The sequence below is a fragment of the Dendropsophus ebraccatus genome, chromosome 6, assembly GCF_027789765.1.
Source record: "Dendropsophus ebraccatus isolate aDenEbr1 chromosome 6, aDenEbr1.pat, whole genome shotgun sequence".
Taxonomy (NCBI): domain Eukaryota; kingdom Metazoa; phylum Chordata; class Amphibia; order Anura; family Hylidae; genus Dendropsophus; species Dendropsophus ebraccatus.
Window position 1 is genome coordinate 124,560,804 of NC_091459.1, and position 60,948 is coordinate 124,621,751.

The window sequence follows — 60,948 nt, forward strand, 5'->3', positions numbered from 1 at the left end:
GAACAATATATGTAGTGTAACAATTATTTTGCGGTCGTTACATGGTCGTTTAAAACGTTCACCATCATTACGATGGTGACCATACGACACACCTACTTTTTTTAAACCTTTTTACGAACGACTGAAAGATTTCTAATTTTATGAACCAATTAGCGAATTATCTTTCAAAGACAAACGTCTTTTTTTCGACATGCTGAAAAACTATTTTGAACGACAGTATAACGATTTCGCCTTTGTCGTTCGTTCGTTTACACCAGTTCCACGAAGCGATTATCGTTAACGAGCGGTCGTTGGAGCGAGTTTATGAACGATAATCGTTCCGTGGAATAGGGCCTTAACATCATTATCTTTTCAATATCTCAAAGACAATTTTTTTTTTAGACTTCAAAACTCACCATTACAGGGTCTATGCAGGAAACTCACCATTACAGAGTCTATGCAGGAAATTCACCATCACAGGGTATATGCAGGAAATTCACCATTACAGGGTCTATGCAGGAAACTCACCATTACAGGGTCTATGCAGGAAACTCACCATTACAGGGTCTATGCAGGAAACTCACCATTACGGGGTCTATGCAGGAAACTCACCATTACAGGGTCTATGCAGGAAACTCACCATTACAGGGTCTATGCAGGAAATTCACCATTACAGGGTATATGCAGGAAACTCACCATTACAGGGTCTATGCAGGAAAAAGGTCACAAATGCAGTGAAGGAGCAGCAGTAGTCATTGGAGGCCAGTGGAGGTCCAGCAATAGTCATTTGAGGCCAGTACAGGAGCAGCAGTAGTCAACATGGAGGCCAGGCAGGAGCAGCAGTAGCCAACATGGAGGCCAGTACAGGAGCAGCAGTAGTCAACATGGAGGCCAGGCAGGAGCAGCAGTAGTGAACATGGAGCCGCTCCTCTTAAAGCTATACCAACGTCACACAGGGGGTGGGCTAGTGCAACATCCCTGCTGATTGGAAGTGTTTCGGGCATCATGGGAAATCGCTTTTCCCGCCCGGAACATTTCCTGCTTTCTAAAATGGCAGCTGCCATTTTAGAAAGCAAGAAAAAAAAAATTCTGTGCGGACTTCCAAAAATCCGAATCCGACTGGACTCAGACTTTTGGGAAAATCCGACCCGGATCCCATACCGGCCGAACCGGTTCGCTCATCTCTAATGCTGGGTCCTCCAGTGCAAGAGATTCTACTTATGGACACTCTAATGGTTGAGGTTCTCAAACCAGACCCTTTAATGTGTTCGGTGAATCCTATAAGAAATGTATCAGCAACAATTTGCATTATAAATGTGTTTCTCATAAACAACAATAAATAAAAAATGTATATATTTCTGTGTGTTTACAGCGACATCATATCTACATGTGATACTTACCCTCCTATCCCAAAGAAAGTACATTGAGCAGAACTACATGGAGCATAATACATTCCTAGAAATGCTAGGATAGGCTGGCTATACCCTTCCCCTGTGGTCGGTGACCTGTCGGGATGCGAGGGGGTCCCTTGGGCGCTTATCACAATGGTCCAGAGTGGAGTTGTGACCCACCTGGACTATTAGTACTGCCACCCAAATAAAGGGGAGATGACCCAAGGAAGATGCAATGGCTGTGTAGGTGCTTAGGGAATAACCACGGAGTCCAGTTAAGATAAATAAACTCTACTTTACTGCAGGAAGACTTAATACGGTGATATACAGTAGGATCTTGACTTGATAATATACTTTAATCTTTAGTGACAGGACCTGTGCTGAGAGCTCAAAGAGAAGTACAGCCATGTTGACTGAGTTGTATACTGAGAGGTAGAAGAGGTTCAGAGACGTAGAGAGAAGGATGTTGTGAGAGTCCCAATCCAATGCAGTACTGCGCTCTGCCGGAACTTTAGATGGAGAATTAGTAGAATACTTGAGAGTAGAGAGAATACTTGTGCCCGTGTTTTTACTCTTTGGTCTTTGCACCACCTATTGCCCACCAGTGTCGGGTGACCCGTCCTAGAGGGTGACACAAGCCCCAGACCTTGTTACCTGGGATGAGCAGAGTGGTCAGAGTTCTCTGATGACACTCGCTCTGCGAGATAGAGACATAGGCTTCTAGCTACTTTGCTCTATCCGGATCAGTTCCTCTTTCTTCAGGATACTGTCCTGCACTTATAGACTGGTTCTTGGTGAGGGTTGGGATGATCCCTGACTTGTCCTCTCTAAGTGTGCGTTCACCACTGCATAGTGTGTGGAAATGCTGCTGTCAAGAAAAGAGTGCTTAGGTATCTCATGTGCGTCCGTTCACTACCAAAGCCGAGGGCCATACTTGGCTACTGCAGGGACCGTTCTGGCTTGCGTCCATCCTTTACCAAAGCCAGAGTAAGACTTACTAAGGTGTGGCTACACTTCCTCTCCCCATGTGACTTCCTCCGGCAGCATCTGTAATGTGTGCTGTGAGTGGGTGGGAGGAGAGTGCAAGAAAAAGAGAAGGATAGAGATAGGTAGAAATAAGGAAGAGCTCCCATTGGTGCACAGGTCCTTGAAACAATAACCCTTTAGTTACCCACAGCTGTGCAATACTTAGGTGCACAATATACATACTAGCGAAATCTAGTGGCAAAACTTAGGTACTACTTCATTACCACTTTTACTTTGAAGTACAGACTTTTGCGAGGGGTGTAAAGACAAGAAACACCTGTGGTGGGACACCACAGTATGTCGCAGGATTTTAATGTTAATACTGTGCTGCAGCAGGTCCACTGATGGTATAGAAACCAGTAGAGGCAGTGCTAGAGGAATATTGGCCACAACACACAGGATATACAAAGTAAGTCGGCACTCCGGGATGTGGTGCGTGTGGACAATAGTATATAATAGTAGAAAGAATCTCCTGGCACTCACCACTGTGCGGCGCTCTCACTAGTCATCATGAGTAGTCATGGAAATCGTAAACAAGTCCTGATCATCAAATGCCATCTGTGTTGTATAACAAGGTACCTTGCATTCCACCTGTTTGAAGTTCCGCCTGCCCATTGGCCATGATATACTGAGGCTCAATCTGTCATCCGCTCAAAAAATTGACATGGGAGCCAGAGATTCCTCTTTGGAGGTGTTTTAAGAACAAGGTCAGACAGATCCTTGAGAGAATCCTCCCGGGGAAGGGGGGTCTTGGGGAGTAATTGGGCCTACTTGGGACACAAGAGTGTTTGAAATGGATGGGAGGTTTATAAGTAAATTAGAAATAGACATATAAGAGTGTGTGGGTTGAGGTGAGAGGCTCTGAGACTCCTCTCTGGTTTACCAAACACCATAATGGGGATATAAAGAAAATAAAGACGTGAATAATCTTATTTGCGTAAAGGTTCAATGAAGTGAAACAAGAAGAGGGGAAGTAGATACAGGCAAACAGTAAAGTTAACGCAAATAGAATAATAGTAATAAAGGATAAAAGAAATCAAAGAAGCCAGAGAGGGTTGTCTGGGAAAAATTAACTTTTCCCCTATCCACAGGACAGGAAAAAAGAAAGAGATTGCGGGGTGGGGGTTTGGTCCGACCTCCATACGGGGATTTTTTGTTATGAATAGATTTGCAGGTACGGCATGTGACCCGTGGCTCTATTTATTCCTATGGAGGTGTGCAGCAAGCCAGTACCATATGGTTAGATGGGTCGGCACCTCAAGGGAGCTTAGAGTCACTTAAGCACTTGTCATGGTGGTCTGGAGTGATGTTAGACCCACCCCAGGCTGTTGGTACCGCCACACACACAGAAAGAGAGAATAGCCCAAGGGTTCTGAGGTGTGTAGGGGCAGGTGCTAAAGGAGTAGACCAAAGTCCTATGCATTTTAGTAAAAAAATAATACTTTATTAAAGAGTAACACGCGGTAAACAGTTCATGTGATGAAAACAGTGCAAATCTTTAGATAGAACGTAGGTTCTGACGGTTGAGGTAGGACAAGTGCCTATAGTAGTAGGAACTTGGTAGAGAGAGCAGAGAGGAGCTGCCAAATAGAAATAGTGTAGAAATAGAAGAGATAAGGAAATACTCATACTCACAGATGCATATACTGGCTCTGAACCACCTTCTGCCCTCTAGTTGCGGAATACCTGTCCTAAGTGGGTAATACATGGCCAAGTCGTCAGTTATCTGGGTGTAGCATACTTCTGAATGTTTCCCAGTCATCCTGCACTGCGCAGTATGATACATAGACCTTTTCACGGTAGCTTTGTCCTACTGTGGTCAGTTCCTCTTGCTTCAGGTAACTGCCCTGCACGTTTTAGAGAGGTTCCTGGTGTTGCCAAGATGTTTCTTATGTGGTTTTTCTCCTCCTAGTAGAGTTTAGCACTGCATAGTTGTCCTAGTGTTTAGTAGGAGAACTTTGTAACTGAGCAGGTCTCACACATCCGCTTGGACCTCCAACCACTAACTCCTTACTTCCTCCCACCAGGAACTAACTCCTCCTACAGGGGCTAAACTAAACCCTCCTGTGAGTGGTGTGGCCAAGTGTGTGTGTGTGCGTGAGAGAGAGACAGAGAGACAGAGAGAGACAGTGAGAAAAGAAGAGATAGGATAGAGGAGAACTAGCACCTGTGACTGGTTACCACTAGAGATGAGCGAACCGGGTTCGGGTTCGAGTCCATCCGAATCCGAATGATCGGCATTTGATTAGCGGTGGCTCCTGAACTTAGATAAAGCTCTAAGGTTGTCTGGAAAACATGGATACAGCCAATGACTATATCCATGTTTTCCACATAGCCTTAGGGCTTTATCCAAGTTCAGCAGCCACCGCTAATCAAATGCCGAAAGTTCGGGTTCGGATCGACTCGAGCATGCTCGAGGTTCGCTCATCTCTAGTTACCACATAACATATTGTACAAAACAATTAACCCTTCTTTTCCTTCAGCTATGTAATAAGTTAAGTAGAGACAGTAGTGAAACCTAGGGGGGAAAACACAATACTACATCTCCCACTTGTGTAAACCTGAGGGAGTGCCATAGACAGCACCCAGTGGTGAAACACCACAGGTGCTGGAAAGAGCTGAGTAAGCGGAAAGATTTCCCCGTTATAGGAATGAATAGAGCCATAGGTCGCATACTGTACTCATGGTTCTATTGACAACAAAGAAGCCGGGGGGGGGGGTACTTTTCCCCTACTTCATTTTTCTTTGTACAACCTCTTTAACAAAAAAAGAAGAAAGAAAAGAAAAATAGTAACTATGTGGAAAATACAGAGCAAAGGTTAAAACTAGGCCTTGTACAGCTCCTGCATGACACCAACAAAAGTCAAACCACCAAGGGCAGGAGATTCCGGTACCTTCTCTAGTTTCTGGTTTCCTAACCTAGTAGAGATTACATCTATTAACATAGGAGCAAGAACAACCTCTCCAGGGGCCCCACGGCAGATGCATGGCTGAAAAGAAAGAACTTCCTCCTGTGTCTGTTGTTCTGAGAACTGAGGGCTATGACATGGTTACATAGGTTAAGGGTCAGTTCAGACGTACAGACTTGCAGCGTAAATCTGGCTGCGAGTCTGTCAGGTCCTGGCAGTTCACTGTCACAACATACCCTTAACCCCTTCGGCTCCCGCTGCTGCCACCGCCCGCTGTGTCTATATACATTACCTGTCCTCACTGCACGGGGTCCCAGCGTACTGCTCTCCCGCCCGGCCAATCAGTGTGTTGCCCAGCCGCAGCCATCGATTGGCTGGGCGGGAGAGCAGTACGCCGGGACCCTGTGCAGCAAGGACAGGTAATGTACAGTATACAGACACAGCAGGCGGCGGCAGCAGCGGGAGCCGAAGGGGTTAAGGGGCCGGCAGAATTACATACAGTATGTTGTGACAGTGAACTGCCAGGACCTGACAGACTTGCAGTCAGATTTACGCTGCGAGTCTGTACGTCTGAACTGACCCTAAAAACGATACAGGGTTAATCCAGTTCAGTCCCAGCTGTTTTACGCCCTATTCACACATCCTGTTCCTGTCCGCAATTGCGGATCTGCAGAAAAATAGGACCAATGTATTTCAATGGACCCATACACACATCCGTGTTGTGTACTGGGCTGCAATCCGTTCCGCAAAAAAAAAAGGACAGGCCCTAGTACGGACAGTAACTGACACACCCAATACAACTCTATGGGGTCCGTATTTTTTTACGGATGCAATACGGACTGAATTTGCGGATTGTTACTGACTGAAATTTGCGGATTGGAAAAATATACTGACGTGTGAATAAGGCATTACAAAAGCAAAATAAACGGAATCCAGGAAACTGTTGCGAACTCATGCCTTGCATGACTGCTGTCTATGTATCTGTCATTATTATTGGTACAGGCAGGGAATTTCCTAGTATGACTGCTTTAACTGTAGAGAAGCCTTTCCCATACTGATGATGGAACCTCCTTTCTTATACACATAAATAATGTTGCATAGTTCTTGGATTAAATAAATTATGAATAAATTCTTTGTACTCGACTGTCTCCTCAGCTCCCATATGTAAAGATTGAAGCATTGGCATACATGCAGTCAGGGCCGCCGATAGGGCAGTACAAGTGGTACTGCCGTATGGGGCCCGGACCCTAAGAGACACGGGGGGGGGGGGGCCCGGCGGGCCCGCCGGCCGCCGCCCCCCACCGCTACGCTAGGGGGGCCCGCACGGCCCCCCTTGCCACCTGTTTCTGAGCATCCTGAGAAGCTGCGGCCGCGCAGCTTCTCCGGATGCATTGATCGCTTTGATGTTCCGCCCGCACAGTGAGCGGGCGGAACATTAAAGCGATCAGAATATAGGAGAAGGACCTGTCAGCGTCCTCCTCCTGTATTCTCTCCCATAGGCTGCCGGCACTTCATACCAGCAGCCTATGGGAGGCCGGGACGTGACCTCTCCGGCAGGCGTGATCATGTGACGTCATCACGCCTGCCGGAAGTCCCGTCCCTGCGGCTCGCAAGATGGAGCCAGAAGAGGAGGAGGAGCTGCTGCCTGCACAGCGCGGATTAGGTGAGTAGGTTTTTTGTTTTTTTAGGGGCACCTCTGGGGGCATTATTAGTGTATGGGGGGCACCTCTGGGGGCATTATTAGTGTATGGGGGCACCTCTGGGGGCAGTATTAGTGTATGGGGGCACCTCTGGGGGCATTATTAGTGTATGGGGGCACCTCTGGGGGCAGTATTAGTGTATGGGGGCACCTCTGGGGGCATTATTAGTTCATGGGGGCACCTCTGGGGGCATTATTAGTATATGGGGGCACCTCTGGGGGCATTATTAGTATATGGGGGTACCTCTGGGGGCATTATTAGTATATGGGGGCACCTCTGGGGGCATTATTAGTGTATGGGGGGCACCTCTGGGGGCATTATTAGTTCATGGGGGCACCTCTGGGGGCATTATTAGTATATGGGGGCACCTCTGGGGGCATTATTAGTATATGGGGGTACCTCTGGGGGCATTATTAGTATATGGGGGCACCTCTGGGGGCTTTATTAGTATATGGGGGTACCTCTGGGGGCATTATTAGTATATGGGGGCACCTCTGGGGGCATTATTAGTGTATGGGGGGCACCTCTGGGGGCAGTATTAGTGTATGGGGGCACCTCTGGGGGCATTATTAGTGTATGGGGGCACCTCTGGGGGCATTATTAGTATATGGGGGCACCTCTGGGGGCAGTATTAGTATATGGGGGCACCTCTGGGGGCATTATTAGTATATGGGGGGAACCTCTGGGGGCATTATTAGTGTATGGGGGCACCTCGGGGGGCATTATTAGTGTATGGGGGCACCTCTCTGGGGGCAGTATTAGTATATGGGGGCACCTCTGGGGGCAGTATTAGTATATGGGGGCACCTCTGGGGGCATTATTAGTATATGGGGGCACCTCTGGGGGCATTATTAGTGTATGGGGGCACCTCTGGGGGCATTATTAGTATATGGGGCACCTCTGGGGGCAGTATTAGTATATGGGGGGCACCTCTGGGGGCATTATTAGTGTATGGGGGTACCTCTGGGGGCATTATTAGTGTATGGGGGCACCTCTGGGGGCAGTATTAGTATATGGGGGGCACCTCTGGGGGCATTATTAGTGTATGGGGGCACCTCTGGGGGCATTATTAGTGTATGGGGGCACCTCTGGGGGCATTATTAGTATATGGGGGCACCTCTGGGGGCATTATTAGTATATGGGGGGCACCTCTGGGGGCATTATTAGTGTATGGGGGCACCTCTGGGGGCATTATTAGTGTATGGGGACACCTCTGGGGGCATTATTAGTATATGGGGACACCTCTGGGGGCATTATTAGTATATGGGGGCACCTCTGGGGGCATTATTAGTGTATGGGGGCACCTCTGGGGGCATTATTAGTGTATGGGGGCACCTCTGGGGGCATTATTAGTGTATGGGGACACCTCTGGGGGCATTATTAGTATATGGGGGCACCTCTGGGGGCAGTATTAGTATATGGGGGCACCTCTAGGGGCATTATTAGCTCATGGGGGCACCTCTGGGGGCATTATTAGCTCATGGGGGTACCTCTAGGGGCATTATTAGCTCATGGGGGCACAGCAGGGAATCCTACATACAGGGGGCATCCCACACAGCGCAGTTACTATGGGAGCCTACAGGGGGGAGAAAGGAAAGGAAGTTGCTAGAAATGCGCAGAGCCTAAATTGTTTGTCTCACAGGTTCTAAGGGGATGAAACGTATCTGGAAGGAATCATCATGGAGGTCTGGGCCGGATGGAGAGGAAAAGGGAAAGTGAGGCCTCAGATCAAAGAAGACGTCACCTGTGAGTCCCTGTATGACACTTTTCTTATTTTGTAGAACATCATTTAGTAGGGGCGCCCCGAGGTGACAGCTACTACATTATCTGTACTCAGAGATATCACTGTGTTTTCTGTTGTGTTACATAGGACTGCAGGTGACTACTACATTATCTGTACTCAGAGATATCGCTGTGTTATCTGTGGTGTTACATAGGACTGCAGGTGACAGCTACTACATTATCTGTACTCAGAGATATCACTGTGTTATCTGTGGTGTTACATAGGACTGCAGGTGACATCTACATTATCTGTACTCAGAGGGATATCACTGTGTTATCTGTGCTGTTACATAGGACTGCAGGTGACATCTACTACATGATCTATACTCAGAGATATCACTGTGTTATCTGTGCTGTTACATAGGACTGCAGGTGAAATCTACTACATTATCTGTACTCAGAGATACCACTGTGTTATGTGGTGTTACATAGGACTGCAGGTGATATCAGGTGATTTCTCCAGGTTGCAGAAGTTCAAACTTCATCGTGCCCTGGTGTGCTGGTGTCTGTATGTCTGTATACATGTGTGCTGGTGTCTGTATACATGTGTGCTGGTGTCTGTATACATGTGTGCTGGTGTCTGTGTGTGAGATCAATTCTAGAGAACTGGCTCATATATCCCATTTTCCCCAGTGGCTTAAAATGTAACCTCTGTTATACAGTTATAAAATTGTAGAACCTAAAGGTGAACAAGGTGCAATTCAAAGAGACACTTACTTGTATAGCTGTCTCTTGGGCTCTGTATGCAGTGCATTATATTCACCCTTGCAACGTACAATTTATAGCGTGTCTACAAGCCCAGCGGGGCTCATTATGATGGAGACTAAAACTTATACAAGAGTGGGGTAGGGGTTCCCCTGTATTCAGAATGCTGTTGAGTGCTAGGCAATGCCCCGTCTGGGATTATTGCACTGCTCGGCTCCCTGACTGTACAAGGCTTTGTTGTACCGCCATTACACTGTGCAGGGAAAGACTGATCTCCAGGTCACACCTCCAGGCCCGGACCGGCAGTCTCAGGCCTCGCTCCTGGTCATTTACATATTTTATTACCTGTACTTCCTGCTCCACAGGCTCAGAAGATCCTCAGTGTGTATGACGGTACCTCCACTTTGGTGTGATTCCCCTACCCTGCTCTATCACACGGCTCACGTATCACCATTATCAGGGGAGCGAGACCACTAGGACTGGCCTGTCATTAGGAGCCCCTGTATGTCTTATGTGACAAGAAGCAGAGGCAGAAGAGGAAAATCCTGTTGCACTGCAGCAGGTCAGCTAGCAGCCTTGGCATTCCTCAAAGAGGGTGAGTGTATGAAGGGGAGGAGGAGAGCTCCTCTGTTCTTCAATCTGTCCCCTCTCTATACAGTATGTGCTCTGCTCTACACCCCCCATTCATGCCCCGCTCTTCCCTCATATCTGTCCCTTTCCCCCAAAATGTGCTCCGCTCCCCTGTTATATCTGCCCCTTACCCCCATATGTGCCCCGCTCCCCCGTTATATCTGCCCCTTACCCTCATATGTGCCCCGCTCCCCTTTATATCTTCCCCTTACCCCCATATGTTTCCTGCTCCCCCTTATATCTGCACTTACCCCCATATGTGCCCTGCTCCCCCGTTATATCTGCCCCTTACCCTCATATGTGCCCCGCTCCCCCTTATATCTGCCCCTTAACCCCATATGTGCTATGCTTTCCCCTCATTATAATATTATATTTCAGATTCTTATCCACAATGATGATATTTCCATCTCTTCTTTATTTATTGATTATTCATCTTCTATCTGAAGTCTCCTTAGAAGTAAAGACTCAAGATCTGGAAGGTTTCACCAACTCACCTGTAAGTGACCAATGCAACTTATTCCAGTAGACGCATTAAAAGGTTTACAGCTCCCTTTTACCTCTCCCCATTATGGCAATAGATTCCCCCAAATAGTATTCTGAGTAAAGACGAGCAAAGCAGCTGGAAAATCGTTTTATGAGCTTGGCAAATTTTGGGTTAAATTTGTTAATATTTGCAAATGGAATCTTAACAAATTTTATTAAAACAGCCAAAACTATAGTAGCTTCAGTACTGGGACTATTACAGAGGGGCAAATTTGTTAAAGAGTGTTGCAAAAGTGTCAAAAACTGAAAATCACAATTTAAAAAAAAATGTCAATCAGCCAGTCACTCATCCAATTTCCGCCATTCCTCCCCTCTCTGTCCTATGTCCTTGTCCCTCCCTGCCCTGCTATAACTGCCTGCTGCCATCCTGCTCTCTCCTCCCCACACACAGCCGACTGGCGGCCTCCGTTACCGAACCGTTTTATATAGAGGGGGAGGTGCTGAATCACAGAGGGGCATGCAGATGATTGGATAGGCGCTAGGAATTATGGTTAATTCTTTTCTCCCGCCCAGTGACGCTCCAGACAGCATGTGTGGTCGCCATTTTGTTTGCAAATTTTCTTAACGAAACGTCGGGAATTCACTTTGCAGAACAAAGATTGACAGCGCGATTCACATCAAATCTTGATTTGCCAGATTTGCTTCGCTCATCTTTAGTTCTGAGCCATATGACTAAACTCTACAAGGCTGCTCATAGATAAACCAAGAGGTTCCAATAATCCTTCCACAATCCCACACAATGCATCTGATGATGCAGTTTAGAATAAATATTGGAGCAGTGCCTGTTGTTAGGGGAATTCCATATCTAGCAGGAACAAAAAAGAGTGTTATGCCTTGGAGACAGCCAGGACTGAATGTGTGCATTCTAAGCCCGTTTGCCTCCTCCAGAAGGTCCATGCTGTGCCTGAAAGGTAAGTAAAGGCTTACCTCTTATCTCTAACCACCTATAAAGTTCCAGACAGCTTGTGTAAATACTTGTATTCTTCCTGTTTACACAAATCGGCATTTCCCTGTACTCCCCCTTTAGTTTATTACATTCAGGAGGCAGAGCTCATCCTCCCTTTAGTTTATTACATTCAGGAGGCAGCACTGTGTACATAGAAAGAACACCAGTCATATAATGATCCGCTGCCCAGGATTGTATAGAATATTCAAGAAAAAAGGGAGCCTTGATTTACCTTTCATAAACAGTTTAAACACTTTTGTTCATCACATGGACCCTCTGAGTGAGACAGACAGGATGAGATTTCATGAACACAGTCCTTTTGCCACATAGTCCTTTCATGTATACAGTACAGAGCTTTATTACCACAGAACCTAAGTACCGGTGTATACTGTATAGTACATATTTAAATTAATACATTAATATCTGCTTAGATTTTGAGGATTCATCACCAAGGATTGCTGGTTCCACAGAAACACACAGGTAAATTTTATTTTTTTTTCCCCAGAAATGAAACTGGACGCTCAGCTTCAGTTCTAGTTCCAGTATTGAAAACTTTAGTCCAGTAAATTGCAGTCTAGGGCATTGAACGGTTTAATTACACGATCTGTGGTGGTCTAGGGCAGTCAAATGTTTAATTTTTACACCCCTGGTGGAGGGCAATAAAACATTTAATATTGCATATGGGGGAAGGGGAAGGAGTCTATGGTAACATCACCCAGGTCATAAGGCCTCCCCATAATGCCTTGCCGTCAGCCCTTCCTGCCTCTGATCCAATAGTGAGGAATTATAGCAGTCTTAATTTCCACTTTAAATTTCTCCCGTAAAATATGAACAGAGCAACGTCTCATTATGTTCAATGGGATTTCCACCCTGTTGTTCACACGGCAGAATTTTCAAGCAAAATTTTTTGCTGCGGATCCGCTTTCCTCAAGAGGTCACTAGATTCCACTAGAAGTCAATAGGCGCTTAAATTCTGATTAAATTCTGCTCCTATTCTGCAGAGCTAAACACAGAAAACTTTCCTTTTCAATTCCTTGCCTATTCCTCAGTGTGCACATACCCTAAAGAGTGAGGGTGTGTTCACACTACGGAATCCGCACAGGTAACATCCCATAGATTTGCCGACAACCCCTTACTGATGTCCCTGGTAGTGTAGTTAACCCCCAGTGATGTCCCTGGTAGCCTAGTTAACCCCCCCCCCCCCAGCCATGTCCCTGGTAGCCTAGTTAACCCCCCAAGTCATGTCCCTGGTAGCCTAGTTAACCCCCCCCAGTCATGTCCCTGGTAGCCTGAAGGACGTTATTGCTCGTGGCCCGCAGGGGAAGGAAGATGTGCGCCACTCTGGTGGGGAAGGATCCGGCACAGACAGCATCCTCCTGTGTCTGGCAGTTGTCACAGAAAAAGGAGTGTATGCCGACTCCTTCCCCACCAGAGCGGCGCACATCACATGAGATCAGCGGGCCACATCGGGAGGTCTCAGGGGCCGGATGCAGCCCGCGGGCCCGAGGTTCCCCACCCCTGCCATAGACTCAATTCTATGGAATCTATGGCACAGGCAGAAAGTCAAGCAGGGGGGACAAGCGGTGGAATCCACAGGATGTTATCCGCTCGGATTGCGTAGTGTGATTTGGCCCTTAGTGTCTACAGAGATGAAGGGTCTGATGTTATGTATGTGACGGAGGTAGGCAGTGGCAGACATATATAACCATTGCAGACACATTTTGAATTGATTAATCAGTATTATTTCCGGTGGTATTTTTGTGGCTGTCCATTTTGGTGCGTACTAAAAAATTCAAGTAAAAAATCTTATTCAATTAGAAATACTGCTGATAGACCTGTGCACCAAGTTATCTTATATAGTGCCTGCAATGAACAAAAAGTGTATTGCTAAATCTCACGTATAGACGAGGTGCAAAAATTCAGCCAAACTCAATATTAAACTCTTACATTTGCTAATAAGACGAGGATGAGGAGGAACTGTTGGTGTTGGGTCTTATATTAGGGCATATGAACTTGGTGGGCTTATGTGAGGGCACATGGATTTTTCCAGATATAGCTACTAAAGGTTTTTATCACGCAGAGAGTATTTCTTGTAAATCCAAATTATGAGCAAAAATAGAGGAACGTGTTATATCCTTTAGACTTATAGAGTGTGACCCATTTAAAGCCCTATGTAAGTCTTTGGGAGTTCTTTGAAGGGAATCCGTCAGCACTCGGATGCGATCCAAGGTGCTGATAGTGTTCTTTAGGTAGCAGTCCCCTAGTAAGGTACCTTAATGTCGAAGAGAAGAGACTGTAAAGTACAGTTGTGGTGTAGTATTCTGGCACACCTCACCACTGCTTCTTCCTCCCTTTTCCCTATGAATAATCTGTGCTGCCCGGCCTCCATTTTCCCAGTCCATGCATGCGCCACTAACGTCAGAGGCCATGCGCTTCCTGCATTTGCCTTCACCATTGACATCAACGGCACATGTGCGGACTAGGAAGATGGTGCTAGCGTACAGGGGGCAGGGCAGCACAGATTATTCATAGAGAAAAGGGAGGAGGAAGGAGTGGTGAGGCATGCCAGAGCACGGCACAAATCCTACACCACAACTACTATTTGACTCTTCTTTACTATAGGAGAATTGATATTGCACACCATTGCCTTCATGGACACATTACCCAGAGGTAACAAGCTCACTAGGGAACTGCCACCTAAAGCACACTTGCTCATAAGGGGATAACCACCTAAAGCACACTGTTAGCACCTCAGGTCGAGTCCGAGTGCATAGTCCCTTTAAATTCCCCCATAAAATAAAAAGTATCAGTAGTAAGCATCTTTTATACGAGCCGTTAAAATTCAGCCTGTGTCCTGTACTTTTCCTCTTGCTCAAAGCTCAGTGCACTGACTCATCTAAGTTTACCACACTAAAATAATATATATATAATTTTGTCCTGCTTGAGGTAAGCATTTTTACAGGCCTAATAAAATTCAGCCAGTGTTCAAGTGCAAATTAGTTTTTCTATTCTTATTATGATTATAATAATATTAGCAATAATCTCTCTACTTGTACAGTGCCATAATACCCAGTTCCATTGAGGGGGCTAACAACATTTTTATTAATAAAAAACAATTAAGAAATAAACATTATTTTATTTTTATTAAACTTACATTTTTTGTTTCACAGCTCTAAAGTTGGGCTAATTGTCTTGAACTTTTTCAAATTCAAATTTACGCAAATTTTTTTACATTTTAAAAATCTTACCCTAATCTAAGTACCAAAATATTTTAGCAGTATGTTGCTACCACAAACCGTAATTATTTTCAATATTTCTGGATTTGGGGGCAAATTCTTTTTTAATTTAGTTTGATTTGGTAATGAAAGCATGCCATTTATGCTACTACTAGCTCTCTATACAGCCACATTTTCACCCTTGTCTTTTTTGCGTCCACTTATCACCATCTCCATTAATGGGGTAACTTTTATATTTAATCGTTTTTATTGGTAATTAAATCATCCAACAATGAAACATTTACATGACATTATAGGCATTTGATACAGGGAGGCATCATACAACGAAAAATGTCATCATAACAGTTAGAGCAATGTGTAAATTATACCAGGCAATAAGTCATTAGGTCATTAGAGCAATGTGTAAATTATACCAGGCAATAAGTCATTAGGTGGATCATCTGCCAAGATTGTTTTTTGCTACCGCGTGGTTATATAGAAACACTCTTTAATTTAGCGCTGTATTGGCACGGGTAAAATAACAATGTAACTGTCAGGGACGGGGAGGTAGGGACAAGACACAACAGTGAGCCCTGATGCTGAACCCACCAACTGTCCCTACCTACTTACCTCAAACTGCCTAGGTGGCCGTGGACAACTATGAAGATGTTCCCTGTACTAGATACGTGCACACAGAACAAGACAGACAAACAAACACAATATTGGATAGTCAAACAAGCAAGGTCAGAGCCAAACAGGCAGCATATTACAAAATCAGGTAATAATCGGAGTCAAAAAGTCAAGCCAGAGGTCAGGTGACAAAGTCAAGCAAGCAGAGGGAGTTAGGACGGGGATCGCAGAAATAGACAGGGGGAGCTGGTACCAGGGTATAAAACCTAATAGCCAGTGCTCAGAGACTGGCTCAGCTTTTTTTTTATGATGACCAAAAACCCGGTCCGGATCTCCATTGGCCTGGAGCTCTGATCTTCCAGGTTCCAGACAGGTAAAGAAACCAGTCAGTCAAAAGACTTATTCAGCTGTATAATCAAGTCAGCTCCAGTGATCAGTTTAACTCCTGCATTGCCAGGAAGCTGAAAAGCAAGCAGGTGTGTCCCAGGCCCAGTTCACACCAAGCTACTGCACATTCCTGACAGTAACTCTCCCAGCAATCAAAAAATCTCTAAACATGAGTCTCCTTCCTCTGCTAAGCCTCCATCCAGTCCATTTTTATAATGAAAGAGAGTTTTTCCAGGAATAGCTTGAACTGAGGAGCAGTTGGGTGTTTCCACGTGTGTAATATGGTTTTCACCTCTGCGTCTGAGATCATATAAAAAAAAGTTTTCTGCCACCCTCAGAGCAAGGAAAGTCATCAGTATCTACATAACCAAAGATGGCCCATATCGGGCCCAAAGGGATATAATTAAGCAGGCGGGTGGTGGCAAATGTGTTCACTCAGTCCCAGAAAAAGCGAATAATGGGGCATTGCCATAGACAGTGATATTAGTCCACCCTTCCCTCATGACACCTAAAACATTCATCAGTCTGAGAGATGCCAATCCTCTACCCCCTGATAGAAGAAAGGTACACCATGTGGATTACTTGTAATTGTATTTCCAAATATCGACTAAAAGGTAGATATTTCTCATCCTTAGTATGTCTTGTGTCCATTTGGTCAGTGCAGTGGAGAAGTAAGCATAATTCAAGGGGGGATGTAAGAATTTATATAGTAGGAGGTGTGGCCCCGCTTTGTGGGAGGGTGGGCTAGTGCTTTTCTTACATCTATAGTCCATTCAGAAGGGTGTTTGACTGCCAATACCTTGGAAATATAGCTATGAGCTTGTAAATAGGAGAAAAAGGGTATGGTTATATGCAGGAACCTTGTGATGAGGTCCGTCGGGAGTTACATAGTACTGGGGGTACAGGGGTATCTGGGGCCCACCAGAGGAAATTATCCTGGGGGTCCACCAATAAAGAACCAGTGAGAAACAACATGTCAGTCAGTGTTTGCGTAGGTTCCAAAGCTGGGGGCCCACCGAAGGATCTGGTGGACCAGTCCGACACTTGCATGGAGGAAATGAGACTCACAGCTGAGACCCACTTTGTATTATGTATTATGTATGAGGGTGTAAATAGGGTCACTTTTGAAGGTCAGTATGTTCAACACCATCAGATTTAAAAGCTTCTAGGAACTATGCCTGTAAGACCTTTGGGCCAAAAATAAATTAATGCCAACATGAGATTTAGACATTAAGAATCATTGGCAGAATTGTTTTCTTAGTTTTCTTTCTTAAATGTTTTTCTTAATTTAAAAAAAGTCAGTTGAATATCTTCTCATCTTCTCTTCTTACAGTAAAGCCGAACATTGCTGTGTCTCCCGGCAAATTATTTAGAGGAGACACTGGGACGATTACTTGTAATTTTAGTGAGGTAACAAGCGTTTCCTGGTCTCACAATTCCATAAAAACTTCTAATAATTCAAAGTATGTCACAAGTTCTACCAAACAAGGATCAGTGGAGTTGTATGAGCTGAAGATAAAGGATCTGGACAGTTTTGACTCAGGTGAGCAAACCATATATTACTACCTCAGTATAGGAAAATCACAATACAGTTCAGCTAAGGAGATTAAGCTATGAAGATTAGAGATGAGCGAACCGAGTCCATCTGAACCTGAACTATCGGCATTTGATTAGCGGGGGCTGCTGAACTTGGATAAAACTCTAAGGTTGTCTGGAAAACATAGGTACAGCCAATGACTATATCCATGATTTCCACATAGCCTTAGGGCTTTATCCAACTTCAGCAGCCCCCGCTAATCAAATGCCGAAAGTTCGGGTTCGGATGGACTCGAGCAGATATTCCACAGATTACATCTTAATGTTAGGAGTACGTAAACTTGACCCCGGGAGCAAAACTTTTTGGGCATGGTAAAAATCAAAATTCAACTGCCTTACTTTTTTTGCTCCCCCAACATCATATATTGGGGAAGAGTTAGGAGGACACCATACGCAATACATGGCTGGCCTTGCCAAAATTACTAGGTTCGGCCAACAACCATCTAATGTGTAGCTTTTAATCCACTTATGACTTTGTATGTACCGTTTTTTACTATTCTCCCCAGTATTCACTTATTCTTCTTCTAATACCACCTCTAGGTACTTACACCTGCTCCGGTACAGTAAATGGAACACCTCAAACCTTAAGCACTGTTATTAATATTTCTGAGGTTAAAATTAGTGCATCACCTAATATCGACACCTTCTGCGATGGCTCTAGATTGAGTCTTTCCTGCTGCAGTGATGACATTGATGTCTTTAATGTAACATGGCAGGCTGAGGATGCCCCAGGTAAAGCGAAACCTACATCACATGTTCACTTACTTTTGGTACTTATTTGCTACTTATTTTACATTCAAAATAATTTCTTCAACTTCTAAAGTTCTTAAGTTCAGATCTCTGCTGGTTTCCTATTACTGAAGAGCAGTGCATTGTGTGAAATCAGATGACAGTTACAGATATTGGTCACATGTCTGACTGCAGAAAGGAAATAAGCTGTAGTCTGTTTCCAAGGGCAACCAACAGAGTTTGAACATTGGATGTTAATAAAAAAAATTTGTAAAAAAAATTCTAACTTAGTTAAAATAAATTCTTATATACTGTAAATTCTATTATAATTTCTGATGAAGGGCAACCTGTTTAATTGGTCTGAAAAATGTTTTGCCTTTCCAAAAATTGAAATTATAATGACTTGAGTGTCACAAAGAAGTGTAAATATGCCACACAAAAGGCCCCCATACACATTAGCGACAACTATAATGTATATGCTGATCTCCCAACTCACCCCAGCATCATCACAGAAGGATCGGGCATGTTGGATTTCATGTTTGACTGCCCGACTCTTTTGTTTTTAAGAAGATTAGTTGCTAGAAGAGGTGTTTGGCAGCAGCTTACCTCACATTTCCTTCTTCAAAATACATGAACACATGGCCGAACCAAAAAATTATCTGGTGAAAGGTCGGTTAAACATCGAACAGCTGCTAAAGGTGTATGGACAGCCTAAGAAATGCATGAGGGTGGGTGCAGTCACTTGTATTCCCTTAACTTTCCCACCCCAAACGTAACAAGAGGCCTCAACAAGAGGCCTCCCACCACCAAAGCTTAGAATAACCATTGAGCTCTGATGCCTACAGATATGTGAATGCAGCTCTGGAGTACAACGCTGGATGTAATTCAGGATTAGAGATGAGCGAACCTGGAGCATGCTCGAGTCCATCCAAACCCGATCGTTCGGCATTTGATTAGCGGGGGCTGCTGAAGTTGGATAAAGCCCTAAGGCTATGTGGAAAACATGGATATAGTCATTGGCTGTATCCATGTTTTCCAGACAACCTTAGAGCTTTATCCAACTTTAGCAGCCACCGCTAATCAAATGTCGAACGATCGGGTTTGGATGGACTCGAACCTGAACCCGGTTCGCTCATCTCTATTCAGGATCAATGCAGGATAAGTAATGTAATCATTTATAAAGTGACCCAAGGTTCTACGTTATTCTATAGGTAAACCAATAAAAGTTGTTGAAAGGTGAAGAAACTCTATACTATAGTGATCCTATTCTTCTGATATATTGTGACTATGAATCAATCACCTCTTACCATCTATTACAGGGGAGGAAAGTGGCAACAGCACCTGCAGGACATACAAGGTGTCTGCGGACAGCTCCAGATGTTCTTCTCCTCAGCCCAGGACTTATACTTGTAATTTCCAAAGAAATGAGGGAGCAAAAGCTTTCAACGTAATAACTATCAACTATATAACAAAGGGTAAGTCTATGTCCTGAACTCTCACGCCTCTCTTTTTAGAGAGCAGGGGCATAACTACAGCCCCATGGACCCCAGTGAACATTTGAACCTGCCCCCCCCCAGTATTACTATGGTGTTAAAGGTGTTATAGGTTAAAGGACAACTACAGTACATCCAGTAGCTATAGACATTCACTTTCCTCTTTCTCCTCCATCTGGCCTAGACCACCATGATAAATTCTTACAGCCATAGCTCACTTCATAACCTGCCAGACAAATATCTTATGTTTCTCACTCTTTGAGCAGACTCTTAACCTGTTCCACACCCCTAGTGCTCCAGATAGTAAAAAAAAAGTGCCCCCCCCCTTGGTGTCCCACACATTAATAGTACTTTCCTTATAGTCCCCACACAGTTATACTCCCTTTAACTCATTAATGAGATACCATTTGTGCCACTGATCATTAATATGGCCCCCTTTGTGCCCCCACCAAGTAATATAACCCCTCTTGTCTCCACATACAATATTATGGCCCCACTTGTGCACCCCATTTGCTAATATGGCCCCCAATTTCCCCTCATACAGTAATAATGCCTGCCGTGTGCCCCCACACATTAATCATGCCCCACTTTATTTCTCCTATTTTAATAATATGGCTCCACTGGTCCCCCCATACAGTAATGTGTCCTTCACTCATACTATCATATGTGGCCCTCACTATTGGTCTCATACAGTATTATGAACCCCAACACAATATGTCCCTTAGCTTAAAAAAAAAAGTAAAACTTATCCTCTTTCTGTGATGAAGCAGAAAGGAGGGGAGAACACCACCACAGTGTTAGGCTTGGTTCACACGGAGTAAAACAGGCGGAATTACACTGGAAATTCTCCGTTGCAGAATCCTTCCAGCCTCCATGTCATAATGGCAGTCAATGGCAGGCCCGCACGGCTCCTCTCTCGGCGCTGAAGAATGGACATGTTCTTTCTTCAGCGCGGAGAGAGGAGGCGCTCAAGACTTCCATAGATTGGCATTTTGACAAGGAGGCTGGCAGGAAGTCCTGCCAGTTTTACTTTGTGTAAATGGAGCCTTACAACATAAATTTAGAAAGCTGATGTCTTCAGACTTATGTGGAGCCTACAAGTGATCAGTGACGTAGCTACCATGAAGGCAGGCCACACAACAGCTACCGGGCCTGTGCACTTAGGGGGCCTGCCTGGCCAGGCTTGGACTGACAATCTGGCATTTTGGGCAAATAACTAGTGGGCAGCCAAGAGTGCCAGTCTATGGGCCCCCGGGCAGCATAATTAAATTTTAAGACTGTGTATGCTGGGGCGACTAACAAGACAGGAAGGGTCAGGGACTGTTAGGCCCCGCGTCCCCCTCAATCTTCATGGGAAGATACACAAGAGGAGATCATTTTATCGCACAGGATATTTCTAAACCATAAACATCACAGCAGTATCGCCCATTCCTGCGGGGAAAGCGATGGATATAGCGTGTATCACTGATGTCACTGTAAACAGAATAGAGTTGGCATAAGATACAAGAAGTAATGTTAAAGCCGCTTCATCAAGCACAAGCAGGGTGACTTTATCAATAGGCAGCACTACCCCAGACTGGTCAGGTAAGTACTTCATAGGCAATGTCCGCACTAATGGAGTGTGTTCCAGATAATACATCGGCAGCCGGCCCATTCAGGATAATGCATTCACATTTTGAAAAGATAAAGAGTAGAGATAAGCGAACCGGGTTCGGGTTCGAGTCGATCCAAACCCGAACGTTCGGTATTTGATTAGCGGGGGCTGCTGAACTTGGATAAAGCTCTAAGGTTGTCTGGAAAACATGGATACAGCCAATGACTATATCCATGTTTTCTACATAGCCTTAGGGCTTTATCCAACTTCAGCAGCCACCGCTAATCAAATGCTGAAAGTTCGGGTTCGGATCAACTCGAGCATGCTCCAGGTTCGCTCATCTCTAATAAAGAGGTTTATTTTGTGTAGTGCAGGAGAAGACTTTTATGTCAGACTTTATTAAACTTATTTTTGGCAATTACGGGGTTAATAAAATACCTCAGAATCCGGAGTAGATTTCTTAAAGGGACTCCGTCACCTCCAACCCACCCTCCTCCCTCCCCACTTGCTATTGCACGGGCCAACAGCGAATGGGTAAGTGCGGGGGCTGGCGCGGGATAGGAGATAGCATAGGAGATAGGAGGTCTGCTGCCGCCGTTCCTATTACGTGCAGCAACAGCTGCAGATCGTTGCTACCATAATTGTTAGTCTTTTAACATGTTGAAAGACATTGAAAGAGAACGATCAGCCGATATCGTGCATGTCGATAAACTGCATAATACGGCCTATAATCGCTGTGTGTAATACCTTCATTTGTGGGCTTGTAGCAAAGGAATGCAAGAACATAGAAAGATACAAATTGCAGATATTGCAGTTGTATACTCTAGGATTGTGTAAACTACTGATAACATAAGTTTAGCAGGTGTTTTGGAGGTGAGAGAGACCCCAGAACAGATTCTGCTGATACTCACAATCTACTCGAAGCAATGAGGGGGCTTGAGCTTCCCTACCAGGGTGATTGAGCTACCAGAAAGCCGCTATGTCTCAACCACAGTATTAAAATACCGGACCAGGGTCGCACACTTGACCTGAAGGAAAGTCTAGCTAGATATGGAGGTTTTAGAATGGTTCATAGTAGGTGACAGGTGGAGCAATGGTAGTGTTGGAGAGTTGGAGGAGACTTGTGGGCAGTGTAAAGAAGGGATGGACACAGCTGATCAGTGAGATATACGGTTGGAACTTGGCAGGTTAGGTAGGTGTGGACGTCAGATGGAAGATGCTTCCAGTTAATAGACTGTGGATGAGATGGAATTGGACCTGAGATGGCAGTAGGGTGGGAATACAGCTCAGTAGTTCTCTTAACCTGCACATAACATATAATTGGGCATCAGATGGGATAGATATGGTGTAGGGTTAGCACTGAGACCAAGACTAGATCGGCCATGAGATGGGGCTAGTTGTGTTGGTTTACTGGAGAAGTCTACCAGTCATTGAAGTCGCCCCAGGAGGCTTCCCCAACTTGCTTTATACTCTTGATAAATCCTGATTATGAACTATTCTGTGCCATGCATGACCACTGACGCATCGCTTCTCGGTAACATCATCTATACTTGCACAAATGGAAGCTGGGGGAATGAGATCAATGAATGTTATTCTGCCAAGATATTTTCACAGTTGCAGAATGTCCAGGTAAAATTGCAGCATCCCGGGACGGGTGGTCCACTAAGTTTTATACCACCAGGGTAAAGTGCCTCTGTCAGGTATCGCACTCAGGGGATGAAGCTGTTATTTATGTTTTCCCCATTAGGTGTCTCACTCTTTTCTACAACCCTGTATGAGCACAACTGAAGGGAAAGGACTGTGTGTGTTCTATGTTCTGTTTAAACCAATCACAAGTGCAGGTGCTTCACACTACTCCAGCCACTCACACTTCTCCTTTCTTACAGTGCCCCACCAATTGGAGTTAGTTCCAGTAACCCCTATAAAAGGGTGGTTTGTTTCTAGTGGGAGGTCTTCTTTAGTTGGTAGATAGTGGAAGGAGACAGAGAGAGAGAGAGAGAGAGAGACAGAGAGAGGCTCTGCTGTAGTAAAAGCCGGGCCTGGCCCAGGCCAAAGCCCTTGTCAGGGACTAGAGATTAAAAGAGAGAGAGAGATTCTTCTCATGAGAGAAACATACTACAGTGTGCAGTGCTGAACCCACAGGAGGGGTAACCGTCCTCTAGGGTACCCCTTGTCCATACCAGGGATCCTTCTCCACTATTCTCAGGACAGTTACCACAGCAAGGAAGTTCTCCCCAGTAAGACAAAGTGCGGGAAAGCTTAAAGTGTCACTGTCACCCCATTTTGTCATTTTTACATCATTAAAAATGTTTAAATGACTAATTTAATCATGGTGCTTGTTCTTGTAAAAAGTGTACTTTTATCCGCTTGTTACTGCGCCAAAGGGGCGTGGCTTAGTATCTAATGTGCCAAATCACCCCGCCGCCATCCGTAACATCATCGCCGCATAGGCCCCGCCCCCTTAGCGGCCATTGGTGTGGGTCAATCTAGGGGGTGGGGCCTAGATCTTTAGGCTGGCCCTTCCAATGGCTGCTGAGGGGGCGGGGACTATGCGGCGATGACGTCACAGATGGGGGTATGGCTAAGTGGTGCTTAGGCCTCGAAGCCCCACCCACATATACTAATCCACAGATAATAAAAAAACACTTTTTACCAGAACAAGCACCATGACGAATAATATAAAATAAGTAATGAAAGCTGTAACATTTACCCTTTACACCTGTGAAGAGCAGTCAGACTGCAAACAGGGGGTGACAGTGTCACTTTAAGTATCTTACTGACTTATGCACTGCTATTCTAGGAGGTCTCGGGAAGTCTGCTACACCCAGTAGTAAAGACTTGGGGCTCGTAATACCCAACCTGGCACTCTCTGGTTGGGCAGAAGGCGGTCAAATACAAGTATTCTTCTTCTACACTCTTCTACACTACAATCCCAGCAGAGTACAGTGTAAAATTTAACAATGCCCCCCAAACTGTCCCTATTTACTTCTTCACTCCTCTTCACCTCTGTCACCTGCATCTGCTAAGTTCACCACTGTGTTATTTTGTATTGCACTGAAGTTCCCTGAGTAAAAGTCACCTTGGTAAAGTGCTGGACTCTGTCCTATTTTTGTATCACCGCACCTACACTCTCCACTCAGGCTATCCCTTTTTCAAGTGCAGTGCCCGTGTGTCCGGGGGTGGGTCATACCATTGCTGGCCACCATGACAAGTGCCCAGGTGTTCCAGCCCACCTGCTGTATACCATCACCTCAGCACCTCGGGCCGCAGCAAAATGGTCTATACCTATGTCCTGGTCTATACCTATACCCTAGTAGTACAAGGCAGCTCCTGCTTGGTTCTGTATCTATTTATAGAGAATCAGAAGGAGCCTGTGTTTTTTTTTTATGAATAAATAAGTTCCCCTCCCCTTTTCTATAACCATCCAGACACAAACCCAAGCAGAAACAGCCTAGTACTACCAGGATGGGAAAGGCCATTTATTTTGGCTCATACCAGCCTGTCACTCCCCAGGCTCTGAAGGTAACCTAACTAGTACCTGAGGTGGCAGCAAGTACTGGGGTAATAATGGAGGTATTATAGCTAACCATTTTGCAGGCTAACAGAAAGCTCCTGTTGTAGTAGTGGATGCTGGCTCCACTAATTTGCCAAAAATAAGTTTTTGTATTCTGCCAAGGAAACCCTGTGGTACTGAGAAATAGTAGGTATGCAAGTGCTCGGTGAACCAGCATTGGCTTACCTTGTCCAGCACCACTAGCCCATAAAATCTATTGACAGTGAGCCAGGGATGCATAACGTATGCCTAGCCTACTGTCTTTGTGCTTTGTTTTATGGGGCTGTACTTTAAATGCATTAAAAAAATCTAGTAATCTTACATCTTTTTCCCTCTGGGCAACCACCTTAAAGTAGATATGCAAATTAACTTCGTCATGTGGTCATAAACATTTGTTGTTTTCTCTCTGTATTCTTCTCACACATAGGATTTGGTAAATGGTCCCAATTTACAACAAAACTTGCAGGGATTCCTAGAAAATATCACAAATATTGTAAAAAATGAAAGAAAAAATATAGAAAAGTCATCCAAAAATATTGAATTCCTGATCAACATAATTTCTATGGTTGCAAGCAAGAATGTGACAGTATCTAAGCCAATGATGGAGGTGAGTGAGTCGGAGTTGTCGTGAACTTTTTTACACATTCCCAATGGGAACTGGCGATATTCTATTGTACGTCAATTATTTGCACACATATGCGTCCGCCCTTCACACAAGTAATACAAAATAATATCCAGCTACTAGGTCTTAGAACATTGGTATCTGGAGTAATAGCTATAGGGGTGTAGCGGAAGGAGCCACACCAGGGTGAAAAGGTTTTTGTCTGTCGTATAAGAAAAATGTATAGGATTAAAAAAAATAAAATTGCACAGATTTGACTAAATTTTTTGCTCAACTAAAATGGTAAACATATTTTTTATGACTCTCATGCATGTTTTTGTTCTTTTTTTTATATTCTAGAATTTGCTTCAAACCGTAGATATTCTACTGAATAATGTCACCTCTTGGGCTGCACCCTCAAAGCAAATAGTAGTTCTGAAGTCGGTGGAATCATTTGCGAAGAATCTTCATTTCAACGATACTTTCTCCACCGAGAACGAAAACCTTAATAATGTCCAAGTCTTTGGCAAAGTCATTAAAAGAGATGCTGGGTATAATGGGAATTTTTCATTGGCTGGCCTAAATGGTAGCGTAATGATCGAAAATGGGACTTTGCTAGGTGATTCTACTACAGTGGTCACCATAGCGTACTCTACCATGAAAGACCTCTTGATGCAAAACAATATGACTAAAGTTAATGCCTTGGTCATGTCAATGGTCATAAATAACTCCTCAAGCATCAATACCAATAATTTTACCATTACCATGACCTTTACTAAGAGTAACTCAGGTCTGGTAGCTTCAGACTGTGTCTGGCTAGACCTGGACCACCAGTATTGGGAAAACAATGGATGCATTGTTCTGGATGAGAGTGATGAGGAGGTGAAATGTTCCTGCAACCATTTGAGCTCATTCTCGATCCTTATAAAAGATATGTACCCTGTGCAGGCAATAATTATATATATATCATTTATTGGACTTGAGATATCCATGGGGCCCCTGGTTTTCACTCTGCTCATTGAAGCCATAGTATGGAGATCCGTCATCAAAAACAAAACCTTGTACATGCGCCATGTTTGCCTAGTCAATATTGCCTCAACCCAATTAATCACTGACGTTTTGATTATCATTGATGTGATATTAGAAGAATATCAAGCCTCAAAATGCCAGACTGTGGTTTTCTTCAGTTTTTACTTTTACTTGACATTGTTTTTCTGGATGTTTGTTCTTGGACTTTTTGTCTTCTATCGAATATTCTTCATCCTGCATGACATGAGTAGGCGAGTCATGATGATCATAGGTCTCTCCTTAGGATATGGTTGTCCTCTCTTGATTGCTGTCATAACGGTTGCGTCTACAGCTCCGAGTAACACATTCACCAGTGATCTATCCTGTTGGCTGGCATACAAACCTGGAACATACCTGGCCTTTGTGGTCCCAACTTTAACCATTGTGTCCATTAATTTCATTATCTTGATTGCGGTTATTATAAAGTTACTACGGCCATCCATCAGAGAACAACCCGGGCATAAAGAAAAGCAGATTTTTGTTGTGATTGTTAAAAGTATAACCGTTCCCATGCCGCTTCTTGGAACCTCATGGGCATTTTATCTTATAAGTTATATCTCTCCTGTCAATGCTATTTACCTAGGAATATCTTTATTTTCCACCTCTTTACAGGTAAATAGAAATATTTCTTTTTTTTCTATGGTGAGATCACCAATGGTGACAGTACACAGTAGCCAAACCAAACTTCCTGCTTCACTAGATACTAGAATTCGCCTTGTCTGTTATTATAGGAGATGTAGTGTTGACTGTAGATAGATATCACTTTGGACAATCCTTACTTGTTAGAAGAGTCACATGACAATAAGCTCATCCTCCTGCAGGGACCTTCAGTGATTTGCTGTAATCTATGCGGAAAAGAACTCTGGGCAAAAAAGGAAAGTTAAATAGTCAGACACATCTATACAGATCATCCCAGCCTCAGAGACATTCCAGTAATGCTGCCCGAGTTACACTGCTAAAACCAAGGGGGGGAGGTCAATTAAATCCATTGTGTACAGACACTACAAAAAGGAGATACAGATACTATAAGATATAAGGTTCTATGGTGAGAACTGTCAGGGGGATCCTGGCTTCTCTAGAATGGGTGAATATACAGGAGGAGGAAAATTTAATTTATGTCTTATATCATTTTTACTAAATAGGAAAACAATGTTATTCATATCCATTTCTGATTTTCATTCTAGGGTTGCTCCATGTTTATAGGCACTGTCCTGGACCAGAATGTAAGTAAAGGGTTCTCTTTATTCAACTTCTTCTATAATAATTCTTGGCGTATAAATGACACTATGGACTTATACCCTTTTAGATAGATAGATAGATAGATAGATAGGAGATAGATAGATAGATAGATAGATAGATAGATAGATAGATAGGAGATAGATAGATAGATAGATAATTGATAGAATGATATATATTGGTACACAAATAACACAGCACAGAAGTGCAGATGATGTGAAGAGGTGCCAGCGACTACACCATGATCCTAGTGGCATGTAGAATATAGTCCTCAAAAATGTTGCGCCACTTCACTATATCCAAACAACGGTGCGTTTATTGACCCATAAAAAAACAGCTGTCATTTCTCTTTATTTTAGGTAAGAAAAACGTTAAAAAGTAAAATCTCTTCCTGTTACTGGAGTATCCTCCGAACTAAAGAAAAGGTGAGCCAGAAGCGTCACAAAAATATCTCTGTATAATTGGTGAAAGCTTAAAGGGAATCTGTCACTAGGTTTATGCCGCCTTAAATGAGGGCAGCATAAACTAGTGACAGGAATGCTGAACAGTTGGTGTATAACTTACAGTATATCATTCTGTTCAGCCGTTCTCCTAGTATGCAGGAGAATATGAGTCTTGCCGCACCCCTACCTCCAGCTGCTGATTGAGAGTTGACGGCCTATATACAGTTTTCTGCTTCTCATGAATATCCAGGACTACTGGTCTCATACAAATAATGGAGAGGACTACTTTTTGTCCATGTTATTCAGGAGGAGATCTCTGAATCGGCTGCACAGAACAATGTAAGTGATACATCATTCTGTTCAGCTTCTCTGTCACTAGTTTATGCTACCCTTAGATAGGACAACATAAACCTGCTGACAGAGTCTTTTTAAAGGGGAAGACTCATATAGAAGTTCTATGTTCACATGGCCTATTACATCAGGGATAGGGAAGCTGCGTCCTTCCATCTATTGAAAAACTACAATTCCCATCATGCCTGGACAGCCAAAGTTTTTTAATAGGACAACCCCTATAAGTGATGTCTCTACTCTGACCCTTCAATACATTAGTCACCTATTCATTTCAATAGCTACTGCATAGTAAAATTAGGCCAGATGCTTTAGAACATCTAAAGTGGATTTTTTTTGGTTGTTAATGAGTAGTAAAAGCTCAGGTGACAGCTATAGCTCAGCTGGTAGGCCACATGTCTGATAGAGAGGTGGATAATAGCTTTCTGATCAGTATAAGGATTCCTTATAATAGTCTCCTATGGGGACTAAAAATGTATGTAAAAAAAAAAAGAACAATAAAGTTTTGTTGACTAATAATACAACCCTACAATAATAAAAGTTACAATTATCCCCGTTTCCAAATAAAAAAGTGAACAGTGTAGACGGGGAAAAAATCAAAATGCCAAAATTGTGAAGTTTTGCTTGAAAAATGAATAAAAGCGATCGAAAAGTCCAATCGACTAGTGATACCAATATAAAGTACAGACAATGGCACAAAAAATGAGCCCTCATGTAGCTCCATAGGTGGAGAAATAAAAGAAAAAGGGCATTTTTTTGGAAAATGTTTTTAATTTTTTTCGTTGTAATTGTAACAACCCAGAGAATGAAGATAATGTGTCAGTTTAACCATTAATTGCACTGTGTAAGAATAAAAACACCTAAAATTGCCCATAAAATTTTACCTCATAAAGATTTTTTTTTCTTTCATACCATGCATAGGTAAAAAAGATGTCATTACAAAGTAAATTTAGTTTAGCAAAACATAAGCCCTCATATGATTTTTTTTTGATGAAAAAATAAGAGTTCTGAATTTTAGAATGCGAAGAGCCAAAAAACATAAGTCCAAAAAAGAAAAATTGCAGTGTCCCCTAAGGCCCCGTTCCCACTGAGCAAAGCTAGCGGAATTCCGCAATGGAATTGTCCGCCGCGGAATGCCGTTAGCCTCCCGCTCATAATGGGAGTCTATGAGAGGCGCGCGCTCCTGCTCTGTACGCGCTGAAGAATGAACATGTTCATTCTTCAGCGCATACAGAGCAGCAGCGCGCGCCTCCCATATTACGTCATATTACGAAGCATAAACGTTGACCAGGGAAGCTACCGTGCGTCTGAAAGATGGCGTAACTACATATCCCCTTTCTTCAGAGTGCCATCTAATTGAGGACACGATTGGTCCTCTGAGCAACATCGATGGAAGTCTCATTGTTCAAGATCTAATTCTATTTCCAGGGTAAAAATTCTCAGGACACAACTAATTTAGACTTCATCTTTTTCCAGGCTCATCCAGTGATCACCTGATCAGAGTATTACAGACGGTTCCATCATCGTTGTGTCTGTACAGTCTACTGTCTACACTTCATACAGTATCAGCAATCCTGTCACTTATAGTGCATTGTACCCGGGCACACTATGGCATGAGGACAAAGGATTTTTATTATGTTATGTGCAGCCCATACATAAGCAGTGAACTTGTATTAGTGTAAATGTTGTTTAGTCCATACAGTAATTCCATACACGCGTTCCTGATACATTTTGAAAACAGCCGTGAATTTATGGGATGTGCATCTCCTGTGGCCCAAGTGGTGCACATCATATGGTGCACTGAAATGTGTGTGGAAACAATTCTCACTTTCCACCCTCTGATGTACATTAAAGAGGTTATGTCATGAAGCAAAGGTGGCGCGGCAGTGCCTGATCAGAGCAGGGGAGCAGGAACTGTAGGGCATAGACAGATCTGAGCTCCCAACATGAACATTGGGGGCAGCAAAGGGGGCCATGTCGCAGTTTACAGCTGCCACCTAACAGAAGAAGATCTACAAAGAATATATACAAAGAATAAAGTAATATAACTTTATCAAAGCAATGTATTAACAAAAAAAAACTTTACTGTCTGAAGTACCCCATTAATTAAGAAACTTGATTTAAACAATAAACCATTTAAGCTGAAATTACACATTATTGAAAAAAATTGTAATTTAGCATTTTGTGGCCCCTAATTCAAGTAAATTCCATTAAACATTTGTAGGGGTCAGATGCTCAGATGTCTCTTGGGTTTTCCTCTTCGCAAACCCAATACGGTGCCTTAAAAACACTAGTAAATAAAACAGGTTCTAGTCACGGCTACCATAGCAACCAATCAGCTGCCATAGCAACCAATCACAGCTCCCATAGTAACAAATCACAGCTCTTAAAACATCCAATCACAGCTCAGCTTTCTTTTTACCAGAGTAATGTGAGAAATGAAAGCTGATCTGTGAAGAAGATGTCACTGTAAGGACAGCTGGATATATCCCCCCCCCCCCCCTATAATACTCCTGTGTTATGGCCTTGGATGCATTTCCCTTTATTGGGATTTTAGGCCGTGTTCACATAGGATCAGCTCCTAACTCCCATCTTTGGGTCCGGTAGACACTACTATCTTCACATCCCGGGGGTTACAGCCTGCTCGGCCAGTCACTGGCAGTTATTGGCTGAGTGGCTGTCACCACCAGATGAGCCAGTCTCGGAAGTGGAGATGATATCGTGTCTGCTGGGACCCAAAGATGCTGTAGGAGAACATCAGTGAGCGAGGAAAGGTAAGAATAGGCTGCTTGCTATGTTCTCCCTATGGGCAGCAACATGCCAATCTGTAGGAACTCCCCCCCAACCACCCAGACTGCTGCTATCATCGCGTTGCCATGGTAAATCCATGACCAGTCACAGGGTCTAAATTTCTCCTGGTACCGTACTTTTCATAAAAACGCTCTTTTAATGTGGTAGCATGTTTTCAGTAAGGTGGGGCCTAAAGCATCTGTGCCCTAGGCCTTCAAGCCTCTCTCTTCTTGATTTCTCTCTCTCTTCAAGAGGAGAGAGGTGCTGCAGGCCTAGGGCACAGACTAGCAGTAGAGATGATCAAACAGCGGAAAATCTTAGGTTCTATAGAACTCGAACCTCGTTGAACCTTCCGCATGTGATTCCCGATGCCTTCCCGGTCAGTGGGGAAGGAGGAGACAGCCCTGGTACCACCTGGAATTCCGATCATCGATCATCGATCATCTCTAATTAGCAGCTGGGTTAAATAAGCGTTTTTACAAAAAGGACAGCACCAGAAGATATTTGGACCCCGGAACTCAACATGGATTTACCGCCACGACATAGGATTTGTTTGTAGTCTGTTACTATGGAAACAAACATGGCTGTGCAAGAGCTGTAGATACAGACAATAGCAGAATTTACATTACGGTGTTATATGCGAAGTGGCTTAAATTTTCTCTTTAGATGGACTATAATGGCTGCAAAGAATAGTGGTGAAAGAAGACATGTTTCTCATCATCAAGTGGATCCGAGGGTAACAGGGTGCAATAAGCTGGATGGTAACATGAAACTGTGGTGTAATGATACTAGTGACACCACTTCTGTGGTGGTTGGTCTGTTGTGTTGTACAGCTCAGCCAGAGATATGAGTGTCATGACACCAGTTCTAGTCCAGCACACAGGTGTGATGTTGAAACCTGCTTTTTGTTGTGGCTAGCTGTATTCCCCAAAATGGTCGGTGACCTGCCAGGTTGTGATGGGTCACTTGGGCTCTTGTCACGCTAGTCCCTAGTGGCAATTGACCCACCCGGAGTATCGGTACCACCACCCACAGAAAGGGGGAAAATGACCCAAGGTGTGTGGCGAATGTGTATAGGTGCTGGTGCAGATTGAAAGATGACTGAGTCCCAGTGATAAAAATCGAACAGCTTTACTGTGTAGTCTCTTCATAATCTAAAACACTTTGGCAGCAAGTAGATATTCTTAATAAAGACTTTAGTGCTTAACTGGGTCTGTGCTGCAGAGATACTTGGGAGAGTAGAGTATAGTAAAGGTAGTTGAAGTGGTGCTTGTATAGTTGAGAGTAGAGTGGAGCAGCGTAGAGGAGAGGAGTTTGTCAAGGGAGTCCCAACCCAATGTAGTACTTGTGCTCTGCCAGAACTTTGGAGAGATACAGTCATGGAGAGAAAAAGGAGCTGCTGCACCTCACACCTATGGCTGACACTAATGCCTCTCAGCTACATTTAAAAACCAACACCAGGATGTTGGTATATAATTTGATCAAACCATATTGCCTCATGTACCACGTGCAGGTCCCCTGGCCCACATGAGTCCCTACACTAAATCAACACTGTGTCGGTCAGCGACCGCCAACCACGCAAAGCGAGAGGAAGCAGGGAAGGGAGGCCACAGAATGGCGCTGCAACCCCACTGTCACAGGACCAAACCCAAAAGGCCCCCCCAAAACCCCAAAGGCGGAGAAAGTGGCCACCAAGTAACACAAGTGTGAACCACTATCTTGAAGTTATATACCAACATCCTGTCGTTGGCTTTTAAATGTAGCCGAGAGGCATTAGCCATAGGTGTGAGGTGCAGCAGCTCCTTTCTCTCCATATCCGTACTTTGGAGAGATACTTGAGAGTGAGAGATACTTGTACCCGTGTTTAGACTAATGTCTGACCACCTTCGGCCCTACAGTGTTGAACTACTCATCATACTAGGGTGATACAAGCCCCAGCCGTGGTTACCTGGATGAAGCTAAGTGTCTGAGACTACCCGGGGTTACTTGCACTGCAAGATAGGATACGTAGACAATCTGGAAGCTTTATTCTATCCAAGCTAGTTTCTCTTGTAGAGTAGGATACTGCCCTGCACTTTGTAGAGTGGTTCTCGGCGTGGGCTAGGATTATCACCAACTTTCTCCTTCTTGTAGTGTCTAGCACTGCATAGTAGGTATAGTTCACAGATTGGAAGAACTGAGTGTCTCTGGTTGCTTCATACACATGTAGACTCACTAAACACACTGTCTAGACTAGTCCCGGAGAAGGGTCATGGCAGAGCCAGGCCCCAGCTCGGCTAAAGCAGGGACGTTCTCTCTCTGTGTCCTCCTTCCACAAGAATCTGGGTGGAACTGAAGCTACACTTCCTTTCAAGTGACTACTTCCTATAGGGATATGTAAGATACCCTGTGAGTGGTGGAAAGGAATGTGTGCAAAAAGAAAGAACAAAAGTGATAGGCTTAGGAAGAAAGAGCATCTCCATTGCACAATAAAAGTGCATAATACATAAGAAACAATAACCTTTTGTTAGCTTCAGCTGTGCAATCCATAAGAGTTTACATATAAAATACTTACATCTAGTGGCGAAACTAGAGAATACTACCTTCATCACCACTTAACCTAGAGTCAGAACCTTTTGCGACAGGTGTGAAGGAGAAACACGAAACACCATGGTGGGACACCACAGAACTATAGGAGAGAAGCTGGGGATAGAAGGAACCAAGCGATAAATCCAAAAGACAGGAGTGTAATCCAGGACGACCAAGGTCAGAAATCAGGAACAGAGTCAAAAACAACCTCTCCCCATGGGTCCTACATGGCCAGAAACAAAGAACTTACTTCCTCATGAGTCTATTGTTCTGATGACTGAAGGCTATAATATGGTTATGGCAAGTTCATAATTTCATAGCCCTTAGAGGAAGAGAAAACATAAGTTATCCAGGCAACTGTTGCAAACTTGTCCCTTATGTCATATGTTACATACCATCAGTATCTATACTAACACTATAAGTTAACTCCTTCATGACAAGTTCTTACTACATCTGGCTAGGTTCAATGGCGCAGTGTGGAACCATATAGTAAATGACTTGTCCTGGCTCCACAGTGTATAGTACTAACCTGTTATTCTTCTGTAGATTAAAAAAAAAAATCTTGAAAGTAGAGTTGTCTCAGAGTCATCCAAAAGTTCTTGAAGTGCCTGTTGCAAAGATTTAGAGAGTGCCATGGCTGGTGCTTTGTCTGTGTATTGTCATTGCCAAGCAATGCTGCTCCTCATTTGTCCACCATGCATGCAACGTAGGGGCGTAGCTAATGTCTCTTAGGCCCTGGTGCAAAAGGTCATTTTGGGCCCCCCCTTCCTCGACCAAGCGATGCTATTGGTATATATATATATATATATATATATATATATATATATATATATCTCAAGACCGATATTGCCAATAATACCAGTATATAGAAAATGTTATCACCATACATATTACCGCCATACTGTTACTGACCAAGTCCTGTATACTGAGTGCAATATTACCAATAATAACAGTATACAAGGGGCAAATATTACCGCCACACCATGACCACCATATTGTTACTGACCAAATCCAGTATACTAAATCAAATAAAACAAAGTACCAGATTACAAGTAACAAATACCACCACATACTGACTAACACCGCCACATACTGACTAACACCACCACTGCTACTGACTAATACCACCACATACTGACTAACACCGCCACATACTGACTAACACCACCACTGCTACTGACTAATACCACCACATACTGACTAACACCGCCACATACTGACTAACACCACCACTGCTACTGACTAATACCACCACAAACTGACTAACACAACCGCTGCTACTGACTAATACCACCGCTGCTACTAACACCACCACATACTGACTAATACCACTACACACTGACAAATACCACCACTGCTACTGACTAATACCACCGTTGCTACTGAATAACATCCACTGTACACATATCACTATCACCTCATCCAGTCATATAGAGGTACCCAGCTCTACACAGGTTCTGTACACTATATACAGTGCAGTTATATCAGGTGACTCACAGGGGACGTCTTCTCTGATCAGAGTTCTCACCTTTTTTATCTTCTTCTTCTTCTCCCCTGGGCCGTTATGAGAATTTCTCCGAGCCACGAATCCCCAGAATCTGCCAGACAAACATATTAGGCTCCTCACTCTGTCACCATCCTCATCTCTCTACAAACTGCACATCTGTCTTGTCCCCTTTGTGCCCTCATTAGGTGGGTAGGCTGGCACTATGTAATCCCCCTTATAGTATATACCCCCCGCTGTGTAGTCCACAAGAGTACATGCCCTATTGCATACACCCTCCGTGTAGTCCTCATTATAGATGGCCCCCCTATGTTATCCCCCTTATAGATTCTCCCCCTATGTTATCCCGCTTATAGATGCTCCCCCTATGTTATCCCCCTTATAGATGGCCCCCAATGTTATCTCCCTTATAGATGCCACCCATGTTATCCCCCTTATAGAGATGACCCCCCCCATGTTATCCCCCTTATCGAGATGACCCCCCCCCCCCATGTTATGCCCCTTATAGAGATGGCCCCATGTTATCCCCCTTTTAGAGATGCCCCCTGGTTATCCCCCTTTTAGATGCCCCTAGTTATCCCCCTTATAGATGCCCCCTGGTTATCCCCCTTATAGATGCCCCCATGTATTCCCCCTTATAGATGGCCCCCATGTATTCCCCTTATAGATGCCCCCATGTATTCCCCCTTATAGATGGCCCCCATGTATCCCCCTTATAGATGCCCCCATTATCCCCCTTATAGATGGCCCCCATGTATCCCCCTTATAGATGGCCCCCATGTATCCCCCTTATAGATGCCCCCCCTGTTATCCCCCTTATAGATGCCCCCCATTATCGCCCTTATAGATGCTCCCTGGTTATCCCCCTTATAGATGCTCCCTTCTCTCCTGCAGGCTGATACTGGCGCCCGGCTGACCCACGGCTCCCCGGCTCTGTCCTGTCCCAGCCCCGGCAGCACACGCACCGTGGAGCTCTGTGTGCGCCAGGACTGTTACTCAGTGAAGCGCCCTGAGCCGGAAATACTTCCCCGGCGCACACAGAGTTCACTTGTGTGTGTTGCTGCCGGGGACCGGACAGAGCTGGGGAGCTGGGGGTAACCGGGGGCCAGTTCCAGCCTGCCTCTTGTGACCGCAAGCAAAACATTGCTTGCGGTCACAAGAGGGAGTGGGAGGGGGGCAGCGTGGTGGCAAGGGGGCCCCCGCCACCTACATAGTGCAACATAGACTATTAATACAGGGCTGTGCTGCTCAATAGGTTTGGCTTTGGGCCAAACCAGGAAGCGGAGCCCAAGCCCGGTTCCAGGATGTGGAAGCTAGAGGACCCAAGGTCGCTACACAAGTGTGGTCCTAGTGTGAGCAGCAGCTGGTCCTAAGAGTAGGTACAAGGCATGGGGGAACAGGCCAAGTATATGTGGTCAGTAATCTGGGTCATCAGCAGGAATGTCACTGCAGTACCAAGGATGAGATAGGTATCATAGTCAGATAGGCAAAGGGTCAGGGTAGGCGGCTTCAGAGGCAGGTTAGACAATCAACAGGCGGCCACGGTGGAGGCACATACTACAGAAAGGGGTCTGGCGGAAAGAATAATCCAAAGGACAGGCATGAGTCAGGATACATGGAGAATCAGCAGAATGACAGAAATGCACCTTCGCTTAGTGAGCACAAATGCAATAACACTCAGGCAGGAAGCAGCAGGCAGAGCCGGTTCAAATAGGTGCAGGTGGCCCTGGATATGCAGATAGCTATAGATCCAGAGTGGTAGAAGTAATTAGTTATTGTACACTAGTGTAATATGGGATTACCCTGGTTCTCCCTTGTAATACAAACCCTGCAAGTACAACATATAATAACACTAACAGCACATACTGAAAACAACAGACATGTTAGTGAGCTCCGGGGTAAATGCTTCATGATGTAAAGAATCAGGAAATAAACCCTGACACATTCACCATGTCTGGACGATCATCAGTACAGTACAAAGGGCTACAGGGAGCACCGCATACAATGTGATGGGGTAACAGGGTCCACAGCAAGAGTGAGTATTGCGGTATGTGACTTGTGTTTCGATTTATAGAATAGATAGATAGATAGATAGATAGATAGGGGATAGATAGATAGATAGGGAGATAGGAGATAGATAGATAGATAGATAGATAGATAGATAGATAGATAGATAGGAGATAGATAGATAGATAGGAGATAGATAGATAGATAGATAGATAGATAGATAGATAGATAGATAGGAGATAGATAGATAGATAGATAGATAGATAGATAGATAGATAGGAGATAGATAGATAAGGAGATAGATAGATAGATAGATAGATAGATAGATAGATAGATAGATAGATAGGAGATAGATAGATAGATAGATAGATAGGAGATAGATAGATAGATAGATAGATAGATAGGAGAGAGATAGATAGGAGATAGATAGATAGATAGATAATAGATAGAAAGATAGATAGATAGATAGATAGATAGATAGATAGATAGATAGAATCTAACATCTAAATAATAACTGTAAACAATCCTCATTATAACATTTTATTTTAGCTTCTCATCCACAATGATGATATTCCCATCTCTTCCTTATTTATTGATAATTCATCTTCTATCTGAAGTCTCCTTAGAAGTAAAGACTCAAGATCTGGAAGGTTTCACCAACTCACCTGTAAGTGACCAACACATCTTATTCTGGTAGACAAAAGGCTTAGAGACCCGATTTACTTCTCCTCATTGTGGCAATAGATTCCCCCAAATAGTATTCTGAGCCTAACCCCATCCTTCACGTTCTGTCACTCTATCTGTTACAGCATTACTAATAAAGTTGCAGGAGGGTATAAGGACACCAGTTTGTAGCACATATACTGAAAGCAGCTTATCTAAATACTGCCTATTATGTGGGTACTATGGATGGTATGATCTGGAATGTATATAGCAGTACCGTGTTTACACAAGTGGTATTATGTAGATGCTTTAGGTATTTCATGGTCCTAATTCTTGAATGGTCACTATCTTTCAAACAACTTTGCTCCATATGATCACCTATGTGATTTCTATGATATTTGTTAATAATTTAATTTACCAAAAATTACTTCTTACCCCAGTAAAAAAATTGTCTATAGTCGTGGTCACTAGGTGTCTCCCTTCCCTAAAAACTGTTGCCTACTGCCTGCTGTTAGGAAAAATCTCCCTGTAGCAGCAGACTGACCTAGGCAGAACACATGAACTGGGGGTGGGGGCCTAGATAGTGTTATGCACAGGAGAGAGCCTGGACTGTTTACTTACATTGTCCAGAGAGTCCACACTGTGCCTGAAAGGTAAATCAAGGCTTCCTTCTTATCCCTGACCACCCATAAACCAAGGATGTAGCTCTGAGCAGCTGTCAACTGGGTAAATACCAATTTTTTTTTCTATATACAGTATACTGGGCTGCCTCCTGAATGTAACCCCTTTTCTATTCCACATGTAATGTGTATACAGCTATATTGTAAATGAATCTCCAGCATAATGCTGAACAGTTTAGTCTACGCTGTGCACTTTCATGGCACAGCAGAGAGGAGTAGATTTTCTTCTGTGACTGGCCTGAGAAGTAAGGGGTGACAGGCTCCCAAACCCCTGCTGGAGCCCCTCATACTTACTTGATCGTGCCGGGTCCTGCTTCTTCGGCCAGACTCGGGACGGTGATATCTCAGCGGGAAGCCCGGCGCGTGTGCCGCTGAGATGAGTCTGACGCTCATAGAGAATGAATGGTGAGTCCGACGCTCCAAGAAGCGGGACCCGGCGCGATCAAGTAAGTATGAGGGGCTCTAGTGGGGATCGGAAGCCTGTCACCCCGACACCTGGTGTGACAGGTCCTCTTTAAAGAGACTCTGCACTCAAAATCAGATCCCCCCCCCCACCTCCAAACCGCTTATACTGTCGAATAGCTGCTTTTAATCCAAGATCTGTCCTGGGGTCTGTTCGGCAGGTGATGCAGTTATTGTCCTAAAAAACAACTTTTAAACTTGCAGCACTGTGTCAAATTGGTGTGGCCTAGATTGTGCATGCCCTAGACCTGAGATGCTTCTCTGTCTCTCCTCTCTGACCTCTTCATTGTTAGGAATGCCCCCGGCATCACTTGTCTAAACAGTGCACATGTGATGGATTGTTAAGGCACATATGCAGTGTTTAGACTAGTGATGATTAGGAGAAATCCTGCCTGGGGCGTTCCTAATGGTGAGGAGGTCAGGGAGGAGGGACGAAGAGGCGGTGCAAGCCTAGGGTACAGACACTCTAGGCCACCCCAATTTGAAACAGTGCTGCAAGTTTAAAAGTTGTTTTTTATGACAATAACTGCATCTCCTGCTGAACGGACCCCAGGACAGATCTTTGATTAAAAGCAGCTATCTGAAGGTACAAGCGGTGGGGTGGGGCAGATTGTGAGTACAGACTCCCTTTAGGCACACCAAAAAGAAAGTTAATACTTTAAAAATTGTCATTGACATTAACAGTCTTTTCATATTTAATGTACAGAGCTTTAAATACATAGAATTAAAATACCTCATAAACATTGTATATACAGTAAAGTAATTGTGTCAACTATAATGTATACCTTAATATCTGCTTAGATTTTCAGAATTAATGACCACGGATCATTGGTTCTACAGAAAAGATCAGGTAAAGAATTTCATTTCTATCTTTTTTTTTTTTTTACATTTGTCATAATTATTAGTCACTATTTAAAGTATTAATATAGTTATCATTACATTATTATTACATCATCATCATATGATTATTATTATTATCATCATCATCATCATCATCATCATCATCATCATCATCATCATTATTATTATTATTATTAATATTATCATTATTATTATTATTCGTATTAATATTATACATATTATTATTACATTATTATATTTTAGAAATAAAGTGGTCTAGGGCAGTGAACAGTTTAATGCTTATTCCCACCTCCCCTTTTCACCTTCCTCCAAATTCTGGTTTTCTCGGTGCGTGGGCTCCTTTACTGTAATTGGTCCTATTCACCAGCAGCACTAGGTCTGGCACTATGGCTGCTGGCCTGTGCTCTGCTGTTCTGTACTGAGCTCTGCAGTTCTGTGTATAGCTCAGCTATGCTAACTCTGACAGCGCCACAGATCTGGAAGCTTTCAGTGGGATGGGTTACTGCAGATAAAGCGGCCGGCAGGGGTACACACACTGATTTGCTCTGGCCAGGGAGTCACCAGCCCGGCCACTGCTGATAACATAGGGGGGGTCAGGAACCTAGACAGAAGACACATCAGAGGTCCCAGCAGGAAGTCAAAGCTAAAAAGGTGCACCAAATGCAAAGTTTTAAATTACCTAATGTTTTAGATATAGCTATAGAGATGGGATTATGCCTCTAATGTCTGGATACCTGGTGGTCTAGGGCAGTGACGTGATAATGTTTGTTTCCCTGATGATCTAGAGTAGCAAACAGTTAATGTCTGGATCCCCCGTGGTCTAGAACAGAGAAAGTTAATATTTATATTTATAGTTATATTCCTGTTAATCTAGAGTAGGGTTGACTATAACCCTGGTGGTTAAGGGGAGTTAAAGTAACTAGGGCAGTCAAGGGGTTGAAGGAATCATTATACCAAGAGGTCTAGGAAGTGAGGGGTTAATATTAGGATACTTAGTGATCTAGGGCAGTAAAATTGTCAATATCAGAATCGCTGGTGGTCTAGGGCAGTGGAAATGTTATTATCAGTATACCTGGTTGTTTTGGAAAATAAAGGTGACATTTAAGGATCCCTGGTGATTTATGGCAGTGAAGGGGTTAATGTCAGAATCCCTGGTGGTCTAGAGCAGTGAAGAGGTTAAGATTATAATGCCTGATGGTCTGGGGTAACAAGGGAGGTCAATGTAAGTATCCTAGGGGACCCATGATCATGTTTTCACCATTTTGCATGTATTCATCATGTCTTTATATATCACATAACCAATACATCACCTGACTTTCTACATCACCTGACTTTCTACATCACCTGACTTTCTACATCACCTGACTTTGTTCTTTGTGCCCCTGCAGCAGCCGACCTCCCAACCAACTATGAGGCTGAGATCGAAATAAGTTTTCCAAACATCAGTATGGAAATGGAGATTATAGATTTTCTACAGAAAACCCTGAACAGCCTATCAGTGGGTAACCAGACTACAATATTAGGTGCACTCGTCTCACCAGGTGAGCCCCATATGCATGGCAGCCTATGGGCATTATTGATTTTCTGCAATTTCACATCTTAAAGCAGAACTGCAGGATTCCCCTTTTAAGGGGTAGTTAAAAAAAATTGTTTCAAATCAGCTGGAGCCAGAAAGTGCCATAGATTTGTAATTTACTTCTATTTAAAAATCGCAAGTCTTCCAGTACTTATCAGCTGCTGTATGTCCTGCAGGAAGTGGTGTATTCTCTCCAGTCTGACACAGTGCTCTCTGTTGCCACCTCTGTCCATGTCAGGAACTGTCCAGAGCAGTAGCACATCTCCATAGAAAACCTCTCCTGCTCTGGACAGTTCCGGACATGGACAGAGGTGGCAGCAGAGAGAACTGTCAGACTGGAAAGCATACACCACTTCCTGCAGAGTATACAGCAGCTGATAAGTACCAGAAGACTGGAGATTTTTTTCAATAGAAGTAAATTACAAATCTATACAACTTTCTGATTTATTAATTTTTTTAGTTCCCCTTTAAGCTGAAGTCATTGGTTATATTTGTGCCTTTGTGATTCAGACTGCTCGGATGTAGGGCCCACTGGGTTTTAGGCGGCCATGGAAATTTGTCAAGTTTAGATTGGAGTAGACAGGGAGCGACTCCAGCCCTGGCATTAGCCACCATTATATCACTGTAAATTTTATTTTTCTTCTCTCCCCTTTCCAGCCTGCAATCTGAGTGGATCTGTGGCTACGTGCAGGTGCTCCAAGGGTTACGAATGTATTGGGACATTGGGTCCGTGTAGTGATGGCGAGTGCCTATGCATCACCACGCTTCCACTGCAAACGTACTGCAGACGTAAGACCAAATTTCTCACTTATTTTACTTGCTTCATGAATCATTAGATAAGCATCATCATCCACCCCCGCCTCCCCACCCGCAGGACGGGGAATATTTAGGTATAGCTCATAGTTACACTATATATGTAAATTCGGCAAGGTCCTAGTGCCCCCCCCCCCCCCCTTCACTTCCTGTTGTCATTGGTGAGCAATGGCTTATGCTCCATTCTCATATCATCTCCATGGTCCTTCCGTCAGCATTCATGTTGGAATCTTTTCGAGCCTCAATATGAAGCCATTGGTGTCAATGGAAGATGCACAAAAGAGAGCCAAGCTGGAGAGTTAGGCTAAGACTACACAGTGGCTTTGGTCAATTGGCATCAAATCAAATATATATATATATATATATATATATATAAAAAAAAACTTGTGTGATGTATTGTAGATTCTATTAGAGTTATTATTTGACTGTAATAAAAATTGCCAATGAGACACTGGCAGGACTGAGGTCATGTGACCCAGATAGGAAGGGTTATCCAAGTCTCTCCAGGGTCGCTATCCTGACTTCTTGACCGGACAGAAGCTCCTATGTTTCTCGTTGCTATTGTAATTGTGTGAGCGCCATTCGACCTCATTGACAATCATTGGAAGTGATGCCACCATGCAACATTGTAACGTACAACAACCACACGTAGCCATAGCCTGAAGGCTATGGGAACACCCAATCAGGCCCTGCGTAAAACAGAACTTTTTCAGAGATTTTTTTCTATTGCAAAAAAAGCAGTTGAAAAACTTGATTATTTTCTGTGAAAATTGAAGGAATTCTGCAGTCGCTCTGCCTGTTCCTGCCGGAGGGGACACGTTAGTCACCAAGCATCTGACCAGCAACATAGGAGCAAAATAAATCAGGTAGAGACCCTGGAGAGACAGGGATATCCCCTCATACAAAGGGAGACCCAACTAACAAACAGCTTCCTGGCATGCGAGGTATAGGGTGACTGACTGTATTAGGATGGATTATGACTCTATTCGTCTATACATTTTTAGCATACCTCCTGTGACATCAAATGATATAATATGGCTGGTATTCTGGCTCGCCCTTGTAAACTCTTACATGTGACGGCATTTTTTACATAAGCAGTTAGTAGTACGTGCATTACCTACGTGCAAAAACACCAGTAGTTTCAAAAACATTTCCGTATGACTCTGGCCAGAGCTGCTTACGCCTGTTCAGATTAGTAGTTCTCTGGTATTGTGCCGGTGATGACAACTGGACAACTGGTAAAAAATAGGACTATAGTTAAAGGGCAACTGTCTAACCTGCTGATATGTCCCTACTAAACAGGAGTCGCCGTGGAGGAAGGTATGTCTCTTACCTTCCTCCTCGGAGCCATTCTGGTGTAGTTAGCCATGTGCTTCGCAGTCCGGTGAGATGGTTAGGAGCACTGGGGAAGAAGTTAGGAGCACTGCACACCCCATAGCGCCTTTAGCTGGCCCACTTTATTTATTATTATTATTATTATAAAGGGGTGGGCGGCTGCGGGTGGATTGGTGCTATGGGGGCGGGTAATGCTCCCAAATCCCCCCCCCCCCACCCAGTGCTCCTAATGATACATGGCTAACTGCACCAGAACAACGCTGAGGATGAAGGTAAGAGACATACCTTCCTCCTTGTGGTCTCCTTTGCAATAGGGACATATCAGCAGGATGGATTCGTCTAACCTGCTGGTAGTTCTCCTTTAAAGGAGGGGTTTCAGTTTTGTGCCCACTTGTCACCACCTCCACTTTCGAAGATCCACATGTTCAACCCCATTACGTTTTATAACCTTGAGGAACCATGGTGGTAAGACTTTCCCAAAAAAAAAAAATCTGAATTAAGATTTGGAATAATTGTCACAAAAATTTTACAAAATTTTAATGTAAAGTCTTTTCAGAATACAAATACTCTTCTCTTTGAAGATCTCGAAAGTCTTCTCTACTCTCCTTAACAGTAAAGCCAAACATCTCAGTGTCTCCAAGCAAACTGTTCCGAGGAGACACAGGAACAATTACTTGTAACTTCACCGAGATAACAAGCGTTTCTTGGTCTCGCGATTCCACAAAAATTTCAGATAATACAAAGTATATCACTAGTTCTACTAAACAAGGATCGGTTGTTTCATATGAGCTGAGGATAAAGAATCTGGACAGCTCTGACTCAGGTGAGCACAACCCATATATTACTGATAAGGGGAGATTTGCTTTTTATCTGCCTTATTCCGAAGTAACTATCCCTGTCCAAATTAAGTAAGCTGAGCACTGGTGACGAGGAAATGACACCAGGCAAAAAGACACTATAACCTCTTCTCTCAGCTGAGTGAGGACTGCACACGCATGCTTTATTTGGTTTCACATGAAATATATAAACTTTCAATACAGGCGGGGTTTCAAGTCACAAGACACATACATATCACACTCTGATAGGTCAATTCATAGACGGTCAGTAGTTTCCTGTCCTGCGCAGTCAAGCTGGTACAACGTGTTGTTTACCATATATTGTTTATATAACAATGTCTCTTTCTTGTGTCTGTATTGTGGCTGCGATGTAAGTTCAAGGTGCTTTGCTCATTGGCGTGCTGCCAGCATTTCTTTCCTTCTTCCAGAAGCAGATACAAGGCTGAAGTCATTTTAAGGATTACAATGTTTTTACCCAAAATAGCATCACCTTTATGGTCACCTTCACATTATTATCTCAGTACAAGGAAATCACTCCAACACAAGGTCTTCTCGCTGACAGATATCTCTCTTGACTTCCCCATACATGTACCTGTTTGGCTTGACAAGTGTTTTCAATTGAAACGGGAGGGGAGGGGGGGGGGGGTTAAACTGCCATCATATCAATATTTGGTGTGACTGCCCTTTGCCTTATGATGGCTCAGTTGTACTGAACAGGTCATAATAGTCATTGTGTCATATGTAGGTTGAAACACTTATTAAATGAAACAGCTTAACATTGGGCTTAACATTGGGCGAGGAACAGCCAGACTATTTGGCCGATTACTGGCCATTACAGCACAATGTTGGCTGATCATTGTTTTTTAACGTCTTTCAACAACGAAAGATAACAATAGCAACGATCTGCTGCTGTCGATCCGTGTATTAATGATGTGCCGATCGCCCAGGCAGCCCCCCGCAGCTCCTTTTAGCCCCCCTGCTCTTACCCAATCGCTGTCGGGAATGAGGAGCAAGCAAGCGCTAACCTGACCGGTCAGCCCCCCCTCGCTCCTGGTAATAGGGGCTTAAGGTTCTGGAAGACAGTTTCATGTCACAGGTTATATACCAAGGCAATATTGAGACGCAGGGTTATTATACTGTATCAGCAAGGTGTCACACAGGTGACGGTTACAAAAAAGATTGGTAGTTTGAATATTTGCTGTTCAGTTTCTTCTGAAGAATCACATGGACAATGTTGGTGACCGTAGACGCAGTGGTCAGCCAAGGAAAATTATTGCAGCTGATTAAAGACACATTATTTACCTTCGAAATTAGAAGATACACAAGACAAGAAGTGGTCTTATAGAAGACGTCCAGCCCAATAAAAAAAGTCTGAACCTATACTTCCCAGGCCCTGTGCCTTTGCAGCGCTGCGTGCCACTCCTGGACCCCTGAAGGGATTCTCCGTCCTTTTCCCCTCTGCAATGTCACAACCCAGCTGATGCATGCCCTGCTCAGCCAGTCAGTGACTAGGGCGGGGCACCTGTCTGAGTTCTTTCCACACCACTGTATGACAATCTTTATTATAGTATAGTATAGTATATAGTGTAGTATATGTTCCATTTTCTGTAATATTCTTCCTTACTGTATATCCCGCCTATAGGTACTTACACTTGTTCCGGGGCAGTAAATGGAACATCCCAAACCTTAAGCATTCCTATCAATGTTTTTGAGGTTACAATTACGGCATCACCTAATATCGACACCCTCTGCGATGGCTCTAAATGGAATCTTTCCTGCTGCAGTGATGACATCGGTTTCTTTAATGTGACTTGGCAGGCTGAGGATGCCCCAGGTAAGGTGAAACCTAAATGTTGAGTCACTTAGTAAATTTCACTTTACATACAGTATTGTCTGCTTTTACTTTTACAATGTTTTCTTGTACATTTGTGTCTAAAGTTCAGAGCTCTTCTGGTTTCCTGTTACTGAAGAGCAGTGCATTGTGGGAACTCAGATCACAGTTACACAGAAAGAGGTCAGCTGTAAGGTTAAATGTCTGACTGCAGGAAGGAGATAAACTGTAGTCTGTTTCCAAGGGCGACCAACAGTCAATGGATGTGAATAAAAGACATATTAAATAATTCTAAATTAGTTCATAAAATAAACTACACAAAGCAGCAGTATTGTTTTGTAGTTTTTCTGTACATGATATATATGTTATTTATAGCCAGTTTGCTCCTTCTTTTATTCTATTTTGTATGTATCCAACATTATAGTTATAACACAAATTAGAGGGTCCCCTACTTATCAGGCAAGTTTCCTATCCCCAATAGCATTGATAAGCTGTCCCAACCTTGCAATTAAACCAACTTTCACGGAGATGCATGAAAGTGTAGAGTAGTAGTAGAGATAGTTGTAGTGGTGCTAGTTTACAGTAGAGTGTAGCAGGGTAGAGGAGAAAAGTTTGTCAAGGGATTTCGAACCCAATGGAGAGATACTTAACAGCGAGAGAGATACTTGTACCCGTGTTAAGACTATGGTCTGACCACCTTCTGCCCTACAGTGTCGAGGTACTCGTCCTAACAGGGTGATACAAGCCCCAGCCTTGGTTACCTGGGTGAAGCTAAGTGTCCGAGCCTTCCTAATTTTACTTGCACTGCGAGATAGAAAACTTAGACCTTCTAGTAGCTTTGTTGTATCCAGGCAAGTTCCGCTTGTGTTGTAGGCTACTGCCCTGCACCTTGGCTTGGGCTAGGATGATCCCCGTCTTGGGCTAGGATGGCTAGGGCTAGGATGGCTTGGGCTAGGATGATCCCCGTCTTTCTCCCTCTTGTAATGTCTAGCACTGCATAGTAGATATTGTATATAGACTGAAAGAACTGAGTGTCTTTGGTTGCTTTAGACACGTGTCTTAGACTTGACTCACTAAACACACTATCTAGACTGAACTTGTCCCAGACAAGGGTCCTGGCAGAGCCAGGCCCTGGCTTGGCTACAGCAGAGACAGCCACATGAATCTAAGAACTGATGCTACACTTTCTCTCACCAAGTAACTTCCTGCAGGGATATGTAAGAGACCCTGTGAGTGGTGGAAAGGATTGTGTGCAAAGGAAAAGAACAAAAGGGATAGGTCAGAAAGAAAGAGCATCTCCATTGGACAATAAAGGTAAATAATACATAGGAAGTAATAACCCTTTGTTGGCTTCAGTTGTGCAATACATAAGAGCTCACAGATAAAATACTGACATCTTATGGCAAAACTATAAAATACCGTAATCACCACTTAACTTTGAGTAAGGGCACCAGCCGAATAGCAAGTGCAACTCAGGAGTATAATACAGGATGTAACTCAGGATCAGTACAGGATAAGTAATGTAATGTATGTACATAGTGACCCCACCAGCAGAATAGTGGCTGCAGCTCTGGAGTATAATACAGGATATAACTCAGGATAAGTAATGTAATGTATGTACACAGTGACCCCACCAGCAGAATAGTGAGTGCAGCTCTGGAGTATAATGCAAGATGTAAGTCAGGATTAGTACAAGATAAGTAATGTATGTACACAGTGACCCCACCAGCAGAATAGTGAGTGCAGCTCTGGAGAATAATACAGGATATAACTCAGGATCAGTACAGGATAAGTAATGTAATGGACTACATCTATTACAGGGGAGGAAAGCAGAAACAGAACCTGTGGGACATACACGGTGACTGCGGACAGCTCCAGATGTTCTTCTCCTCAGCCCAGGAAATATACTTGCAATTTCCAAAGAAATGAAGGAGAAAGAGTTTCCAGTGTAATAACTATCAACTATATAACAAAGGGTATCTATCTATCTCCTATCTATCTATCTATCTCCTATCTATCTATCTATCTATCTATCTATCTATCATCTATCTAGAAATCCAAAAAATGGGTACCGGAACTCCAATGTAAAGGTGAAATTAGTGGTTTATTGTCAGCTCACAGGAACAAAAAGGATAGCTATCCTTTTTGTTCCTGTGAGCTGACAATAAACCACTAATTTCACCTTTACATTGGAGTGCCGGTACCCATTTTTTGGATTTCTACATTGTGCACCAATCTCCTACGTGCTGGGGTGGCACCCACTCTCTTACCTTTGGAAGTGCTGTGGACTTTTTGTTTTCTATCTATCTATCTATCTATCTATCTATCTATCTATCTATCTATCTATCTCGTATCTATCTATCTATCTATCATCTATCTCCTATCTATCTATCTATCTATCTATCTATCTATCTATCTATCTATCTATCTATCTATCTATCTATCTTATCTATCTATCTATCTATCTATCTATCTATCTATCTATCTATCTATCTATCTATCTATCTATCTATCTAAACAGGGAATAGTGGACACAGCACTACAGGAGCCTTTTGCGGTTGGTGCCAGCAGCGTATACCCTTGAGGACCGTGGGTATTAATGTACATAAAATGACAAAAAGTCACTGCGGCACTCCAATGTAGCTCGTGTTCAAACGGTCTATTATCTATCAATCTATCTATCTATCTATCTATTATCTATAAATCTATCTATCTTTCTATCTATCATCTATTATCTATCATCTATTATCTATCTATCTATTATCTATCTTTCTGTCTCCTATCTATCTATTTATCTATCTATATATCTCCTATCTATCTATCTATCTATCTATCTATCTATCTATCTATCTATCATCTATCTATCTATCTATCTATCTATCTATCTATCATCTATTATCTATCATCTATTATCTATCTATCTATCTCCTATCTATCTATCTATCTCCTATCTATCTATCTTTCTGTCTCCTATCTATCTATTTATCTATCTATATATCTCCTATCTATCTATCTATCTATCTATCTATCTATCTATTGTGGGAGAACATATTGTACAGAATATTTCCAAGCCTTTTTTTGTTTCTTTACAGCTTACATACGTATCACAGCAGTATCGCCCATATCTGCGGGGAAAGCGATGGATATAGCGTGTATCACTGATGTTACTGTAAACAGAATAGAGTTGGCAAAAGATACAACAAGTAATGTTAAAGCCGCTTCATCAAGCACAAGCAGGGTGACTTTATCAATAGGCAGAACTACCCTGGACTGGTCGGGTAAGTACATTACTTATCTTGTACTGATCCTATTCTGCTCTACTATGTCAGTGCTGTGTATCACCAGTATAGATGGCATCACCAGTATAAATGGCATCTGGGAAGGAAGGGAAAAAAAAAACTGCTGCAGTAGAGTAAGAGGTTAAACTAAGCACTGAATTGCTTCTGATAAACTAAGGGGCGGATTTACATTCAGGAGGCAGCATTGTGTGCAAAAAAGAAAAACACCTGCACTTGTGTTGTGTGTGTATTTACCCATAAACCACCGGATACCACAGGGACACTATATATATATTAAAGCAGATAATCTGAGCGTACCTAAAGCCCTGGGACAGTAATATGTTCTTCTCCTATTGCAGTTACCCCAGCTTACTCTCTATCATGTAGTGATTTCATATACAGGCTTTGTTACAGTCTTATTTTATTTTAAGGGATTTTCATATGTACGGTGTACCAGAGTACCCAAAGCAGCTCACAGACTATAACGGTGGATGTTGTACCATTGCCCCGGAGAGAAACGATACAGGTGTACCCCCTCATTTCATATCTGAAGTGCGGAGATCCTGCAGTGCTGAACTGCTGCGTATTAAATCAAGGTTATAATATCTCTTTCAGCAACCAAACTGCAGTCACAGCTGGTAAGTAATCATACACATAGTAAAATAATCTGGTAAGATATCCTACCACAGTTGATCAGTTCAGGTACCTTTGATGACTAATCCTGTGGATAAGGCATCAATACGTTTCCCCTGGAACCCCAATGGAGGCATCAGTTCAATTAATCAATAATCAATAATCTCTATAGAACAATAACTGTGATCACAGGACATCCAGGTATGACCATAATCAGTGCATTCATTTTAATGTAGTATATTTTCTTGAAGGTAAACCATCTGGAAACCTGGGAAATATGGCGTGCTTCACCTACACACAGTCAATTAATTGTGAGCTTTATACAGAGTCAACTGTAAGCTGCATAGTCACCAACAAGCTATATGAAAATGCCACGAGTAGAGACGTGATGACCCTAAGCCGTCTCTATGGTAAGAAAAGTCTACCTATAGATGGAGGTTTATGGGATGGTTGCTAGTAAGTAACAGGTGGAGCTATGGGGGTGTAGGAGGGTTTGGGGAGACGTGGGCAGGGTAGAGAAGGGATGGGGCATAGCTTATTAGTGAGACATATGGTTGCCACCCAGCAGGTTAGGTAGATGTCAAGGAATGATGGAACATGCTCCTGGTTGTAGGCATCTATAAGGTTTGAAGGCTGTGGACAGGGCTGTATTAACAGCTGCTGCTGCCCTAGGCACTAAACCTGAAGATGCCCCATCTACACGCACCTATTGGCGATACCAGACCTGACCAATACCACCATACCCCCCACCCCCCTGGAAAAGACACCAGATTTACTGGCAAGTCTGAACGGGAGGAGGGAAACTAAAAAAATAAAAACAAAAAAAATAGTTATTTTCTGTCCCCTGCTCCCTGGTGCTGCCCTCCTGCAAGGTGCTGCCCTAGGCACCGGACCACGGGTGCCTAGTGGTAAATACGGCCCTGGCTGTGGATAAGACTAAAGTAGAAATGAGATGACGATAGAGAGGAGTTTCGGCTAGGAGGTAAAGTATTTATAAAAACTTAAAACTTACAGATAAAACATGAGGTAAGATAATGAAGTTTTAGGGTTAGCATGTATATAAGCTAAGACCAAGCCTAGACCGGCCATGAGATGGGGATAGTAGTCTACTGGAGAAGTCTACCAGTCATTGCAATCGTTGCAGGAGACTTTCACAACTTGCTTTATCCCATAGTTCTTGGTAAATCCTGATTATGGATATTTTTCTAGAATCAGCAGCTAAAACATGCAAAAATGTAGATAACACCGAAACACCGAGCGGACAGAACTATTCTGTGGCATGCAAGACCACTGACCCATCGCTCCTCGGAAACATCATTTATACCTGCACGGATGGAAACTATGGGAATGAGATCAATCAGTGTTATTCTGCCAAGATATTTTCACAATTGCAGAATGTCCAGGTAAAAAGGTCTACATCTATGTCATTCAGATACCTGAGGATACATCCACCGACATGTAATGTATCTACACATAGTACCATGGTTATTGGTGGATGTGAGGACCCTATCGTTTTTGGATTTATATAGTGTATTATAGACATGGACAATGCTTGGATTAGCATTTACTGAGTCTATATGTACATAAAATATATAATACATTGGTACATTTTTGGCTACATGTAATATCTTTTTGCCCTACAAATTCCTTTTATCAATGTGCTGAAGGTTTTTAAAACAGGTACTGATGAACTTAACTGGACCCTACAGCAGAAGTTGGCAACACAGAACCCCCTTCTCTGACATCACTTCCTGCTCTGCAGCTACTGACTGAAGCTGCACCGTACAGACTTCCTGCTCTGCAGCTACTGACTGAAGCTGCACCTTACAGGCTTTCTGCTTTGCCCATCACCCCCTGTATGTAGTGATTTGTGGTGACAGTTTTGTTTTGTTGTTGTAAGCCACAACTATATGTAATTTTTATATAATAACTGGATTTTAATTTTTTTACATTTTTGTTCGAAAAAAATCTAAATCTTTAACAGATTTTTCACTATTTAGTGTAACAGCTTGTACATGACTGTCATTTTCACCTCTCAACACCTTATAAACTTACTGCAGGGGGAAGTGATCTGATAAAATATGCAGGACATTAAAGAAAATACCAGTGAGCCAATCACTGACCACAGCTTTGACCCCTCTAAGCCAATGATTGGCTAAATGGGCATTTCCTGTGTGTCCAGATGGTATAAGGAAGCAGAGATCACTGCAGAACTGCATTGGTGGGTGGTCCAGAGTTGAATTTTTTTTTTTTTAAGCTAGTTTACCCCCTTTTTAAAGAGCTCTCGTCTTGCTGAACAACCCCTTTACAAAGATATGTAAATTAGCTCTTTAATTTTGTTATAAGGTCATAAAAGAGCAGTAGTAGTAGTTCAGATCAAGAAATATGTTCAAAATGTGTCAATGATCTAAGAGGAGATGTAAAAAAGAGTTGTGAGTTTTAGCTGGAGCCGGTGACTTTCTATGTTTCATGATGTCTCAGGGGCGAGTGATTATCTTTAGAGATGAGGGAATCTCAAGCACTCTTGGGTCCGTCTGAACCAGATTGTGCAGCATTTTGTTACCGGTGGCTGCAAAAGTTGGATACAGCCCTAAGATTGCCTGGAAAATTAGGATTCCCTATGGCTGCATCCAATGTCTCCAGCAAATGGTAATCAAATGCTGGAGGCTTGGGTTCAGATGGATCCAAGCTTGCTTGAGATTTACTCCTCTCTAGTTATCTTACATAGTCCTAAACCAATATGAAAGTAATAATCCCTATGTCGTGGCAGTATGGGACTCACCTGGTTATATGATTACCCAGGACTATAACCTGTCATCTTGGCACCGCTAGACCTAATCAAAAGCTTTCATACAGCCATGGAGAAAGTTGTTGACCACAATTTTTGTTTATTTTTATGACTTATTTTTGTAATTTTCCCTTTGTATTCTCCTCACTTGTAGGATTTGGTAAGTGGCCCAGATGTACAACAAAACCTGCCATCTTTTCTAGAAAATATCACAAATATTGCAAAAGACGAGAAACAAAATATAGGAACTTCGTCCAAAAATATTGAGTTCATGGTGGACATAATATCTACGGTGGCAAGTAAGAACGTGACAGTATCTGAGCCAATGATGAAGGTGAGTCTGGGTTATAAAGATGGTTGGTTTGTCAATGATTGCAATGTTTTAGGCCTAGACAATGCAGGATTCTGGGGTGGAGCTGAACGTCATCACTTTCTGGAGACTGGTGTAATGTATGACCCTGCTGTTGTATATATGAGTGTGTATAAATAAATATGTTAAAGCAACAAATTGTGTCCTTCCGAAATGGCTCCCAACAGAAATAAAATGCACACATACATTATTTCTCTTCTACAGACATACAAGTAATTCATCACACTTCACTTTACGTACACTAAACATTTATTTTTTGTTTTTGTTCTTCTTTATATTATAGAATTTACTTCAAACGGTAGATATTGTGGTAAATAATGTCACCTCCTGGGCCACCCCCTTAAACCAAAGTGCTACAGTCCTGAAGTCGGTGGAATCATTTGCCAAGAATCTTCAGTTCAACGATACTTTCTCCACCAAGAATGTTAACACAAGCAATATCCAAGTCTTCGGAAAAGTTGTGAAAAAAGACACCGGGTATAATGGGGATTTTTCATTGGCTGGCCTAAACGGTAACGTAACGATCAAGAGTGGAGCATTGGCAGGAGACTCTAACACGGTGGTCACCATAGCGTATTCCACCATGAAAAACCTCTTGCCGCAAAACGACACAAAGAAGGTCAATGCTTTGGTCATGTCTACGGTCGTAAGTAACACCTCAAGCATTGATACCAATGTATTTAACATCACCATGACCTTTACCAAGAGTAACTTAAGTCTGGCAGCCCCAGACTGTGTCTGGCTAAACCTGGACCTCCAGTATTGGGAAAAGAGTGGATGCAGTGCTTGGGAGAATGGTGATGGGGAGGTGAAATGCTCTTGCAACCATTTGACCTCGTTCTCAGTCCTCATGGGTGATGTAGAGGCCCAGTTTTTGGATATAATTACAAATATAGGAGTTGCGATATCCATTGGCTCCCTTGTTATCACTCTGCTCATCGAAGCCGTAGTATGGAGATCCGTGATCAAAAACAAGACCTCGTACATGCGCCATGTTTGCATAGTCAACATTGCCGTAACCCTATTAATCGCAGACATCTGGTTTTTAATCGGTGCTGCCCTGCAAAAATATCCAACCTCAAACGCATGCAAAGCTACAGCCTTTTTCACTTTTTATTTTTACTTGTCACTGTTCTTCTGGATGTTGGTGCTTGGACTTATCCTCTTTTATCGCATGATCTACCTCTTGCATGACATGAGTAGACGAATCATGATGATCATAGCTTTCTCCTTAGGATATGGTTGTCCTCTTTTGATTGCCACCATAACGGTAGCATCTACAGCTCCGAGTGAGACATTCACCAGTGGTAAATTCTGCTGGCTGTCGTATAAGCCAGTAACATTCCTGGCCTTTGTCATCCCGGCTTTAACCATTGTGTTCATCAATTTTATTATCTTGATTGTGGTTATTGTAAAGTTACTACGGCCGGCCATCGGAGAACGACACGGACGTGAAGAAAAGCAGATTTATGTTTTGATTGCTAAAAGTATAGCCGTCCTCACACCGCTTCTTGGAACAACTTGGGCATTCGGTATTGTGCTAGCCAACAATCGTTCAGATATTGTCTTCCATGGAATATTTGCAGCTCTCAACTCTTTTCAGGTAAATAGGAATAATTTCATTTTTCTAGACTCAGGTCAAGTTGGGTTTTTATGATAGAGATAGTGGCCTCTGACTACCCAGTACTTCACAGGTCCAAAAAGTAATGTGAAATTATATTCCAGGATTGTTGCCTTTACGATATTCTGTATGCAAAAATCCACTGACAGGCTGGTGCAAGAATTTTAGGGTAACAACTGAGAATTAGCCTTATCCACTATTGGAGAACAACTAGCATGGATTAAAAGGGTTCTCCACTTTGGACAACCTCTACTTAGAAAGGTCGGTTGACAATGAACAGATGATAACGTGTTTTGCTTTTGGTGATCAGCTGTACTCTACAGGGACACCTGGCAGTGAGTGTTTAGTTTCCCTACAGCGCCACCTTAGGGCAAATTATGCATTGCACAATACAAATGAGTGCATTGTCCATGTAATGAAACACAAGGGTCCTCCAGTTTGATACAGTACTTTTGACCATGATAACGATGTGAAAACCAGACACAGGCACACTCACCTTTGCTATTCACAGGCATCACTTTTGCTATTCTATGGTGGTGAGACTCTCCTTTCCATGAACTGCATTGCTAACATTTAATGTGTTGGGTAACTGGTCTATATCATGGAAGTGGGAGAAGGACAAACAAATACTGGGACCTTCTCTTCTGGGTGTCAAAAATACTTTTCTTTACTCAAAGCAAAGATTTGCAGTTTGCCTCAGTGTCCCGTATATAAATACCATGGCCAACGAAGAATAACATCTAGGAGTGAGGCTGGTACATCTCTTGTCACAATGGCCAGAAGTGGCGATACCCACCCTGCACACATGGGCACCAGACCTTTAAGAAGGGATAGTGTAGTGTGAGTGGGCAGGTGCAGGTGCAGCCCAAATAAGGAGACAGAGTCCAACACTTAAACAGGAGGTTGGGCTTTACTACCGGGACACTACATTCAGACAATGAAGAAGAAGGGGGTGCAAGCGTATGTGAACTTAGTCTTTTGTTATATCTATCTTACATGATGGGAACACTATGTCATACCCATATCTGCCTTCTATTCTAGGGTTTGTTCATTTTGATATCTACAATATTGTTGGACCGAAATGTAAGTACAAACTATATTGTATACAACTTATTCTTTAACAGTTCTTTGCATATAAATGTCACTATAGAATTGTCAAGTTGTATTTATGATCCATTTTGTACCATTTATATTCATAAGATATACCCGTCCACCCTCTCCAAACCAGTGACACCCGCCTGTTAACTCCAAAGAAGTACCATTAACTGTGATAAAAAGTTTTATGAAAACTAATAACATGTTGGGGTTGTCACTATCCCTCCTCTCCCACCACAACTAGTCCAGTCTAGGTCTTAGAAACAGTCTATATACAGTAAATTCTATAGATTTGTGTGGAAGACAAACATAGATATGATAGACTTGAAATAGATAGATAGATAGATAGATAGATAGATAGATAGATAGATAGATAGATATTAGGGGAAGATTTACCAAACATGGTGTAAAGTGAAACTGGCTCAGTTGCCCCTAGCAACCAATCAGATTCCACCTTTCATTTTCCAAAGAGTCTGTGAGAAATGAAAGGTGGAATCTGATTGGTTGCTAGGGGCAACTGAGCCAGTTTCACTTTACACCATGTTTGATAAATCTCCCCCATGGAGTCTAAGAGACCATCTTAGACTGAGGAGAGGTCTTGTTTTAAAGTTATTTTTGTAGCTTATTCATCCTTGGGAGACCAGTTTAATTGTGGTGTCTACACTTAGGGCCCTATAACACCGAACGATAATCGGCCGAATCGGCCCTTTCCGGCCGATTATCGCTCCGTGTAATAAACACAACGATTAGGCGATGACATTAATCATCAGCTGATCGTTGATATAGGTTTGGACCTATAGTAATGTTGGGCGCCGACTGCGCAATGCTACGTGTAATAGTGATGCGCGGCCGGCAACTGACCATTTCCAAACTGTATACATCACCTATCCAGGCTGCAGGGCTCCTCTTGCGCTCTGCTTCTCCCCGGGTCCCGCGCGCTCCAGCTTCAGAGTGGCCTGTCTGAGCTGACAGGCCATTCAGCCAATCACTCGCCGCGGCGGTCACGGCCAGTGATTGGCTGAGTGGCCTGTCAGGTCAGACAGGCCGCTCTGGAGAAGAAGACCGCAAGAGGAGCCCTGCAGCATTGATAGATGATAGTATATAGTATAGTGTTTAAGCAAGGGCTGCAAGGACATCAGTAATGATGTCCATGCAGCCCTTATTAAACGATTATCAGGCCGTGTAATAGGCCCATTAAACGAGCACCGATCTAGCAGATCGGCGCTCCTTTACAGTTATTATCGGGCCCCCATCGGCCCGTGTAATAGGGCTTACATCATTGTGGCCTTCATCAAAACAGTAGGACCAGTGTCATACATACTTTATCTGGGACCATTTGGATCAAGAAAACTCCTATTATATAACTTACCCACCAGACCTGCACCCCATTGTGGGCACTGCAGCACAACCAATGAGTAAACAATAAATGGTAAGGGACTTCTGGGCTACAGAAGAGTAGAGAAGACAATGACCCCTGTACTTCAAATTAGCATATTATTAAGGTCACCCCTTTGCTTAGGCCAGTAGAAGCATCGAGTCTATGTTACTGACACCGCATCCCCCTCCCCCCCCCCCCCCCCCCCCGACTTGAACTATCTGCACAAATCTGTGTGTGCATAAAAATTGTGGAGTTATTAAAAACTTTCTTTGCTCCTTACTTTTAGGTAAGAAAAATAGTAAGGAGCAGCATTTCTACTTCCTATTGGAGCACCCTCCGGACTAAAGTACAGGTGAGTCAATGGGATCACAAAGACATAATTGAGTAAACTCGATGGGTTTGAGTTGAGTGGCTTGTAAAGACCATCATTGTCCATGTATCCTATTAGGGCATATTGTCAGCTATTCATAAGAGTGATGGCTTCCTAGCAAATGCATGGCCTGGTGATAACAGCTGTTCACTGGAGATTGCAGAAGCCATCATTAATCTTCATAGGACAACACTAAATTCAGACGTCTGTTGGGTTTGGGTAACCAAAAAGCAGTGCATTGTGGGGCTCAGATGACAGGAATATGCTGTGCTCTGATGTCAGCTGTTAGGTCACATATCTGACTACAAGTTAAAGCTAAATTGTTGTCTGTTTCCATGGGCAACCATCAGAATTTGAGAAGCAGCACCTCTGACCCCATATGCTAAAACAGAAGATGTGAAATCCAGTTGGGGCTGCTACAACTACAAAAACTTATTGGCTAAGAGTATCATAGTGACTCAGACCTTATTTTCTATCCATAGTCATCATCTACGAATTCATCTGCACCTTCAAAGCCGTACAGGAAGAATATTTTTGGCAGAGGAGGTAAGTATTGTATTATACATCATATTCACAAAAAAATGTCATCATGTGTCCAACTGTGGTCACTTGTACATGGGACATGTGGGATCCAGCAAAGCCATGGTGATACCTGTGCTACGACCTGTGTTACAAAGGCATAATACAAAGTTCTTAGGCTCAAATGCAAAATCTGTAACAGGTCACCCATTTTCCATGAAAAACCCATTAAACGCCTATCTAGGGGATAGGCCATCACTGGCAGACCAGTAGTGTGCAAACACCTTGCTTCTCTGCCGATTAACTGTTCTTCACAGCCTTAAGGTCCTTCTACATGTATAGATTTGTTGGCCCCGGGCGGCCACAATAGGGTGCTCATCAGCAAAATCAGTGCTTGGTTGCAGTACCTTTACACCGTACGACAAATTGAGCAGCCGGGCTGTGTGAATGGTCCTTTTACTGGGAAACTTACATGTATGTATCGGTGCTGTCAGTTTAAAGTTCACAAGCAGTGTATACTTACCATCCACGCTGCTTGTGATCAGGCATCCGGGTCTCAAGTCTTTAGGCTGCCGGCTGTATCTTCAGGCCGGCCTCATTTGACTGTCAATCATTCTAAAGGAGGTGGGGCCACTGTGATGAATGGTAAGTATACACTGCTGCTTGTGATCTTGTGATGGATGGTAAGTATACACTGCTGCTTGTGATCTTTAAACTGACAGCACAGATATATACATATCCCAGACCCCAATATATACACATAACTGATCAAAAATGTACATGTATATGTATATATATATATATATATATATATATATATATATATATATATATATATATAATGTACTTATATGTAAAACACCTTGCTCTGTCACCTCCTGCCAGTGGTTGTCTTGTTAATATGTGTCATCCTGACGTGACCATAGCAGCTAATTACCGGCCACGGAGGTTGTGGGTCTAAAGAAATGAGCGAGTACGGGGGATGGGAAAACCCCTTTAACCCCAGGCAACAGCATACTATCAGAAAAGAATGTCCTCTATGCTGCCGTACCCAACCGAGGTTGTGCCCAGGGCATAATAGCATCACCACACCTAACTGACTGATTTCTTGTAATACACAGTTGGAGTTTACGCTTAGTTTTTTTCCCTTTTACAGGAGGCTACAACTTCTACTCCGCCCAGACGTCTTCCAATGACACTTCAGCCAACTCATACTCTGTGCTTGCTTAAAACAGATAATGGCTTATTATCCACTTTACTGTAATTATATGAAAACTTTTTTGGGGGGGGATTGATTAATGTTGTATACATGTCCACAATATTTGTGCCTGACAATAGGGAGAGTCTACATTCCCTCATTGTATACTGTATATGAGTCTATTGAGGTGTTTAGAGACAGATTTCCCTCTTCATCCTCCTTCCCCCAAGACTTTCTGTAAAGTGTATAAAAGAAGCCTATTCATTGTATAATGAAATTTTCTGAAGTTTTCTGATATACCCTGTGTTACAAATTCGTGTAGATCTCTACTTTATCTTTGAAAGGGAACATCCAGAGCCTAAAAAAATAATCCTGACTTTTCTTAATGTTGAGCTCTCTTCTATGTTTGGTATCGGTTCCCATTGTTTCTGTCCCTACATTTTGTCCCTGTAGTGCTTTCCCCTTGAGGTGTTTGACCACTATTGTGGCCAAGGAATATGGGGATTTATGAAAGATTGTGGAAGGAAGGAAGCCTCTGCCATAACCCATGTATGCCTAAAAAAAGAGCCTGTGGAGCCTCATTTAAGAGTCTCGAAAAACACAAGACTACCCAGATATCCCTCCGGCCAGGACCCGGCCAAGGGGTGGCTCCTGTAAGGAAACCACCTAAACCACCATATTAGGTGACCCTATAAGTCAATGTAATGACAAGGGAAAAACCAAGGCCAGGTATCCATCCACAGACAGCTGTTTCAGGTTGTTGCCCCTCATCAATGTGGAGCAAGAGTCTGGCTAGGTCTCCCTAAGATCAGTAATTTGTTTCTCCTGTGTATGCCTAGATAGATATCCCCTCAGAGCCCCAAAGCAGCACAAGACAGGCTTTGGTACAACCCAACTTGAGGGGAGATCCTGAAGAAATTGAGATCCCTGAACATAGTTTGAGGACCACACTACAGTATAAGGTCATAAGAACATTAAGAAATCTGTTCAACTGCAATGTCTGTGCGGTACAGGGCTAGGTGCATTATAACCCCAAACCTGTACAGGTCACTTGTAAATGTGGAGAAAACAAATTACAAGTTGAGCAAATATGTGCACATGAACAATCCTCGTGGAGTCATTGGTGTGGAGAACGTCGGCAGCAATGTATTTCCATAAGGTTATCTAGAAACACATAGCTATGTAAGAAGTGAACAGCATGTAAACTCTTTTCTGTGACTTTGAGACTCAAAAGTTGGACAACTTGTTCTCTCTTCAAGCTTTCTCAG

General features: G+C 43.2%; 2 protein-coding genes across 5 annotated transcripts; both read left to right on the forward strand.

Annotated features, from left to right (window-relative positions):
• The first annotated feature begins 11,404 nt into the window (after positions 1-11,404).
• On the forward strand, positions 11,405-30,642 carry LOC138795279 (adhesion G-protein coupled receptor F1-like). Its single transcript, XM_069974271.1, has 11 exons — positions 11,405-11,576; positions 17,177-17,386; positions 17,980-18,171; positions 19,488-19,643; positions 24,056-24,195; positions 25,236-25,415; positions 25,770-27,089; positions 27,662-27,700; positions 28,073-28,138; positions 28,463-28,495; positions 29,981-30,642. The coding sequence occupies exons 1-11, from the start codon at positions 11,405-11,407 to the stop codon at positions 29,999-30,001; spliced, it is 2,529 nt and encodes an 842-aa protein (XP_069830372.1). The 3' UTR covers positions 30,002-30,642.
• A 295-nt stretch (positions 30,643-30,937) lies between these two features.
• On the forward strand, positions 30,938-59,926 carry LOC138796002 (adhesion G protein-coupled receptor F5-like). 4 transcript variants are annotated; one of them, XM_069975844.1, is made up of 18 exons: positions 30,941-30,973; positions 37,923-38,040; positions 39,980-40,028; positions 41,428-41,580; positions 42,273-42,404; positions 44,377-44,586; positions 46,242-46,433; positions 48,251-48,406; positions 49,523-49,708; positions 50,140-50,346; positions 50,593-50,751; positions 51,551-51,744; positions 53,284-53,463; positions 53,783-55,102; positions 56,162-56,203; positions 57,880-57,945; positions 58,446-58,509; positions 59,639-59,926. In XM_069975844.1, the coding sequence occupies exons 1-18, from the start codon at positions 30,966-30,968 to the stop codon at positions 59,710-59,712; spliced, it is 3,510 nt and encodes a 1,169-aa protein (XP_069831945.1). In that variant the 5' UTR covers positions 30,941-30,965; the 3' UTR covers positions 59,713-59,926. The 4 variants fall into 4 exon arrangements, with proteins under 4 accessions (XP_069831948.1, XP_069831945.1, XP_069831946.1 ...); XM_069975847.1 differs by lacking the exon at positions 37,923-38,040 and having other exon boundaries at positions 30,938-30,973; XM_069975845.1 differs by lacking the exon at positions 50,140-50,346.
• Positions 59,927-60,948: the final 1,022 nt, after the last annotated feature.

Excerpts from the sequence above, each read along its gene's own strand:
- LOC138796002 (XM_069975844.1), top strand. Across the intron at positions 40,029-41,427 it reads GGTTCTACAGAAAAGATCAG|CAGCCGACCTCCCAACCAAC; the intron begins GTAAAGAATTTC and ends GTGCCCCTGCAG. Across the intron at positions 50,752-51,550 it reads GACCCTAAGCCGTCTCTATG|AATCAGCAGCTAAAACATGC; the intron begins GTAAGAAAAGTC and ends ATATTTTTCTAG.
- LOC138795279 (XM_069974271.1), top strand. The coding sequence starts at position 11,405 with ATGCATCTGATGATGCAGTTTAGAATAAATATTGGAGCAGTGCCTGTT. Across the intron at positions 11,577-17,176 it reads GTCCATGCTGTGCCTGAAAG|TAAAGCCGAACATTGCTGTG; the intron begins GTAAGTAAAGGC and ends CTCTTCTTACAG. Across the intron at positions 27,701-28,072 it reads GCACTGTCCTGGACCAGAAT|GTAAGAAAAACGTTAAAAAG; the intron begins GTAAGTAAAGGG and ends TCTTTATTTTAG.